The sequence below is a fragment of the Bos mutus genome, chromosome 11 (genome assembly GCF_027580195.1).
Source record: "Bos mutus isolate GX-2022 chromosome 11, NWIPB_WYAK_1.1, whole genome shotgun sequence".
NCBI classification, from domain to species: Eukaryota; Metazoa; Chordata; class Mammalia; order Artiodactyla; family Bovidae; genus Bos; species Bos mutus.
Window position 1 is genome coordinate 53,908,291 of NC_091627.1, and position 72,089 is coordinate 53,980,379.

Sequence of the window (72,089 nt, forward strand, 5' to 3'; positions counted from 1 at the left end):
GGTCTTTTCCAATGAGTCAACTCTTCGCGTGAGGTAGCCAAAGTATTGGAGTTTCATCCTCAGCATCAATCCATCCAATGAACACCCAGGACTGATTTCCTTTAGGTTGGACTGCTTGGATCTCCTTGCAGTCCAAGGGACTCTCTAGAGTCTTCTCCAACACCACAGTTCAAAAGCATCAATTCTTCGGCACTCAACTTTCTTCACAGTCCAACTCTCACATCCATACATGACCACTGGAAAAACCATATCCTTGACTAGACAGACCTTTGTTGGCAAAGTAATGTCTCTGCTTTTGAATATGCTATCTAGGTTGGTCATAACTTTCCTTCCAAGGAGTAAGCATCTTTTAATTTTATGGCTGAAATCACCATCTGCAGTCATTTTGGAGCCCCCAAAAATAGTGTGACACAGTCTCCACTGTTTTCTCATCTATTACCCATGAAGTGATGGAGAGTATTATATAACAACAACAACAAAAAAAATGGATGTTCTTTATGAGAATCATTCTATCTATTCTAACATGTTCATCATTTACAATATATTTTATGAATCATTTTCTCTCCATTCCATTGTCATCAGTCAAGAGAAACCCATATTTCATGAACTCTTTCTTTGTCACTGTAATATAGGTTTCCTGCTTTTTCCAGAAACTTCCTTTATTGCTTCCCCTCTTATTTAAATATCTGTCAAAAGAAATAAAATTAAGTGCAAACCAAGATCTTTTACTGTCTTGTTTACTTTATATTTCCAAATTTTTATCTGTTTACCCTCAACATGAACCCTCAATTCTGCCCTGTTTACTGTTTTACAAGAATACTTTGTTCTTTCTTGCATGAGGGAGGCATTATTCCTGTATTTATTAAAATTCACCATGGTTTCTTCCTAGAACACGTTAGTTGCTTCCTAACTTGTCTATACTATGACATCTAAAGTGACCAGCATAATTTGATTTAAAAGTAAATACAATCAAGACATTTTCATGTTCATTATTCTTTTATGGTTTCTTGTCATACCATGGCTACTCATTCCAGTATTCTTGCCTGGAGAATTTCATGGACAGAGGAGCCTGGAGAGCTATAGCTCATTTTCACTGTCATATCTAAAAGAAAAATTTAATTTTTTTTTTTTACCTTGAGCCAAGATGCCTTCCTTGGAGGATGTTCTGAATTTTTTCTTCAGAGTTTCTCCTATTATATCTTAAGATCATTTCACAGAAGTGCCACTGGTTCTTTTATATTTCCTCATTTCACAGAAGTGCCACTGGTTCTTTTATATTTCCTGAAATGAAGTAAGATTGCCATCTCAGGAACATTGATGCTACTGTTCATCTGGTTGGGAGGTATTCTCTTAGAACATGCATTTTATGACCTGCCTCCTCATTTTCCATTGGCTCCTCAGAAGTCGACTCCTTAAAGAACCCTTTCTTTGAAACCCTTCTGCAATATTTTTTATCATTTCTATATTTTCCCCAAAAAAGCTTTGATATTTTTCTATCATTTTACCTGGCATATTTTTCTTGATAGTTTTTTTTCCTTACCATATTAACTAATATAATATTTTCTGTCTAACTTGACAAATGGTGCTCATGTTAAAGTTCTGTGAGTACAGGATTTTGTCTGTCTGATTTCTTCTTATATGCAAAATAAATTAATGAATGCATTTTGAATAAAATAAGCTCAGGCTTTATACATACCTAAATTACAATAATTTATTATGCTTTTATCAAGTTGTGCATGCAAGGTTTCATGCATGAAATCTTCCATATCTAATTTATATATACATATGTTCTTGCCTGGAGAATCCCAGGGACGGGGGACCCTGGTGGGCTGCCGTCTGTGGGGTTGCACAGAGTTAGATAAGACTGAAGCTACTTACCAGCATATATATATTAAACTTACTCTTTTATCTGCAACAATAATTATGATAATTATAATTTACTGAAGATAGATTTAATTGCATCTTTTTCCCCTTATCAGTCTCCCCACAAAGTCCCATGTTTCCAGATTTTCCCTTAACATTTATACCATAAACTCCATGCAGTTATATATGTATTATCTCTTCTGTCTCCATTTCTCACATTTGACAACTTCTGGGACTGAGCCCTTTGCAGTTTATAATTCATGCCAGACAAACGATCTAGATCCTTAATCTTTTCAACTAATATTTCATTCTTGATGTAATTGATGATCTAGTCTTTCCTGAGAACCAGGCAACTCTGTGGCTCTCTCAAGGGGTATCTGTTTGATTCCATAGTCTTTGTACCACTTGTTCTGTACTGCTTTTCTCCCACTATGCCAACTGTGTTGAATATTTTGATAGCAAGCTATATCATTAAATATACCTCATTATTATAATCTTTTATCAACTCACTGTTTACTGGTCTTAATTTTTCAACTATTTAAGTTATACTTCACTATCATGTTTTCCAAGACTATTTTATTCTAAACTTTAAGTGACTTGAGTGTGTATATATATATATATATATATATATATATATATAACATTATCAACAAACTGGTCTCCTCCTTGAAATTAACTTCTCATATTAATCTCCATTAACCTTAGACACAGTTTCCCATGGCCATCACCTAGACATAGTCCTTCACAGCTCAGTTCAGTCACTCAGTCATGTCCAACTCTTTGTGACCCCATGGATTTTAGCACACGAGGCTTCCCTATCCATCACCAATTCTAGTAACTGCAATTTCCCAATAATCTAAATTTCACGTATTGCCTCATCTATGTTTGCACCTAATTCCTAGATTGAAATGTTAAATAACATAATTATTGTCTCCTCGCAGATTTTATGTGTCAAGAGTCTGGTCGTGGCTAAGCTGGGCCCTCTGCACAGCTGCATTCATGAAGTGAGCCAAGGATGGTCTCTTTTCTCTGGGCTGAACTGGGGATAGTTTGTGTCAAAGCACAGTTAGGTATTTGGCAAGGTTTATTTTTTGTGACTATAGGACTTATGGATGGTCAGGCAAAAGCAGCAGGCAGAGCAATTCTAGAAAGATTCTAATATAAAGATGTCAAGGAAGTAACATTCATTACTTTTGCCACATACTGTAAGTTTGAAGTGATTCATAGATATAGCCCATAAGGGATTACAAAGAGGCATAAACAACAGGGTGTAGGTATCATTAGGATCTCCTCAAAGTCTGTCTTCTAAATCAATTAACACTTCCATCACAAATGCCATTCTCTGCTTCTCTTTACAGAAAAACTAAACTTCAAAGTTTTCTGGGCTTACTGCCTTGAATTTTCCTTTGTCAATTTCTTTGTATGTATTCAATTCATTGTTTCCCTTACCCTTCTTCTCAAACTGCCTTAGTCTAGGTCACCAGTCATCTATATATGATGAAATCCCATGGTCAATGTTAAATTTCCATCTTTATTGACTTTAAACTACCGTAGTCACCTAATAACTTCTGTCTCCTTTCAGTTCAGCTTAGTTCAGTTCAGTCGCTCAGTCATGTGCAACTTTTTGTGACTCCAAGGACTGCAGGAGACCAGGCCTCCCTGTCCATCACCAACTCCAGGAGTTTACTCAAACTCAGGTTCATTGAGTCGGTGATGCCATCCAAGCATTTGATCCTCTGTCATCCCCTTGTCCATCCACCTTCAATCTTTCAAAGCATCAGGGTCTTTTCAAATGTGTCAGTTCTTCGAATCGGGTGGCCAAAGTATTGGAGTTTCAGCTTCATTATCAGTCATTCCAATGAATATTCAGGACTACTTTCCTTTAGGATGAACTTGTTGGATGCCCTTGCAATCCAAGGGACTCTCAAGAGTGTTCAACACCACAGTTTGAAAGCATCAATTCTTTGGCGCTCAGCTTTCCTTACAGTACAACATTCACATTCATACATGACTACAAGAAAAACCGTAGCCTTGACCAGATGGACATTTGTTTAGTTTCATGGCTGCAGTCAACATCTGCAGTGATTTTGGAGTCCTCAAAATTAAATTCTGCCACTATTTCCACTATTTCCCCGTCTATTTCCCATGAAGTGATGGGACCAGATGCCATGTTCTTAGTTTTCTGAATGTTGAGCTTTAAGCCTTTTCCACTCTCCTCTTTCACTTTCATCAAGAGGCTCTTTAGATCTTCTTCACTTTCTGCCACAAGGGTGGTGTCATCTGCATATCTGAGGTTATTGACATTTCTCCCAGCAATCTTGATTCCATTTTGTGCTTCATCTAGCCCAGCGTTTCTCATGATGTACTCTGTATATAAGTTAAATAAGCAGGGTGACAATATACAGCCTAGACGTACTCCTTTTCCTATTTGGAACCAGTCTGTTGTTCCATGTCCAGTTCTAACTGTTGCTTCCTGACCTGCATACAGATTTCTCAAGAGGCAGGTCAGGTGGTCTGGTATTCCCATCTCTTTCAGAATTTTCCACTGTTTATTGTGATCCACACAGTCAAAGGCTTTGGCATGGTCAATAAAGCAGAAATAGATGTTTGTTTGTTTGTTTGTTTTCTGGAACTCTCTTGTTTTTTTTGATGATCCAACAGATGTTGGCAACTTGATCTCTGGTTCCTCTGCCTTTTCTAAAACCAGCTTGAACATCTGGAAGTTCATGGTTCATGTATTGTTGAAGCCTGGCTTGGAGAATTTTGAGCATTACTTTACTAGTGTGTGAAATGAGTGCAATTGTGCAGTAGTCTGAGCATTCTTTGGCATTGCCTTTCTTTGGGATTGGAATGAAAACTGACCTTTTCCAGTCCTGTGGCCACTGCTGAGTTTCCAAATTTGCTGGCATATTGAGTGCAGCACTTTCACAGCATAATCTTTTAGGATTTGAAATAGCTCAACTGGAATTCCATCACCTCCACTAGCTCTGTTCATAGTGATGCTTCCTAAGGCCCACTTGACTTCACATTCCAGGATATCTGGCTGTAGGTGAGTGATCACACCATCATGATTATGGGTTGTGAAGATCTTTTTTATATAGTTCTGTGCATTCTTGCCACCTCTTCTTAATATCTCTGTCTCCTTTAAAAGCTATTTTTATATGATTTCTCGAACATAGCATTCTCTGATTTTCCTATTTCTTCAGAGTCCTTTCTCCTGTTTATATTTCTGATTACGTTTCTTATCCCTAAAAATATTTTCCTTGAAACACTCCATTTCTTATTCTTTAAAACTCTCTTTATTTGTGTATTTATTTTTATTTTATCCACTACCTAGATGATCTCTTAAATTCTCATAGCTTTGAATGTCATCGTTGAATCAATGTTCCCAAAATTTATGTATTTCTTCTGCAGTCCCCTTTTGAACTTATTTTTTTTTATTATACTTCATTCTCTATAATAGTTGCATACTGATATTTAATAGGCATATGCCTTAAACTGAAATTTATCTCAATTTTTGACAACACCAACCCTCCAGCTGATTAAGCCAACATATGTGTCGCCACTCTCACCCTCTTTCTTTGCTTATTTATTGTTTGCTTTCTTCCCTTTCTGTTTCCCTCGCTCTTTTTCTCTTCTTCACTTCGTTCTCTCTTATACCCCAGTAATAAATTCGTCACCTCCTTGGAACAGTTTTCAAAATATTTCTGGAATGTGAGCATTTCTGATTCTGTTTTCAGCTACCATTCTGGTTCATGACACTTACACATTTCTTCTGGATTATTGAAACAACCAGCCATTGTTCTTCTTTCTTCTCCCTTTACATTATTTTCTCCCTTTACAACAACCCCCAATTTCAGGGTTAACTTTTAATATAACAAATAAGTCTATTTATTTAGTTTTTAAATAAATAATTGTTAGAGAAGTTTTTAGCTTTCAACAAATGTAGATCAGAGGGAAAACTGAAATCAGGAAAGGGTACATCAACATTTATATTACCTATCAGCATTGGTAGAGTCAGCTGATACTTTTGTTTGTGTTAAAAAAAAAAAAAAAAAAACTCCTTTTACATGATTTCCAGTGGAAGAAAGAATAGACATAAATACAAGAAGAATGTAAACCAAAATTACACTAGCTAATTTTTAATGTGCCTTGAAGCTTGAAAGGATTTGATTGTATTTAACTTTATATGCCACTAATAAAATATACAACTCTTATCTAAATGTAAATACGACAGACTTGGAACTTAGTACCTTCCAGCTATTATGTTTTGCCTCTTATTCTTTGTCAATATACTATAATTTGATATTTGGATCTTTGATATACTAGATAAATGACTCTAGAAAATACTTTTAACCAAAAATGAAGTAGGCTGCTTAGAAAAAAAAAATTCAACAGAATACTATGAATCCAAATATAAATTGTACATTTATATAATAATGAATAAATGTTAAATTTATTATAAATCTATAAATCTTTATAAAGATTTTGTATTTGAAAGCACCCCCAAAAAAAAATCCTATCAATTTTGTCATAAGTTACAATTCCATCATGTATTTCACTTCTTTGAGTCCTAAATCTCCTAAAAGTTGCAAGCAAGTATGCTAATTTTTACTTTGAGATTTGAGCATTTGATCAAAAAGTCTTCAGCCATACTCTTATTTCCCTTCAAGGAAAAGTCTTTCTTTTTTTTAAATACATTTTTAAAATAAATTGCTTGGGCATTTTAGAGACTTTTTAAAAACTCTTTTGGAAAGTATTTTGATAGATTATATTTCAGAGTAGTTTTAGGCAAAGTTGAGTGTAAGACAGAGAGGTTTCACATTTATCTCCTGACCCTACCATGAATAGCCTCCCATTAACAACAGCTCCTCCCACACACACACAAAGTGGCAGAACTGATGAACTTTAATTGAAATGTCATAAACTTCTGAATTGTATTGTTCACATTGGTTTCACTCTTGCTGTCATAAAGATTGCTTTTTAAAAAATACTTATTTTTTCCTATTAATACAAGCTATAGAGTATATGCCAATGAATTATCATATCAAGGAAAATTATGAAGAGATAAATCAAGTTTGTTTTATATTCAGTATTTATCTGTGCCATGATTTTAAGAACAGAAAGCATTACTTTCCATAATAATTCACTTCTTTTAGCCTACACACAATTTACTCCTCATAGGAAGAAACCTTATTGAAAATAACCACAGACCTATAAAAATGCTCAGATCTTATTCGAATTCCCACTATAGCTTCTTTAGAATTTTTTGGTTAAAAAGTCCACACTGGCAAATCGTTTAAAAATGTAAACACACTTGATGTAATCAATCTATGCACGGCAGTCATCACTGAAGGATTAACAAGTTAGTACTCTTTTTCCTGCTTTATTTAAACTTTATTCCAAGTGAATAATGCAAAAAAGAAAGCATAAATTTAAAAAGATACTAGCAGAAGTTTCTACATAGCAATGATCACCTTAGTAATTTTTCTTAATAATATAGTCCATTAAAGTTGAAGTAACATTTTTGGCATCTCATTTACTCTCACAAAAACCCAATAAATTGAGCATAAATAATTATTATTCAGTTCAGTTCAGTCACTCAATTGTGTCTGATTCTTTGCGACCCCATGGACTGTATCAAATCAGGCTTTTCTGTCTATCACCAGAGCTTGCTCAAACCCATGCCTATCCAGTCGTTGATGCCATCCAACCATCATGTTCTCTGTTGTCTCTTTCTCCTTTTGCCTTCAATCTTTCCCAGCATCAGGGTCTTTTCCAAAGAGTCAGTTCTTTGCATCAGGTGGCCTAAGTATTGAAACTGCAACTTCATCATCAGCTCTGCCAAGGAATACTCAGGGCTGATTGCCTTTCGGATTGACTAATTTGATCTCCTTGCAGTCCAAGACTCTCAAGAGTCTTCTCCAGCCCCACAGTTCATCAATTCTTCAGCACTCAGCTTTCTTTATGGTCTGACACTCACAACTATGCATCACTACTGGAAAAACCATAGCTTTGATTAGATAGACATTTGTTGGTAAATTAATGCCTCTGCTTTTTAATATGCTGTCTAGGTTTGTCATATTTTTTCTTCCAAGGAGCAAGCAACTTTTAATTTCATGGCTTCAGTCACCATCTGCAGTGATTTTGGAGCCCAAGAAAATAAACTCTGTCACTGTTCCATTGTTTCCCCAGCTAATTGCCATGAAGAGATGGGACCAGATGCCGTGATCTTAGTTTTGTGAATGTTGAATTTTAAGCCAGCTTTTTCATTCTCCTCTTTCACTTTTATCAAAAGGCTCTTTGATTCCTCTTCACTTTCTACCATAAGGGTTGTATCATCTGTATATCTATGATTATTGATATTTCTCATGGCAATCTTGATTCCAGCTTGTGCTTCATCTAGCCTGGCATTTCACATTATATACTCTAAATATAAGTTAAATGATCAGGGTGGAAGTATACAAGCTTGACATATATGCCTTTCCCAATTTGCTTCCAGTCCATTGTTCTATGTCTGGTTCTAAGTGTTGCTTCTTGACCTGCATACAGGTTTCTCAGGAGGCAGGTAGGGTAGTCTGGTATTCCCATCTTTTTAAGAATTTTTCAGTTTGTTGTGATCCATACAGTCGAAAATTTTAGTGTAGTCAATGAAGTAGAAGCAGATGTGCTTCTGGAATTTTCTTGATTTTACGATGTTCCAATGGATATTGGGAATTTAATCTCTGGTTCCTCTGCCTTTTCTAAATCCAGCTTGAACAGCTCTCAATTCACACATTGTTGAAACCTTGCTTGGAGAATTTTGAGCATTAGATTACTAGCATGTGAGATGAGTGAAATTGTGCAGTAGTTTGAACATAATTGCTAAATTTATTTAATTCTAGAGTGGAAACAGTAATCCAGTGGGAATAAGAGATATATCTAGTGACTAACACCTAATAATATCAATAACCTCAGATATGCAGATGACACCACCCTTATGGCAGAAAGTCAAGAACTAAAGAGCCTCTTGATGAAAATGAAAGAGGAGAGTGAAAGAGTTGGCTTAAAGCTCAACTTTCAGAAAACTAAGATCATAGCATCTGGTCCCATCACTTGGCAAATAGATGGGGAAACAGTGGAAACAGTGGCTGACTTTATTTTTGGGGGCTCAAAAATCACTGCAGGTGGTGATTGCATCCATGAAATTAAAAGACACTTACTCCTTGGAAAGAAAGTTATGACCAACCTAGACAGCATATTAGAAAGCAGAGACACTACTTTGCCAACAAAGGTCTGTCTAGTCAAGGCTATGATTTTTCCAGTGGTCATGTATGGATGTGAGAGTTGGACTGTGAAGAAAACTGAGCACAAAATAATTGATGCTTTTTAATTGTGGTGTTAGAGAAGTCTCTTGAGAGTCCCTTGGACTGCAAGGAGATCCAACCAGTCCATCCTAAAGGAGATCAGTCCTGGGTGTTCATCGGAAGGACTGATGTTGAAGCTGAAACTCCAATACTTTGGCCATCTGATGCAAAGAGCTGACTCATTTGAAAAGACCCTGATGCTGGGAAAGATTGAGGGCAGGAGGAGAATGGGATGACAGAGCATGACATGGTTGGATGGCATCACTGACTCAATATACATGGGTTTGGCTAGACTCTAGGAGTTGGTGATGGACAGGGAGGCCTGGCATGCTGCGATTCATGGGGTTGCAAAGAGTCAGACACGACTGAGTGACTGAACTGAACTGAACTGAACTGGACACCTAGTAAATGGTATGTTATTGTTGCTGTTTAATCCCTAGCTTACGTCCGACTCTTTTTGTTACTCCATGGACTGAAATCCATCAGTCTCCTCTCTTCATGGGATTTCCCAGGCAAGAATACTGGAGTCGCTTGCTATTTACTTCTCCAGGCGAGTTTCTTGACCCAGGTAAACACTCCATGTCTCCTGCTTTGGCAGGAAAATTCTTTACCACTGAGCCACCTGGGAAGCCCAGTAAATTATATTACCAGAACTAAACTCTAGGTTCACTAATATCATGAATTTCTAGGTTGGGGTTAAGAGAGACCTGTCTCAAAAAGTGGGTACCTTTATTAGTTAATATGAGCAAACCGACAACAAAAGCAAAAGGAAGACATGATGTATAGTAGATTAATGATTGTGGTCACAAAGCTGCCAGTATTGGAGTCTAGTGAAACTGTTTGCATAGTGAAGAAAGAGGTGGCAAGAGACAGAACTGAGCAAAACAAGTGTTGGACAGATCCCTATTAACTTGACTAACCAGCTTGGATATTTTTACTTTTTAAGACAATAGGAGGAGAAGGCAATGGCACCCCACTCCAGAACTCTTGCCTGGAGAATCCCATGGATGGAGGAGCCTGGAAGGCTGCAGTCCATGGGGTCGCGAAGAGTCAGACACGACTGAGTGACTTCAATTTCACTTTCACTTTCATGCATTGGAGAAGGAAATGGCAACTCACTCCAGTGTTCTTGCCTGGAGAATCCCAGGGACGGGGGAGCCTGGTGGGCTGCCGTTTATGAGGTTGCACAGAGTCAGACACAACTGAAGTGACTTAGCAGCAAGACAATAGGAATACATGGAATAAGTTTCCTGGCCTCACTCTTTCCCAGCATCAGGATTTTTTCTAATGAGTCAGCTATTCAAATCAGGTGGCCAAAGTATTGGCTCTTCACCTACAGCATCATTCCTTCCAATGAATATTCAGAGTTGATTTCCTTTAGGATTGACTGGCTTGATGTCCTTGCAGTCCAAGGGACTCTCAAGAATCTTCTCCAGCACCACAATTCAAAAGTATCAATTCTCCAGTGTTCAGCCTTCCTTATGGTCCAATTCTCACATCTGTACATGACTATTGGAAAAAAAACACAGCTTGATTGTGCGGACCTTTCAGCAAAGTCATGTCTCTGCTGTTTAATATGCTGTCTAGGTTTCTCATAGCTTTTGTATTTTCATACAAATTGTAAAATTATTTGTTCTAGCTCTGTGAAAAATACGGTTGGTAGTTTGATAGGGATTGCATTGAATCTATAGATCACTTTGGGTAGTATACTCATTTTCACTATATTGATTCTTCTGATCCATGAACACGGTATATTTCTCCATCTATTAGTGTCTCATAGCTTTTATTTCAAGGAGCAGGCATCTTTTAATTTCATGGCTGCAGTCACAGTCCGCAATGATTTTGGAGTTCAAGAAAATAAAATCTGCAATGGTTTTCACTTTTTCCCAATCTGTTTGCTGTGAAATGATGGTATTGGAAGCCATGATTACCATTTTTTGAATATTGAGTTTTAAGCCAGCTTTTTCACTCTCCTCTTTTACCCTGATCAAGAAGCTCTTTAGTTCCTCTTCGTTTTGTGCCATTAAATTGGCGTCAACTGCATGATAGTTCTCCTGGCAATCTTGATTCTAGTGTGTGATACATCCACCCTGGCATGTTGCATGATGTTATCTGCATATAAGTTATATAAGCAGCCTTGACGTACTTCCTTTCCAATTTTGAACACTTAGACTTACTGAAAAAATTAAAGAAAGAAAGAAAAAAAAAAAAAAAGCTTCACTTGGTGCGCAGGTAAAATAAAACCATACATGATGGTGGGGTTTTTTTCTGCCTGGCAACCAGTATTGCTTATCTTACAGAAATATCTAAAGAGAAAGGATATTTGATGGCATACGCCTTTCTGCTGAGCACAGTGGTATTCCCTCTGTGTAGGTATCCCATCCACAGATAGTTCTTTATTATCACTCAACCTCTTGATTTATCTATTAAAGATATCCCCTGTGTCTACCATAAACATCACATTCTCTCTCATATATGGGAAGTATTTCACTGATGACAAGACAGTGTTCCCATATACCATCTCACTTAATCCTCACTGTACAATTAGTATTATAATTATTGTTATACAAAGGGAGTCACTTAAATTGAGTAACTTTCTTGGCTTTGCAAGCCTGAAAATACAGAAACCAGGATTGAAACACAAGACTTAAGGAATTTATCTCATAAATGTTCTGGATTTTGAAACTAACTCCATTCTAAATTATGATATAAGATAATTTTATAATATTGCCTTTACTCACCTGTTTATATTCATGGCCTGGGAGAAAGGCTGAACATCAGAAATTAGGGTTTCTATGTAACTTCTTCATAAAATTAATATTGTAGTTTCTTTAAAAAAAACTTCTCAATAACTTTTAAAAATAATTTACAATTCAAAAGCACGATCTCCATTGAAGTTCACAGTACAAATCCCTGGTAAAAAGAGAAAAAGTTATTTAATGAAACAAAAAAGACAAGATGATTAGTCATCTAGGATGTGAGTGCATATTTTCTGTACACAAAGTAAATGTCTAGCTGATCAAGATATTTCTAAAGGAGCCTGCACGTATTATCTAGATATATTTATAGATGTCTTCAGATGGCACCAAAAAAATGTATCATATAATGAACCTGCAACCAAGAGTAAATAAGCACAGGGAATAAAACAAGAAGGACTGGTTTTTAAAATGGCTTTGAGTGTTGGCTCTGTTGTTGATAGTCTGTGCAAAAAACTTGAGGTATATTCAATTAATTGAGACTAATTAAATACTAAATCTTCTGTTAACAAAAAAAAGTGTCACAAAAGTTCATTAAGATCATTTGTGGGCTAGAATAAATAGTGTGAGGTTAATGAGTTAAAACAAGCAAACAAACAAAAAAAAAGCCTGGAGGTATAACGAACAATTATTAATTATAGATGAGGATGAATTTGTTCACTGTGAAGAACAATGTGTTTAAATGGTCACGGAAATTAGAGGTGGCACAGTCTGGTTTGCTAACAGTAAACCCTCCTGTGGAAGGAGCTACTAGCTTCGCTAAGCTTTACTCTTTATTCTGTTGGAGTTTTCTTGTCTAAAAGCAAAGCAAAGTTTACAAAGTCTCAAAATAAATTGTTTTTGACAATTGGATAGCAGATTTTCTGAATTGCTCCTATATATCATGCCGTGTCAAATAGAAATTATTTTTTATCTGCTATGTGGGAAGTTTACACATTTTTTTTTTTTTTTTTTGTCAATCCCTTCTTATCCTCTCTATTCTTCTTTCAGCTTTCTCTTGTGTATCCATGCTTATGAAATAGAATGAGGAAAAATGTCCCCTCCCCAATAAAAAGGCAGGAAGGTGTCAGGGAAACCAGTAACCAACTTGGGGCAATTTGTGAAGACTGAGGGTATGGCAATTTGTGAAGACTGTGGAGAGCAATAACACACTATGAATAAAAATATGTTCATTTTGGGAAAAAATAAACCACTTGAGTCTCAATACCTATTCCATGAATCCAGAATTTAAAAGTCTATTTTCTTTAAAATGTTTGAAAAGTAAATGGCATATGTAAAATTCAGTTTATCTTTTCTTGATACTCTCATTTTTCAGAACTCATGGTGTTATTCACTGCTTATTCTAGAATAGTTAGCTAAGATTTATATAGAGGTAAAATAGAATATCTCATAAAAGATTTTAGTGCAATTATGTTATGTGAGTTCCATTAAGTTAGTAAATTGTTATGTCCCCCAAAAGGGCTTTGATATAAATAGAATGTGTCTCTGAAACCAAAAGTAGGAGAAAAAAAATCACAAAAGTCTTGGCCCTTTTTCCAACTTACAGTCAAGTTTTCATGAGGGAGTAGAAAAGTTGTTTTAAGATTTTAAATAAATGATTATTTGAATTTTAGAATCATAAATAAGAGCTATTATATGAAAAACTTTAACCTTATCAAAGAAACCTGAAAAAAAGATCCCAATCTGAAAATGCTCCATATGCATACATCATAGCAACTCACTCATAATTACTGATAGTGTGGTAAATTTCTTTGGGGAAAAAAATAAACAGGCTAAGCTTTCATATACTGGAACTTCCAAAATAGGTAAATGTGAATTTCTTGATGTTTCTAATATTACAAAGAATTGCTTCTGATGAAATTACTGAAAATTACTCTCGTTAAATAATCATCTCTATGGCTTCACAAACCGGCGCCCTAAGCGCGGTGGTGGCTGCGATCGGCCCACTAAGTGTGGCGGAGAGGAGCTACCCCACGTCCGAGGTCAGGGGCAGAAGCCGGGAGGACCCCATGCCCGAAGGGCTGCGGCCAAGAGGACTTAACCCACGTCCGAGGTCAGGAGCAGCAGCTGAGAATGCCAGGCTGCAACAGCGCAGGAACTGCCAAGAAGAACTACCCAAGTCCCAGGTCAGGGGTGGCGGCCAGGAGGAACTACCCCACACCCCCACGCCTGAGGCCAGGGGTGGTGGCAGGGAGGATCAACCCCACGTCTAAGGAGCAGTGGCTGCCCGGGCACAGGAGGGCCTAGAGGAGCTATTCAACATTGAAAGTCAGGAAGGGCAGCCATGCGGAGATACCCCTCGTCCAAGAAAAGGAGCATCGGCTGCACTTTGCTGGAGCAGCCGTAAAGAGACACCCCACGTCCAAGGTAAGAGAAACCGAAGTAATGGTAGGTGTTGCAAGAGGGAATCAGAGGGCAGACACACTGAAACAATACTCACAGAAAACTAGGCAATCTAATCACACTAGGACCACAGCCTTGTCTAACTCAGTGAAACTAAGCCATTCCCGTGGGGCAACCCAAGACGGGCGGGTCATGGTGGAGAGTTCTGACAGAATGTGGTCAACTAGAGAAGGGAATGGCAAACCACTTCAGTATTCCTGCCTTGAGAACCCCATGAACAGTATTAAAAGGCAAAATGATAGGATACTGAAAGAGAAACTCCCAGGTCAATAGGTGCCCAGAATGCTACTGGAGATCAGTGGAGAAATAACTCCAGAAAGAATGAAGGGATGGAGCCAAAGCAAAAAGAATACCCAGCTGTGGATGTGACTGGTGATAGAAGCAAGGTCCGATGCTGTAAAGAGCAATATTGCTAGGAACCTGGAATGTAAGGTCCATGAATCAAGGCAAATTGGAAGAGGTCAAACAAGAGATGGCAAGAGTGAATGTTGACATTCTAGGAATCAGCAAACTAAAATGGACTGGAATGGGTGAATTTAACTTAGATAACCATTATATCTACTACTGCGGGCAGGAATCCCTCAGAAGAAGTGGAGTAGCCATCATGGTAAACAAAAGAGTCTGAAATGCAGTATTTGGATGCAATCTCAAAAACGACAGAATGATCTCTGTTCGTTTCCAAGGCAAACCATTAAATATCACAGTAATCCAAGTCTATGCCCCAACCAGTAACACTGAAGAAGCTGAAGTTGAACGGTTCTATGAAGACCTACAAGACCTTTTAGAACTAACACCCAAAAAAGATGTCCTTTTCATTCTAGGGGACTGGAATGCAAAAGTAGGAAGTCAAGAAACACCTGGAGTAACAGGCAAATTTGGCCTTGGGCTACAGAATGAAGCAGGGCAAAGACTAATAGAGTTTTGCCAAAAAATGCACTGGTCATAACAAACACCCTCTTCCAACAACACAAGAGAAGACTCTACACATGGACATCACCAGATGGCCAACACCAAAATCAGATTGATTATATTCTTTGCAGCCAAAGACGGAGAAGCTCTATACAGTCAGCAAAAACAAGACCAGGAGCTGACTGTGGCTCAGACCATGAACTCCTTATTGCAAAATTCAGACTTAAATTGAAGAAAGTAAGGAAAATCACTAGACCACTCAGATACGACTTAAATCAAATCCCTTATGATTATACAGTGGAAATGAGAAATAGATTTAAGGGCCTAGATCTGATAGATAGAGTGCCTGATGAACTATGGAATGAGATCCATGACATTGTACAGGAGACAGGAATCAAGATCATTCCCATGGAAAAGAAATGCAAAAAAGCAAAATGGCTGTCTGGGGAGGCCTTACAAATAGCTGTGAAAAGAAGAGAAGTGAAAAGCAAAGGAGAAAAGTTAAGATATAAGCATCTGAATGCAGAGCTCCAAAGAATAGCAAGGAGAGATAAGAAAGCCTTTCTCAGCGATCAATGCAAAAAAATAGAGAAAAACAACAGAATGGGAAAGACTAGAGATGTCTTCAAGAAAATTAGAGATACCAAGGGAACATTTCATGCAAAGATGGGCTCGATAAAGGACAGAAATGGTAGGGACCTAACAGAAGGAGAAGATATTAAGACAGGGTGGCAAGAAAACACAGAAGAACTGTACAAAACAGAGCTTCATGACCCAGATAATCACGAAGTTGTGATCACTCACCTAGAGCCAGAGCTCCTGGAATATGAAGTCAAGTGGGCCTTAGAAAGCATCACTACGAACAAAGCTAGTGGAGGTGATGGAATTCCAGTTGAGCTATTTCAAATCCTGAAAGATGATGCTGTGAAAGTGTTGCACTCAATATGCCAGCAAATTTGGAAAACTCACAGGACTGGAAAAGGTCAGTTTTCATTCCAATCCCAAAGAAAAGCAATGCCAAAGAATGCTCAAACTACCGCACAATTGCACTCATCTCACATGCTAGTAAAGTAATGCTCAAAATTCTCCAAGCCAGGCTTCAGCAATATGTGAACCGTGAACTTCCAGATGTTCAAGCTGGTTTTAGAAAAGGCAGAGGAGCCAGAGATCAACTTGCCAACCTCTGCTGGATCATCAGAAAAACAAGATAGTTCCAGAAAATCATCGATTTCTGCTTTATTGACCATGCCAAAGCCTTTGACTGTAGATCACAATAAACTGTGGGAAATCCTGAAAGAGATGGGAATACCAGACCACCTGACCTGCCTCTTGAGAAATCTGTATGCAGGTCAGGAAGCAACAGTTAGAACTGGCACGGAACAACAGACTGGTTCCAAATAGTAAAAGGAGTACGTCAAGGCTGTATGTTGTCACCTTGCTTATTTAACTTATATGCAGAGTACATCATGAGAAACGCTGGGCTGGAAGAAGCACAAGCTGGAATCAAGATTGCCTGGAGAAATATCAATAACCTCAGATATGCAGATGACACCACCCTTATGGCAGAAAGTGAAGAGGAACTCAAAAGCCTCTTGATGAAAGTGAAAGAGGAGAGTGAAAAGGTTGGCTTAAAACTCAACATTCAGAAAACTAAGATCATGGCTTCTGGTCCCATCACTTCATGGGAAATAGATGGGGAAACAGTGGAAAAAGTGTCAGACTTTATATTTTTGGGCTCCAAAGTCACTGCAGATGGTGACTTCAGCCATGAAATTAAAAGACGCTTACTCCTTGGAAGGAAAGTTATGACCAACCTAGATAGCATATTGAAAAGCAGAGACATTACTTTGCCAACAAAGGTCCGTCTAGTCAAGGCTATGGTTTTTCCAGTGGTCATGTATGAATGTCAGAGTTAGACTGTGAAGAAAGCTGAGTGCCAAAGAATTGATGCTTTTGAACTGTGGTGTTGGAGAAGACTCTTGCGAGTCCCTTGGACTGCAAGGAGATCCAACCAGTCCATTCTAAAGGAGATTAGTGCTAGGTGTTCTTTGGAAGGACTGATGCTAAAGCTGAAACTCCAGTACTTTGGCCACCTCATGCGAAGAGTTGACTCATTGGAAAAGACTCTGATGTTGGGAGGGATTGGGGGCAGGAGGAGAAGGGGACAACACAGGATGAGATGGCTGGGTGGCGTCACTTACTCGATGGACATGATTTTGAGTGAACTCCAGGAATTGGTGATGGACAAGGAGGCCTGGTGTGCTGCGATTCGTGGGGTTGCAAAGAGTCGGACATGACTGAGGGACTGAACTGAACTGAATTGAACTGATGCTTTATATATTTTCATTTTGGAAGCACATTATAAGGTGCAGGGAAGAAGTTCTTATTATGATGAAGGCAGGAGGTTTAAAGGGCAATATCCACACTCTTAAAAAGTTTCAATCCTGTGCTTGTGTCACTTATGTTAGCAGCATGTTTTCCAAGTATCATAGAGCCAAGACCTAAATCATGGGTCAGTGTCCCATTGGTTACTAACTGATATTATTTTTAATCTAAAATTGAAAAATTAAAGAAAAGCAATTGCTCATGTTATATAACAGGCTAAATAACTGCTTAAGTCCTTCATATACTTACCATTTAAAATCTATGCAACAAGAAAATCAGGTAGGCATATCTATGACCCCTGCTTATAGAGAAACTTACTGGGATTTCTAAAGGTTTATTTTGGCACAAGTCAGAAAAAAAGTTCATGAGTGGACAGGTAATTGAGTGTTATTTGTAAGACCCCAGAGTTATGCTGCTAACAGCTATGAATTCTATGGTCTCTTACCGGTTTGATTCAGACTGTTAGAACTAATCTCATTTTAGGTGATCATTTTAAAATATATTTAATCTATATCCCTTCCTTGCATTTTTGAGTCTGTTCACAACTTTTGCCAACTTTGCATAATCAGAAAAATTAATATTTTAAAATTTGCATTTCATCTATGTTATTCCTCCACAGACATCATTTTTTAATCAGTCATGCTTCTCCTTTTCCAAAATCTGTATGCATATTTCAAGTATATTTCATATAACTATGTTGTGTATGCAAATAGATATTTTAAGCTTCATAGAATACAGAATTTTAAGATGCAGTTATAATAATATAATCATATCTTTGTTATATTATTTAGGATTGAGTGTATTGCTACATTTTAAAATTATTTTTCTTATTTTATTTGTAGAGATAATATTTCCATTAATAAAGTTGGCAAATATTTGTTTACTTATTATGCTATAATAGTTTTTGATCTATAGGTTGGGTATATATATTTAAATGGTACACAGTTCTTAAGAGCAGAGAAAAACAGAGACTTAAAATTATGCAAAATAATTAGTTTTAAAATGTCTCAGTTATGTCTAAATGCATGATATCACTTTTATCAGAGAAATTAGATTTTTATGCAGTTCATGCCATTTGTATTAGACAGAAATCCTTTGTTATTTGACCAATTTTCACCTTTAACTTAGCTGCCTTACACAAATTCACTTTTCTTTCAATATTTTGTCTTCTATCATATTAAACTATGTTTTATTTGTCTAAGATCTATATGCTTGTTGAGGGAAACAGAATATTGTCTATTTCTGGCCCTTTTATGTTTGCTTACTGATAAGCTTTTGATTATGTTGTCAAGTTGACCTGTTTTCATCTTTATTCTTGAACATGTTTTTTTTTTTTTTTAAGTCCTAATTTATTTTATTGATAGTTTTTTGATAGTTATGTTTTATTGGGTGGGAATTTTGGGGACTTCAAGCCCAAGGCACAGGGTCTCCAGTTACCCTGAGAAAATTGCACTGAAGAAGTGAGGAAAGGAGCCAGATTATATAGAAGTTTTTTCCCTAAGGGCACTGAGGAAGGAGAATAATACCTGCCACTTGGCAGCCATCAGACTGCTGCCACTCCCTGTTTATTTTTAGTTCAGTCATTTGATGAGAATTTCCTTACTATCTAGTATTGTCAAAACATTCTGCTATACATTCTAAGTAATATACAAGTAAATATGATATTCTTTATTCAAAGAGACAGTATGAGGTGTATAAAAATGTGAGGTTTCTGTTTTAATTTTAGCTCTAATTTCCTGATTTACAAATTGGAGATAATACTTACTGTTAGGAAGAGCAAATGAGTAAATACAAACATTTAATTAAATCAGTGCCTTCTACATTATGAATTGCAAAATATGTTTCAGTTCAGTTCAGTCGCTCAGTTGTGTTTAGATACCAAAACCCAAGATGGGCGGGTCATGGTGGAGAGATTTGACAGAATGTGGTCCACTGGAGAAGGGAATGGCAAACCACTTCAGTATTCTTGCCTTGAGAACCCCATGAACAGTATGAAAAGGCCTGCGATTCATGGGGTTACAAAGAGTCGGACATGACTGAGCTACTGATCTGATCTGATCTGATCTGATTCATCAATAGTTAGAGTCTATAGGGAGAGTAGTTAGTTAGTGTTAGTTACTAGCTCAGTCTTTGCGACTCCATGGATAATAGCCTGTCAGGCTCCTCTGTCCATGGAGTTTTCCAGGCAAGAATAATGGAGTAGGTAATCTTTCCCTTCTCCAGGTGATCTTCCTGACCCAGGGATCAAATCCAGACTCCTGCATTGCAGCCACTTCTTTACCCTCTGAGCCACCTGGGAAGCTTATAGTGAGGTATAGAACTATAATATTTCACTGAAAATTTGGAGGATGATGGAGTTGTTTGCAATTGAGTGATTAAGGGAAGACTGTCAAGAAAATGACATTTTTCTGATCTTTGAAAACTGATTATGACAAATCAGTTCATTTCTTGTATTCATAAAAGTACTAAGAGCTTTGTTTTACCTCCTCATTCATAAAAGGATTAATAGCTTTGACTTACCTCCTCATTTTTACTGGTGATTTATTTATGATAATGTGCACAAATGAACTTCGTAAGTGATAAACTCTTAAGTAAATTGAGGGATTCTACTAAATGGTATTAAATTCTGATTCTACTCTTATTCTAGGAAATCCACTTTAATTCTGCTCTTCCAAACCAAGGGTGAGCATTTCTATCTCCATAATGTTTAATTATTTAAATGTGGGTATAAATAGGCTAGAGTATTATGTGAGTTGCAGTTCTTATCTTATTGTTGCTGCTGCTGCTGCTGTTGCTGCTGCTAAGTCGCTTCAGTCATGTCCGACTCTGTGTGACCCGATAAACGGCAGCCCACCGGGCTCCCCCATCCCTGGGATTCTCCAGGCAAGAGTACTGGACTGGGTTGCCATTGCCTTCTCTGCTTATCTTCTTGAACCGACATTAAATATTTTCAGGAATAAAAACTGTCACTATTGGTGGTACAATTCTTTTGTCCTAGAAGCTCTTCCTCTCTCCTGTGCTTTGGTATAGATTATCTTTCATTAAAAAAAAATGAGACAAATCATTCATTTACAAGTTATCTTATCCCGAGGCCCTGTTTTTGAGGAAATAAACACATACATACAGTTTCAGAAAAACCATTGCTTCCTGTGAGAGAACCCAATTTGACTTAGTCCAGACCACTTGAGCACTTGAGAGAATTCTTCATAAGTAAACCATGGCTTGTCTGAGATATGCCTGGTTGATTATCATAGAAATTTCTGTGTATTTCTAGCTGAATTCTAAATGGACATTCTGCACAAGTCTTAACAAGAAAGATTGAGAAAGCAAAGCTAACCTAATAATTTAACTTTTCTTGTTCTTCTAAGATCCCCTTTACTTTTCTTCCTTTATACACCCTAACATACTGACTACAAACATCTTAATGCAGGGATGAAAGAAAAAATTTTCTAGCAAGAATGATAGCTTTGGTATGCTAGTGCAACCTTCACATTTAATTCAATTGAGAAAGCCCTTTCTCAATTTAGTTTCATTTCTTATAAATAAGTAACACCTTGGCCATTAGCTAAAGAATTTGGGGTTTAATAGACATAAGGTCAACAGAGGCAAAAACCTGGCAAAATACAATCAGGAATATATAATAATCTCACGCATCTTACACTTGAACAGTAGAACATGTGAAAAATATCTTTGTTTAATAGGTAAGGAAATATGGGATGAGATGTTTGGGTTGGGAAAATTTGTACTTTCCTCAGTTCTGTCTCATCACAACAAAAATTTGAAGCAATGGACGGACCAGTGTTACAGCCCTTGGATGGACCAGTGTTACAGCCGCATGTTACAGTTCAGTTTTATTTAGAAAGTAGAGGAAAATACATCCTCGAGGCATGCGGGTGGGCCAACCCAAAAGACCCGAAGAGAAGCCCCCAGCCCAATTTTGGGCCCACTTTTTATATGTTTTTTTTCTCCTCTCCCTGCTGCTGCTGCTGCTGCTGAGTTGCTTCAGTCGTGTCCTACTCTGTGCAACCCCATAGATGGCAGCCCACCAGACTCCCTGTCCCTGGAATTCTCCAGGCAAGAACACTGGAGGTTCACTGAACCCACTCCAGTGGGTTGCCATTTCCTGCTGCTGAGTGAGTTGCTTCAGTCGTGTCCGACTCTGTGCGACCCCATAGACGGCAGCCCACCAGACTGCCTGTCCCTGGGTTGCCATTTCCTTCTCCAATGCATGAGAGTGAAAAGTGAAAGTGAAGTCCTTCAGTCGTGTCTGACTCCTAGCGACCCCATGGACTGCAGCCTACCAGGCTTCTCTGTCCATTGGATTTTCCAGGCAAGAGTGCTGGAGTGGGGTGCCATTGCCTTCTCCGTCCTCTCCCTGGGCCTGTCCTATATAGATTGGGCTACCCAGGAGTGCTGTTTGTCTTACCTGAGGTCCTCACCCTGATCCTCTCATCTTCCTTTGTTCCATTTTTGTGGGCTTTTCCCTTCTTTGTCTTTAGTCACCACCTTTCTGGACTCCTTTTTCCTATTCTAACTACCAAACAGTTTGATGGGGTCGCCAATTCTATGGACATAAGTTTGAGCAAGCTCTGGGAGATGGTGAAGGACAGGGAATATTGACATGCTGGAGTCCATGGGGTAACAAAGAGTTGGACAGGACTGAGTGACTGAACAACAACAACAAAGGAAATATGGTTGTCTGGAGGAATAATATGGAAGTCACCTGATAAAAACCCCTAGATGTTAAACAGTGATTCCTCAGTAACCTTCAAGCACAACATGAAAGTCCTCATGTTACTACAACTGCTTTGCAATATTTTATTAAACAAATTCATATATATATATATATATACATACATATTTATATATTTGGTTATTATTATTTGTTGCTGTTTAGTTGCTAAGTCCTGTCCGATTCTTTGTGACTTCATGAACTACAGGCTGCCAGGCTCCTCTGTCCTCCACTATCTCCCAGAGCTTGCCCAAATTCATGTCCATTGAGTTGGTGATACTGTCTATCCAGCTTATCCTCTGCTGCTCCCTTCTCTTGCCTTTAATCTTTCCCAGCATCGGGGTCTTTTCCAATGTGTAGACTCTTTGCATCACATGGCCAAAGTATTGGAGCTTCAACTTCAGCAATTGCCCTCCCAATGAATATTCAGGATTGGTTTCCTTTGTGATTTACTGGTTTGATCTCCTTGCAGTCCAAGGGACTCTCAAGTCTTCCCCAGCACCACAGTTTGAAAGATTACAATGTACCTGGAAATATGAAAATGTTGAAGACATAATAGGGAATACCAGTAACTGAACCATAATAATACAAACAACAAAATAATATGTCCACAGAATAAGTGACTTAGGCTGCCAGAGGGTACTGTAAGGTAAGTATTTTGAACTTTATTTTACATTTGAGAATTTAATTGCTGATAACTGGACCCATAATCTGGGTCTTTTGATAGACTAAGATTTTCTTTTTATGAATTTCTCAAATACTAATACTGTTTTCCATAGAATTGTTTTTTTCTCACTAGAGTGGATGATATTTCAAGAAATTATGGAGCATTCACACTTCTGGTTATTTTATCTCTAAACTTTAAGTTTTTAGTTTTAGAAGTCACTTAATAAACATTGAGTGGCATGCATCATTATGCAAAAGATTTCTAAGTCCCTCTCGATTCTTTCACTTTCCTTAGGTAGAATCTTTTATTGAGGCTGTTCTGTACTTATGCTTTACATAACATTAAGCCAAAGAACTTGGTGTCTTGATCATGAAAGGCCATAGACAGATTGCAAGCCTTTTCTGAAAGGGATGAAAATAAATGTATTTTCATTCATTTGTGCTGCCTGCTGTGGACAAGAACATCCTGCAGATAAAAGAATCAATATTTTTGAGCTGCAGACTTAGCCTCAAATGTAAAAGCATTACTGGAGTGCAATGTTTTAAAGCAAAAAGAAAAAGGAAGGAAAAATAAGCTTTTATAAAACTTCAGCATAATTCTTTTTCTTTTCTAAGAATATTTTTTTCACTTTGTGTTAACAGAGTTACTGGAAATGGACAAGATTGTAACTAGAATATTAGGAGAATAAGATTAATGTGAAAAATGCAACAGAAATAAAATAGAATGCAGTATATAATTGCCAAGACATGAATGATTACTTTTACACCAAAAAAAAGAAAAGAAAAATCCTTTTGAGATTAGCATTTCCAAAGGGACTGAATCTTTAAAAGGATTTAAGTTTCCAACTCACAAGTGGATTAAACCATGGTAAGGAAAAAAAAAAAAAGGCCAAATATCTTGCCTGCCTGTGAAATGTGTTTTACAAGATATTCCCTGGATGAGTATAATAAAGAACATAAGATGTTCACAATGACTTTAGAAAAATATAACTTTAAAATTTCGATGTTACTTGTCAAATTCACCATCCTCCCTTTCTCCCTCTTTTTTTCTCTTGCTCCTCCTACCCCTTTTCTCTTTTTCTCTCTCTCTTTCACATACTGTATATCTATCTATCTATCTATATATAAATATTTTCAAACATTAAGATAGTAATATTAACATATTAAAAATTCTAATTCAAAGTATTCAGTATATGTTCTATGGTTGGTTTTACCCACCACTCTACACTTTGATAATGCTTATTTATTCTCCTGTGAGTTTTAGCTTACTTCTGATTACTAGATTGTTTCTAATACATAATATTGTATTGAATAATAGTATAATACAATATAATGTGTATCCTGGAACTCAGAATAGGGAGAGAATTTTGTTAAATAACTTACTCTCACTGAGCTACACGTCATGAAAAATATGTAAACTGTAAAGATTTTCAGCAACTTAAGTGATATGAATGATGAGATTCAGGGAGGTGCAGATGCTACTAGCTTGATTAAGGCATCAGAGAGGCCTCCAAATGATATGGATCCTTGGTGAGGAGCTCAGAGGCAGTAAAGAACCTGCCCGCAATATGGAAGACCTAGGTTCAATCCCTGGACAGCGAAGATCCCCTGGAGAAGGGAATAGAAACCCAGTTCAGTATTCTTACTTGAAGAATTCCATGGACAGAGGAGCCTGGCAGACTACAGCTCATGGGGTCACAAAGAGCCAGACAGGACTGAACAACTAACACTTTCACATTTTTTTTTCCTGGTGAGTAGCTAAGTCTTTGTTTTGCACATGCATTGGGATGATAGACAAATAATCTAATCAATCTTCTCCGGTACCCCACCAGCAACTGTGCTCCTAAGGCCTTTTAGCTTGCAGTTAATATGCTTTCTTAATTAATATTTATTTCTCTCAATAGGTTGTATGGCTCCCTTCTTTGTGTAAAGAGGTGGGAAGAGAACACTCTGCTCATGGATCTATTAGCTCTTATCATGATCAATATTCTATTTCATTTCCTTAGCTCAGTTGGTAAAGAATCTGCCTGCAATGCAGGAGAGCCCAGTTCAATTCTTGGGTTGGGAAGATGCCCTGGAGAAAGGAAAGGCTATCTATTCCAGTATTCTGGCATAGAGAATTCCAAGGGCTGAGAGAAGTCCATGGGGTTGCAAAGAGTCTGACACAACTGAGTGACTTTAAAAAAAAAAAAAACTGTTTGCTTTAGGTTTAATTTTGAAGTGTTCTAGTGACATCCAAGAATCTAGTGAACTTACAACAAAATCATGACATCTTAAATAAACTGATTAAAATAAACTGATCTTTGTGAATGTATATCAAAAGCCTAGCCAACATTGAAAGCTGAAGCTGGTTATGTTTCCTACAATGATGATCCTGCAGAGTTGTGATGTTTTTAACTGTTCAATCATTTCTACACATCTCATGTTGCTTAATCCTCAAAATAACATTGCTAAGAAAATAGCTTTTATCTGTATTTTATAGAACCAGAAAATATGTATTTGACAAGCAAAATCATCAGCATCCTCATATTGCTAGTTGTTACACAGTGGGAACTGGAGAGAAGGAGGCCTGATCAATACTGGCAAAACCAATACAATATTGTAAAACAATTAACCTCCAATTAAAATAAATAAAGTTATATTTCAAGAAAAAAACATATACAGTGAATAATCAAAAAAAAAAAAAAACAAAAAAAAAAAACACCAGCAAACAGGATATGTTCTCTGCCTGTATTTCCAACTACATCTTCTACTGTTCTCACCCTTGGCCATCAAGATCCAGTTGATGACAGGCACCTTGTTCTTGTCCAATTTCTTAAAAAAAATGATTCTTTTCTTTGTCTGTGATGTGTTTTCCCTAAAATATCATGATAGATTTATTCCTTTGTTTTCTTGACCAATTCTTTGTATTTTTCAGATGTCTGTGTAATTGTTAATTTTCTTGGCGATACCTTACCTTCCACTGCTCCCTAGCCCCTGGTTAAGTATTTTCTTTCAGAATGTCTATTTTATTTTAATCTTTATGAATATTTGAAAGTATTTAGCTTTTTAACATAGTTCATTTTTCAATGCTTTTTACATCCACTCTCTGTAAGCTTCTTAAATTTTAAGACACTATTTTTCTTAACATTCCATGAAAACATTGTGCAGCACAATTCTTAAGAGAGAGTAAATGCATACAATACATGAACAAATGAAGCAATAAATCTATATTTCATTTACATTCCAATATTTGTATTTTACACTATTTTATCTCATATATATGTAAAACATTGAAATATACTTCTTTTTGGTGGTGAGATACATGTTTTTCTCCTCTTTTACTCAAAGAAATGTTACTGTATATGAATGAGTTCACTTATTTCTTTAGATCTTCATTTCTTTGTTTCTAAAATTAAAGTGTTAACTTGGATTACTTTAGAAGAAAGTAATTTATTCCTCTCTTTATTTTTGCCACTGGTGTCTAGAAGATAGCTTTATCTGTAGAAAGCTCACTCCACCATGGTCATTTTTCACTGTAGACTAAAACCATGGCAGGCTGATTGAAACCAAGTCCATTTTTACTCACTAGCTAAATAAATGGGCATTGCATCAATAAAAGCTTTATGTATCTGGATACAATTCTCTTCTTTGATCTTTATGATGTCATTAAAAAAGATCAGCATATAGAGCTTCATTTTCCTTCTAGGTATTACACACAAGGAAAACAGAAAATGAATATAAATTCATAAATAGTATAATTTCAGTTAGTGAAGCAGATATTAATTGCTTGTACTGGGTACTTCATTCACAGATTTTACATCATGTCACATTCTTCAACTTGATATTTCCTATGCAAATATCAAGTATTCTTTTTAATATAAATGTATTTATTTTAATTGGAGGTTAATTACTTTACAATATTGGTTTTCAAGGATATTATATGTCTGTATACAATCAATAAATAATTTATATATTTAAATTACTTTGTTTAAATGTTTTATATAAATTATTTTATAAAATTATTTCCCCAGTGTGAAGTCTGATTTTCCCAAATCTGATATGTAACATTCATCTTGGTTTAGATGATGGATGGTGACAAAAGAATGATAGTAGTGCTAGTACTCCTCAGTAGACATAAAAAAAGAAGTCACCAAAACATTGAGAATAAAACTCAGAGAAACATTCTGCAAAATTCTCAGAATGAAAAATAGAATAGGAAGTTAAACTGAAGTGCGTTGTCATATTTAATATTTTTTCCAAGGATACATTCAGATAGCATTCTTTCTCTGTATTTCCTTCTAATAGTATAGGCACATGCTGTGGTTAAATAAGGTATATAATTAAGTAGGTGGGAAGAATAAGCAAAAACAGGAAAAATTACATTAACACAAAATACCTAATTGAATTCCTTTCAGGTCAATTCAGTTCAGTCACTCAGTCGTGTCCGACTATTTGCGACCCCATGAATCGCAGCACGACAGGCCTCCCTGTCCATCACCAACTCCCGGAGTTCACTCAGACTCACGTCCATTGAGTCAGTGATGCCATCCAGCCATCTCATCCTCTGTCGTCCCCTTCTCCTCCTGCCCTCAACCCCTCCCAGCATCAGAGTCTTTTCCAATGAGTCAACTCTTCTTCGCATGAGGTGGCCAAAGTACTGGAGTTTCAGTTTTAGCATCATTCCTTCCAAACAAATCCCAGGGATGATCTCCTTCAGAATGGACTGGTTGGATCTCCTTGCAGTCCAAGGGACTCTCAAGAGTCTTCTCCAACATGACAGTTAAAATGCATCAATTCTTCGGCACTCAGCTTTCTTCACAGTCCAACTCTCACATCCATACATGACCACTGGAAAAATCATAGCCTTGACTAGACGGACCTTTGTTGGCAAAGTAATGTCTCTGCTTTTGAATATGCTATCTAGGTTGGTCATAACTTTTCTTCCAAGGAGTAAGTATCTTTTAATTTCATGGCCAGTAGTAGTGTTAACTTATTATCATTGTGATAAAGTAAGAAAATTAGCTTCCTTATTGTCTTAGTTGATTTGGCAAGCATTTTGACAAAATATTATGAACTGGGTGGATGATAAACAGAAATTTATTTCTCACTGTTCTGAAGGCTGAGAGGTTCAAGATTATGGCACTGAGAGATTCAATATCTATTTAAGATGTGCTTCCCCTTTAAAGGCTATCTTTTCACTGTTACCTCACATGGTGAAAGACGTGATCAAGCTTTCTGTGGTGACTTTTATAATGGCGTTAATCCTAATCATGATTAGGGCTCATACTCATGACCTAATCACCTCCCAAAAGCCCATCATTTCAAAGGTTTCCCTGGTGGCTCAGATGATAAAGAATCCCTGTGCAATGCAGGAGACTTGGGTTCCATCCCTGGGTAAGGAAGATCCCCTGGAGAAGGGAATGGCTACCCATTCCAGTATTTGTACCTGGAGAATTCCATGGACAGAAGAGCTGGTGGGCTACAGTCCATGGGGTTGCAAAGAGTTGGACACAACTAAGCAACTAACACTTAAAACTTCAGAAGCATGGTGAAAAATCTATATTTTATGCAAAAAAAAAAAAAACCCTGAAATTAAAATCCAGTTTTTGAAACAAAGACATGCAATTAAAATGTGGTTAAACTGTTTACAATACAGTGATTTTTGACAAAAACCTGTTACTTTCTGTGATAGTAATAATAATGCTAAAGATGTCAGTAAAGCAACTGCACAGTAAATAATGATATAAAAGTACAAAGCATTGTAATAAAAACAATAGCATACACATTTTTAGTCATTGGTGTGTGTCAAGCACTGTGTCAAGACATTTCTACAATTTTTTTTTTTTTTTCACGAAGCTTATGAGAAACTGTTTTTATGCTAGGACTTAGAAAGCATAAGTAACTCGCTCCAGGTTACTCAAATTGTAAATTAAAGGGTTTAACTTTAAATCTAAATATCTTATTCTAAATCATAAGGTCTATGATACTCTCTCTCTAAACCAAGTTTTTCACATACAAAGTTGGAATTATAATATAAAGGATTTTTGCAATGTCAATAAGGTAAAATCCCACAGGTGTTTATAAATATTTGTTTCCTTGATATATAATAACATTATATGATGACTATTTGCTGTAAATAAATATCTGGATGTCACAAATCTAAGCCTGAACATTAAAAACTTAAAATGTCTAAAATTAGAAATATAATAAGATGAATTCCAAGTAGATCTAAACGTAAGATCAGAAACTATAAAAGTCCTAGAGGAGAACATAGGCAAAACACTCTCCGACATACATCACAGCAGGATCCTCTATGACCCACCTCCCAGAATATTGGAAATAAAAGCAAAAATAAACAAATGGGACCTAATTAAACTTAAAAGCTTCTGCACAACAAAGGAAACTATAAACAAGGTGAGAGGACAGCCTTCAGAATGGGAGAAAATAATAGCAAATGAAGCAACTGACAAACAACTAATCTCAAAAATATACAAACAACTCCTACAGCTCAACTCCAGAATAATAAATAACCCAATCAAAAAATGGGCCAAAGACCTAAATAGACATTTCTCCAAAGAAGACATACAGATAGCTAACAAACACATGAAAAGATGCTCAACATTACTCATTATCAGAGAAATGCAAATCAAAACCACTATGGGGTACCATTTCACGCCAGTCAGAATGGCTGTGATCCAAAAGTCTACAAGCAATAAATGCTGGAGAGGGTGTGGAGAAAAGGGAACCCTCTTACACTGTTGGTGGGAATGCAAACTAGTACAGCCACTATGGAGAACAGTGTGGAGATGCCTTAAAAAACTGGAAATAGAACTGCCTTATGATCCAGCAATCCAACTGCTGGGCATACACACTGAGGAAATGAGAATTGAAAGAGACACGTGTACCCCAATGTTCATTGCAGCACTGTTTATAATAGCCAGGACATGGAAGCAACCTAGATGCCCATCAGCAGATGAATGGATAAGAAAGCAGTGGTACATATACACAATGGAGTATTACTCAGCCATTAAAAAGAATACATTTGAATCAGTTCTGATGAGGTGGATGCAACTGGACCCTATTATACAGAGTGAAGTAAGCCAGAAAGAAAAACACCAATACAGTATACTAACACATATATATGGAATTTAGAAAGATGGTGTCAATAACCCGGTGTACGAGACAGCAAAAGAGACACTGATGTACAGAACAGTCTTTTGGACTCTGTGGGAGAGGGAGAGGGTGGGATGATTTGGGAGAATGGCATTGAAATATGTATAATATCATATATGAAACGAGTTGCCAGTCCAGGTTAGATGCATGATACTGGATGCTTGGGGCTGGTGCACTGGGACGACTCAGAGTGATGGTATGGGGAGGGAGGAGGGAGGAGGGTTCAGGATGGGGAACACATGTATACCTGTGGCAGATTCATTTTGATATATGGCAAAACCAATGCAATATTGTAAATTAAATTAAATAAAATTAAAAAATAAATAAAACAAATTTTAGCAAGTTATTAATAAAACTTTATATTAAAAGTAACTAGCTATAAGAGAAAAGTTATAACTTAATTTTAAATATATATATATGCTTATAAATATACATATATAGTAAATTATACAGATATAGATATTGTAAAGAAAGCTATTGTAGGAAAAGGAAATGTAAATATAAATATTATATAAAACTAATTATTTTTATACAAAACAGATTTGGAACTCTTACTTTTTAAAGCTTACACACATACACACAGCCTTGTATATTTTAAATTTTGTAAATATGGAACTTGACCTTTGCCATTGAGCTACTCTAAGGTAATTTTTCAACCATACACTTTTAGGCTTATAAAAATGTACATATTAATGGAGAATGTGTTATGTCCTATCTCTGAAAATACTGTTTCTATTTCATGAACATAGATGAATTCTATAAAACTCTAATGCTTTCATTCCATTCAAAGGCAACTCTCTCAGAAAACATGTTCTTTCTCCAGCACCAATGATTGCTATATATGCCGCTTTGATGGAAATTTTCTTTTACCTTCAAATCCATGCATAAATTCTCTTTGAAAAAAATTAGATAGATTCAACTACCTTTTGGCTCAGTAGATTGTTAAATATGTAAATAGTCTTTCAATTTCTAACTGGCATTCAGCTAAGAAACATCTTTCTTGTCCCCTGGCCAAACCAGGCATTAGCACATTATTTTCTGTTGTCATCCAAAGTCATTTTAACTGATACTAATTTTTCATTTTGGATCTCTGGCTTTATGAACAACAACTGCAAAAATATATATAGTGTTGCAAGTATATTCTTGTGTGCTTCAGACCATGCTCTCTATAGTATCTCCTCCCTCCTCCCCCAAAAAAGCTACATTTCTCCTGAGCATCTTGAATTAAAAGCATTGAGAGTCTTATAACTGCCATCCTTCTTTTTTTGGTTTCTAAGATATTTGGAAAAAATTTTTAAAAATCAGCTTAACAATTATGAAAGTTTTGTGTCCTATAAGGCAAGAAATTTAGTTTCTTTCTAAAGTTTTCCTGTCATGTATTAAGGAAAAAGGATTTACAGGACTCCACTTCATATTGCAAGTTTCTAACAGTGGATGAAAGGACAGGAAGAATGAATTCATTCAACTAGTCTAGTTCTTGAAGAGTCCTCAGAATTTTTGAGATCAAATAGTATGGCATCATTTTATACTTACAACACTAAAGCATATAGAAACTCATTTGCAACAAGTAAATAATTTCTGTTCAAAAACACATTCCCATATATCTACCTGGTAATTATGTGGAACTGATTTAACTATTTGAAACATCATTGACTTATTTACCACTTTGCCATATGAGAAACCATATTTAGAGAGTTTATTGTTATACACAGCAATATGAATTGGATAGATAGGTAGAAAAATAGATAGATGATAGATCTATAATTGGTATACTGTAGAGAGATCTTAATCAAATTATTAGTTCATATGAGATTTTTACCTTCATCCTGTAAATGTGTAGTGCCGTTGTGGCACATGTAGCAAGATCTGAATGGAAATACAAGGGCAGAATACAGTGAGCTCTGGAGGAATCCATAGTAATGAAATGAATCTTTTCACACTTTCACCTGCCTCTTGACTCAGTCACCTGCTTTACAGTGTAAGTATAATTATGAAGATCTCCACATTGCATTTTTTAAAATAGTCCAAATATTTATTAATTAGGAGGCACAACCCTTACAGCTCATTCTCTTGTTTTTAAAGGAATGCACATACCTGTATTCAGTGTAGCATTTATTTATTAGAAATACCATTTTGTAACTATGCCATCCTTTATGTTTTATTGTAGATATTATTGTGTTGGTTAGCACCTCAGTTATAAAGTTTCTTATGTTTTGATTATCATGATTCTACCCTTACTTTTTCTCATAAGTTCTGATAATTTTAGTGTGAAACTTTGCAAAACAATTGATTTTTCAGAAACACACTTATAGTATTTTAATAGAAACACCTATACCTTTGTTATGTTCTTATTGGCAACCTACTCACAATTTAAAATTGCTCTTTCATATGATAAAATGAGTAAAGTTTTGAATGAAATTCAAAATGTAAATCTGGAAAACCTCTAAATACATGCTTGGAATATTAATACAAATCAGTATTACACCATATTGCTGATTTAAAAAGTTGTTTACATTTGAAAACTGACATTAAAATGCGCTATTGGAAATTTCATTTTTCTATATTAGAATGAAGAAATATCAGGGATATAAAAACCAATTTGTGAGAATCCTTAACTAAAATTATTATTGGTTGCTCATTTATCCCTTGCTGCACAAACACACATTTGTTTCAATATAATTTCTGAGGCAGGATAACTATAATATCAGCTCAGAGGTAAATCTTATTTACCCATAGGTACCACACTCATGGGTGTGTGATGAAATTCTCTTCAATGATATGAGAAGAAAACTATGGCAGCAATTTTGGGAAATCACCTTTATTGTAAAAGACAGATGAACAGCACTTTTTAACATCTTCTTTCACTGACAACTGAAGTATGTATATGTGATACTGGTCTAGGATCTCAAGAACATGAGGAGAACTAAACTGAGGACAATACAAAAATAGTGTGAAAAAAATGACAAAATCCTGATTCTTCCATAAAGACTCAACTACCAACCCTGCAGTCACCTATATTAAGCAATTTGTTCCTTAGCTTAACACACTTTCTTATTTTAAGCCATTAAATTTTTTATGCTATACATAATCAATGTTAGCTTAATTCTCACACTTACTTCCCCACCTCCCAAAACACACAAACATAAGCACACACGGACTTTCATGAAAATTTTATTCCCAAAATTTCTTAGTCATTCTTATCATTTTCGTATATCTGTTTTACTTTCCCCCTACTTTATTATTATTATTTTTTAGTGTATGTAATGCTTTATGGAACTATTTGTAGCATTCATATATTCAATGTAACAGTTAGATATTCTTATTTTTTAATATAAATTTATTTATTTTAATTGGAGGCTAATTACTTTACAATATTGTATGATAAAGACATAATACAGTTCCCTAGTGGCTCAGAAGACAAAACATCTGCCTGTAATACAGGATCCCTGGGTCAGCAAGATCTCCTGGAGAAGGCAATGGTTACCCACTCCAGTATTCTTGCTGGGAAAATTCCATGAATAGAAGCACTTGGAGGGCTATAGTCCATGGGGTCACAAAGAATTTGACATGACTGAGTGACTAACATGACACTAAAGACATAATAGTAAACTTCTTTCTATTATTCCTGGTCTTTCCTATCAATAATTGAGTTACTCAGTTTCAGCCATCTTCTTTAAGAAAAATAAATGAACATCACTAGATATAATTCCATCTCCACTATCTTCATATCCTAGAGTAGGGTTTTCAATATCATTGCCCATTACTCTACTTACCTATCAACCTCTGAGCATAAGCTGGTTTTGTCCCATAGGATTCCAAAACTAACATCACTATACTTCAATACAAATAACCTCTCAGCAGAACCTTATCATGAAAAATTGAAAATTGTCCTTCAGAGGGATACTCTTGCTACCATTTTAAATCTTTAACATGCTCAACAAGATGGATTTGCCTTTATCAGCTGAGACTTTCCAAATAGCAATGATAGCTATGTATTGCTTCTATAAACATTATTAAGCATCTACTATGTGTCAGGCATTCTTCAAAGTGCTGGTCATAATTCAGTGAGTAAAACATCTCTACCCTCATGGAACTTACATTTATTAAAATATTATTTCTTAATTTATCTTATTTAAACAAATTTTAAAAAATCATTTGTTTCTTCCACTCTTCATCCCTCTGCCTCTGGCAATAAGCAGTCTGTTCTTTGCATCTATGTGTTTGGTTCTATTTTTATTTTGTATTTTTTAGATTACACTAATAATACAGATCATAGGATTTTTGTTTTTATCTGTCGTACTTACTTCACTTAGCAATACGCCTGAAGATCCATTCATGAAGATCCATTCATATATATATATATATATATATATCATCATTTACACTTTTTCTTTTTTTTTAATTTCACTAATGATGTTGCTCTGCATCAGTAATTATTAGAGAAACGAAAATCAAAATTACAATGATGTATCATGTAACGCCAGTTATACTGGTCATCATCAAAAAATCTGTAAATAAAGGTAGGGACAGGGGCTACCCTCCTACATTGTTCATAGGAATGTAAATTGGTATGGTCATTATAGAGAAGAGTATGGATGTTCCTTAAAAAGCAAAAAATCTGAGCACATTGATTTCTAGTAAGTAATTTGATCACTAGTAAGTAATTCTATCTACTAGTAAATACATAGAATCAATAATCAAAAACATCCCAACAACAACAAAATCCAGGATCAGATAGAGGACTACATTCATGAATTTTACCTTCTACCAAACATTCAAAGATGAATTAATACCAATCTTTCTCATCCTTTTAAAGTATTTTTATGAGATACACAATATTTTTAAGTTATGTTTCTGTTTATCCTGAACATACACACACACACGCACATAGGCATGGTTCATGATTGATTCATGTCTTAAATTTCTAAAAGGTCAATATAACTTAGAACGTATCAAGTATTGGGTATATGCTATAAGAGAAGCAAAAGCTTACTATCTTCCTAGATTTTAAAATACAGAGATGAGGGAGAGATATAGAAGTCATTTGTAGTTTACTGAAAAAAAAAAAAAAAATAAGAACACTAGAAACAGACTGGAGAAAGATACTCTATTAGCTCACATAAAGTGGTTTTCAGTCATTGAGAAAGTAAAGGGAGATGTTGTTTAATTTGTGCATAATTGTGGATAGGAATTCTTTATACTAGAGGTACAGAATGAGCAAAGAAGCATGCACTCTATGACAGTAAAATGCAGTTTCAAACTGGAAATAATCTAGGACATCAAAAGATCTTCACTACGCATCTATGTATGGACTATTTTTGAGGTGATAGAAGTCACTAGAGTAAAGAAAGAGTGGTATGATCAGATATCTATTAAAGAGTTAGCTCTGGTTGCCACATGAAAACTAGTTTTTAGTGGGGTACGAGTAAAGACAGAATCATTGGTAAGTTTTTGTAATGCGGGGACAGAGAATGATTAAGGCCTAAAATAAAATAGTAGCAGCAGGTACTGCTGCTGCTGCTAAGTCGCTTCAGTCGTGTCCGACTATGTGTGACCCCATAGAGGGCAGCCCACCAGGCTCCCCCGTCCCTGGGATTCTCCAGGCAAGAACACTGGAGTGGGTTGCCATTCCTTCTCCAATGCATGAAAGTGAAAAGTGAAAGTGAAGTCACTCAGTCGTGTCCAACCCTCAGCGACCCCATGGACTGCAGCCTTCTAGGCTCCTCCATCCATGGGATTTTCCAGGCAAGAGTATTGGAGTGGGGTGCCATTGCCTTCTCCAGCAGCAGGTACAGATAGCAGATAAATATGAGACATATTGATCCATGAATTTTTTAGACAAAAAGCTTTTAGACACTAGCCTGTGACTGAATTAGATGAGCTTCCTTTAAGAATCTAATGGTTCCTTTATTCTCCTTGCTCTAAGCACAAATCAGAGTTTTGTATGTAAACCTGTGCATGTGTGTATGTTTGTGTATTACTGGTGAAGTTTTAAAGTACATTATATTAATTTTTTTTTTTTTTTGAGATTTCAAATACATTTTAGAGAGGGCATAATTGTTTGTGTAGCATTTGGTGATTATATTCAAAGGAGGCAGATAACAAATATGTGGTGAGTGTTAAGTCACTTCAGTTGTGTCTGACTCTTTGTGACCCCGTGAACTGTAGTCCATCAGGCTCCTCAGTCTATGGGATTCTCCAGGAAAGAATACTGGGGTGAGTTGCCATGACCTCCTTCAGGCGATCTTTCCGACCCAGGGATCAAAACCACATCTCTTACATCTTCTGCATTGGCAGGTGGGTTCTTTACCACTTGTGCTACCTATGAAGCCCCAAATAAGTTGCTATTACTATTAAAATTGAAAACCATATACAAAGAACCATTCTAATAAATGAAACTGAAGGTTGGAGAATATTACATGGGTGCTTTGGTACTTCTGTAATGAAACTATGAAGAAAATGAAAACGACCATAAATAACACATACAGTAAGTATCCTGTCTTCAGACCTGTCTAGCAGATCACTTAAAACATGGAAGGCAAAGAAAACTCACTTTCAATTTGATTTTCTACTCACTTTTCAGCAAGGCCTAAGTTGCTCTGTTTGTATAGTTATTTATTTATTTCAATTACAAATTACACAAAAGATTTTCCTGTAGCAATCAGAAAGTACAAGGACTTTCTTTACTGCCTGTGACCAGTCATGTGCACCATTTTATAGCTGAATACTACTGTAGGATATTAAGTTGTCACCCAAACAAGAGAACAAACAACAATAAAAATTACTACATGATTTACAGCTTGGTCTTGTGTTAAGGGCAGAATCTGTGGTCTGTGCTGGGTGATTTCAGTTCTGAGGACTCTAATCCAATTCCAAAGAGTGTACAAAAGGACTGCAATTTTCCTTTTTCATTCTGGGATATGCATTACATGATTCTTTGGGCATTTTGGTATTATTTACTCTCTCAAAGATCTTGGGGAAAAAAGAAATAGCATTTACTGAGCCCCAGAGAACCACCAAATTTTTATTATGTTACATTCATGCATTTGAGCAAATATTAAGCCACAAAATATTAGCATTTATACTGATTTCACAGGGCTTACTGGGGAGGGCTGTTGATCAAAGGACACATATTATATAGATTATCTTTGAGGGAGAAAACATAAAAAAGGCCCATATAATAAGCTTAGTGTACTTTTAACTTCTTATTTGATCTATATTTCTATTATATTGTGACTAGACCAAAAATGCTTTGTACTCAGTAAAAGATTTAACAAAAGCAAATTGGCATACAGAAATGAGTCAGTTCAGTTCAGTCACTCAGTCGTATCTGACTTTTTGTGACTTCAGGGACTGCAGCATGCCAGGCCTCCCTGTCCATCACCAACTCCTAGATTTTACTAAAACTCAAATGTTTATATTAAACATTATAAAGATAATCTCTTTTTAAAATGAAATTAGATAAGCATTTATGTTAATTGCATGCTTCATACTACACTGAATAACTTTTTTTAAAATATTTACTCAGATAACTTGCTGTACATATAATGAAATGAGCAGACAGTGTTATTGGGAGAAAGTCAAGGGGCTTGAAGAAATCTGTCATTACCTGGGCCTAAGAAGGTTGATTCATAATATCCACAGGACTCAGTTTCCCTTAGTTTTGGTATTTCATCCATATATGTACATATTATGTATATATAAATAGTTATATATATGTATATTTATAAAAACTATTTAAGCAATGCCTAACATAATGCCACATTGATTTCTTAAGTCAAAATCAAATTTATGCAGATTAGGTATATTTTTGTAAAAGCAATAAATCTTTTAAATCACTGTAGTAAGAAAAACAATGCCTCCCCAACCACTCATAGGCATCCATGTCTTAATTCTCAAAATATTTTTATGTGTTCTCTATACATGGCAAAAATAATTAAGATTAAAGAATGATAAAAGGATGTTAATAATTGACCTTTTAATAAGAAATTTGTTTTGGAATATCTGAGTGGGCCAAGTTCAATCCCATATCCTCAGTTGATGGCCAGCAAAGAGATGGGAACTTCAGTCCTATAACTACAAGGAACTGAGTTCTAACAACAACCTGAATGAGGAAAGAAACAGGTCCTCTCTTAGATCCTCTAGATAGGAATGCAGACCTGAAAACATCTTACTTTAGCCTGGTGACACTCATGTCAGATTCCTTAATTTGTCTTCAAGGAGCTTGCAATGAAAAGGGAAGTGATAATTTGTCCAAGGGGTCCTGGTGCACTATTTAAGATCTGTCTGGATCTGACCACTGCTATTTCTCCATGTATATATACTAAGTACCTTCAGTCATGTCTGACTCTTTGTGACCTCATGGACTGTAGCCTGCCAGGCTTCTCTCCATGGGATTCTCCAGGCAAGAATACTGCAGTGGGTGGCATGTCCTTCTCACTATCATTCCATGCTCCATTAAATGTAGAGAATAAATTTAAGATACATTCCATTTAGATGATTACTTATATTCTATACAAAAATGCCACAATCCACTAATTTAAACTAGAGTATTAGGGAATTCTCTCTCTTATTCCTAAGAACTGGGGAAGGTTGACCCTAGAAAAGATTGTACCAGGCTATATTTCACTGCTCTATGAACATATAGAGTAGATGGTTTTACAACATCAAGTTCTAGTCAAGATACACATAACTTGCTAGCAAATACTCATTCATTAATTCAACAAAATATCTCTTTGTATCTTCTTTTAAGGACATCCCTGGTGGCTCAGACAGTAAAAGCATCTGCCTACAATGTGGGAGATCAGGGTGTGATCCCTGTGTCAGGAAGATCCCCTGGAGAAGGAAATGGCAAACCACTCCAGTACTCTTGCCTGGAAAATCCCATGGACAGAAGAGCCAGTACTGCTGTTCACTTATGTTCATTGATTCCCTGAGGAAACCTATATATTCTTCCTCAATGGAACACAAGAATGGTCATGTGATTGATTGGAGGGAAACATAGATTATGTGATGCTTTGATATATCATACACTGCTATATGTCATCTAATCATCATCATCATCCATCAACAGAAGTAGAGTGTGTTAGCAAAACTGGCAAGTCTTAAAGAACCAGTATAACACATTGCTTTACAAGCTCTCCTTTTACTTTACAAGGACAGCCAACAATGTTACAGACAGATTCTACTTTATGGCCTGAGTTCCAGCATGACACCGACATGAAAAATTAAATGTGAACAGAGATATAGATATTTGTTGCTATAGACTTGTGGAATTTTTAAAATATCATTAATATTATTTAGCATTACCTAGGCTATCATGACTGATACAGCCAGCTAATTGAAAATTTCCAAACTGTTGCTCTTCTTGGTTAGGCAAAATTGTGCCTTCTAAAATGATGGCCACTAGCAACTAGAATATTTAAATTTAAATCAATTCAAACTACATAAAATGTGAAACTTATTTCCTCAGTTACCACTAACTACATTTCACATATTAATGTTTAATACACATATATGTGGCTAGTGGGGGCTTCCCAGGTGGCGCTAGTAGAAAAGAATCTGCCTGCCAGAGCAGGAGATGCCAGTTCGATCCCTGGGTTGGGGAAGAAACCCTGGAGTAGGAAAGTGCACCCCACTTCAGTATTCTTGCCTGAAAAATACCATGGGCAGAGTAACCTGGGGGGCTATTGCCCATGGGGCCACAAAAAGCCAGACATGACTAACATCCACACGTGTCTAATGGATACTACATAGAACAGCACATATATAGATTATCATCATATCAGAAAGTTCTATTGAGAAGCACTGGCTCAGAGTATGAAAGATTTGGGCCTATTCTAGTTTCATTTCCAATAAATCTTTCTCTAGAGGTAATTAAACCTAATTAAGGGAAGTGCTTCAGTAGTTTTCTCAGGCATCTTAAATATCATTGGCTTCCTGTGACTTTTTATTTTTATCTAAAACCAATTGAAGCTGTTGCTGGATTATTTTATACTTTACTAAGGCCAGACCCTCTGGAATTCATGAATGCTGTTACCCAGCAATCAATAACAATTAACTGCTATCACTTCAACTTGGTATGTGCATAGTTCTAGAATTAACAGAATCACATCCTTGGTTTAATTGAGAAAATGAATGATTTCTGAAGCTTCTCTCATCAAATTGATGTTGACTTTTAAAAATGAAATCCAGACACACATCCATGGATTCTAGCCAACATGAAGCCAGCTTGCATTAAATGGACTGACAGAATCAGTCAGCTGGTTGGCACCAATGTTTAATCTGTTCATCCCAAAGTTTTCAGATGCTTCTGATGACCTGAGATTGAAGAATATATTCTTCACTAAAGGATCTTTTTGTTCTATCTCAACTTCTGTTTAAAACTCAATATTCTCCTTACTCTTAAAAATACCTCACTTCATAAGTATGATTTAACCACTATTCACCAAATTTTCTATACACTCACTTCAGCCATTGACTCTGAATCTCTTTCTCCCCATTTATCTATCTTGTAAGTTCATACCTCATTTTTCCATGGTTCTTTTTCAGATTTCTTCTGCCCATTTTGATTAGTTACCTCAGGAATGTTATGGGAGTTCCACAAACCAAATTGTATCTTCCTGTATATTTTATTCATTTTTTAAAAATTTTATTGAGGACCTGCTGAGTAGAAGGCACTGATCTAGGTACACAAAACATCAATCAACAAATTGGCTATAAATCACTTTATGAGTTTTTGTGGAATGCGCATTTCAGTGGGAATTGATATGTTTAAGCAAATTCTGTAAAAGGTGCATAAATGCAAGTGCTATACTTTGCAACTTTTTAAATCCCAACCCCCCAACTTCTGGTTCCTCAGGACATTATTTTGGGCCTAGTAAGGTACTAGTTAAGTAAAAACAACAACAAAAATATTTATATGTAGCATACCTCAATACATATGGTAATCTGCATTTTCAAACAATCAATTATGCTGTGCTTTAATTAAGCACAAAATATATTCAATTCAAACTATTGAAGCATAGTTATTTATTTGTTTTTGGCCATACTGGGTCTGTGTTGCTGCACTTGGGCTTTTTCTACTTGCAGTGAGAGGGGGCTACTCTTCCTCACGGTGAGAGGGCTTTTCACTCTGTTGACTTCTCTTGTTGCAGAGCACAGGCTCTAAGTGTTCAGCCTTCAATAGTTGTGGCTCATGGGCTCTAGGGCTCTGGATCAGTAGTTGTAGCACACTGGCTTAGATGCCTGCTCTATATGGAATCTTTCAGGGACAAGGACTAAACCCATGTCCCCTGCATTTGCAGATGGGTTCCTATTCACTGTACCAACAGGGAAGTCCACAAAATGTATACTAGATGCTTGGGCCCATACAAGTTTGTAGTGAGTGATTTGAGGTTCTAAACTGCTCTCTGTCTAACCTCCCTGTCAGTCATCTTTTATGTCTCAGAAAAAATAATAAAAAGCCATCAATCAAGGGCAGGTGCTCACCTGTGTGGCTTACTTTCTGGCTATTGAATTTCAAATTATCCCATGTTAAAATCTATAACTCTCCCAGGAAAATCAGTAGGACCATTTTTATTTTTTTAATAGGGAAAAAAACAACAGGCTTCCCTGGGAAATCTCATGGACAGAGGGCCCTGGCAGGCTACAGTCCGTAGGGTTGCAACTAGTCAGACACAACTGAGCGACTTAACTTTCCAACTAACTGGCTAATATTTTACTTGAATGAAGATATGCTGCCATTTTAAAGAAAGCATTTACTTGTGGTGTTTGTCTTACTACATGTGACTGATGGGGAAACACATCCTCCTGGGTCGCTAAAATGTAATTCAGATTCATATTCTGTTTAAATACTACTTGCAGGTAAATCCACAATCTACAATATATGAAAAAGCCTTCTTTAAATCACAGATTTAAAAAAAAATCTATGTAGAGTACAAAAGAAGTTATAAAATATTTGTTTTTATGTGTTCCACCACCAAAAGGATTTATAGGTTATATAACACACAGATTTCCAAATAATTTTAAACTTTATAACCTCCCATTGACTAACCAGGGCTTCCCTGGTGGCTCAGAGGGTAAAGCATCTACCTGCAATGAAGGAGACCCTGCAGATCCTGCAGAGTCAGGAAGATTCCCTGGAGAAAGAAGTGGCAACCCACTCCAGTATTCTTGCCTGGAGAATCCCATGGGCAGAGGAACCTGGCAGGCTATAGCTCATGGGGTCACAAAGAGTTGGACATGACTGAAATTTTCACTTTCACATAATTTGCATGAAGTATATTTATCTAAGGAGTTTACTTATATCAACTGTCACCCTTTGGGATACACACTTGCTTATTTTTTCCTTTTACTCATAAATAAGTTTGAGTATTTTTAAAGTTCTCAGTATATAGAATTTTCAACTAATCCTAGACTAAAGCATTGTAGTTGCTTTCTTCCATCAGGGCACCTTCTGTTCTTGGGTTATTGGCAGACATAGAGAATGTCTTCAGGAATTTTGTAGTCATTGACATGCTTGGATTGCAACAGTGCTCCCCTTTGAAAAGCTGCAACAGCATGAAGGCAAATAACTGGCTTAAATATGAAAACTTCAGTCTGAAAATACTATGCTAAATGAAATGCAATGATTATTCTGCAGAGAAGGCTGGTGGATTCTCAAAGCTTTATTATTAGAGAGTACAGATGTGGTCAACTCTTGGTTAATTTATACTTTCAAAGAAGTGATTACACAATAAAGAGGTTTGTGAGAAGTCCAAGATGCACAGTGATCCTTAATCTCATGCCTGGAATTATCCTCAGCAGATATTTTCTTCTATAGAATATTGAATTCCCCGATAATCCTCTTATTTGCAAGTTATAGGTCTCCTTCAGAAAGTGAATAGAAGACCTACAGACATCTTGGACTGCAGAAGTCAGAAAGCAGTCCTTTAAAGTACATTTTACAGTTGATTTTGAAGAAAAACATGGTATCAAAAATGTGTTGGACAAAACAGCATATCATCCATCTCCAGAGAGATTTTTTACCTCGTTTCAGCTTTCCAGAAATCGTGCCAGAAGATAAATAAGAGCTATGGAAGGAAGCTAGAAACCTGCTGAGATTACCCAGAAATCCAGTTGGCAGGCAGGCAGGGGATGTTTATATTGTTAACTCGATAATTTAGTTCTCTTTTGTAGAAAGATCATCACTGAATTCTAACATACATTGGAAAGTAAATCACATAGCTCTGCATTTTCATTTTATGTAATTTATCTCATTTCATTATCCCACCCTAGGAGACAGTCAATACTACTATCACAATGTTGTGAATGAGAACCCTGAAAAGTTGAAAATGGGAGGATAACACTTGAGTTAAGATTATCATCCTTACTTTCTGATTTTAGAGCCTAAACGTGATGTGTGTGTGTGTGTGTGTGTGTGTGTGCGCTCAGTCGCTCAGTCATCTCCAACTCTTTGTGACCCTATGGAATGTAGCCCGCCAGGTTCCCTTGTCCATGAGATTCTCCAAGCAAGAATACCAGAGAGCGTTGCCTTTTCCTCCTCCAGGGGATCTTTCCAGCTCAGGAAATGAAACCATGTCTCTTGTGTCTCCTGCATTAGCGGGCATATTATTTACCACTAGTGCCACCTTTGTTAGCTCCAAAACATGCCCTATCATCTCTCAAAACACACAGCATTATTTTTAGCTGAAAACCAAGTTAAATGCAAATTATCAGTTTATCCTTTGGGACTTTTTCTTTTCTCTTCCAAACAGTTTTTCACACTTAGTTTAGTTGCCATAATCTTTTACATGAAGACTTGGAAAGGATGAGCAAAACTGAGGTCTAATGGACAAGTCCCTGTCTACAGAGTTCATTCTGTTAACTGTAGGGAATAAGGGGAAAATTCTCTAGTGGACCACTACCATCTCTAAGCATTTTGCAAGATGGATAAAGATATCAATGGGAATTTTTGTTGTTAGGTAATGCCTGATACTACAGAAAGAACTGTAAATCTATAAAATATAACCCAGCCATAGCATTATAAATAAGTATATGGATCCTATTTTTATCAGAAATACACTTCAAAGATGGATAGAGCATCATTTTAACATTGTATAAGTCATGTACAGTAGATACTTTGTTTTGATACATATTTTATATAGTTATATTCATATACATAACATTTCATAACTATTTCTAAAAGACTTTTGTAAATGCTGATAGTATTTTTACATTAATAATACTCCATTTAAGACACCAGAGGCAAGAGGCTGTGAAAATAATTAGGCCTGACATGATACATTTCTCAAGAATTCAGAGCTTTTTCTTCTTCAGTTGTCATTACAAAGCCCAAACAGATTTAACCACTTGAGAACTGTGTCACATTATATCACTTTCTTAATTTTGAAAACTATAATTTATAGGTCAATGTCATTTAGATAATTTATTAACTATTGTTTGCAAATATATTTTGTAGCAACTAATTTTAAGTCTTCCTAATTTAAGCAAAATAATTTTTTAAAGTACCTCCCTTTTCAGTATATGCTCTTACATCCAACATTTTTTTCTAACATTTATTACACAACATGTAAACTTCATATATTTTATCATTCACCAGTTATTACATTTTGTCAAATCTTTATCTCTGTCTCTTCAGATACACACACACACACACACACACACACACAAGACATTTTGACCATTTGAAAGAAAGTAGAATTTGTGATGTTTTATGCCTATAAAAAATGACAGTCTCCTATAAAACCAAAAACCCCAAAAGTATCACACATAATAAAGGCTACATTGAAGCAATATTATCTAGTGTTGAGCTCAAATAAAATTGCCCAGAAGTATAAGTAATTTCCTTTAGAGCTGTTTGTGTTCAATTAAGGATTTGGTCAAAGGATGTGTATGGCACTTAGTTTTCATACTTTTGGTCTCATTTAATCTACAACAACCATTTCACTTTTATTTTGCTTATTTTATGGCACTGATATTTTACATGGTTCATTTTACTTGTCTGATAAAATATCCCACTTTCTGCATTTATCTGGTGGCTTCTTCTTGTACAGATTTAGATTAGATGTTGGTGTCAATAGCACTTCAGATATGATGCTGTGTGTGCCCCATTTTATCACATCAAAAATCCTTTAACTTCCATCAGTCCTTATTGACAATGCTGAGCTGGAGCACTTGGTTGGTGGTGTCCTCCAGATCTCTCCATTTGAAAGGTAATTGTGTAAAGATAATTAATAAGCGATTGGGAACGTGATGTTTCAGATGATGTCTATCCTCCTTTCCAACAATAGTCTATAAATGCTTTCTGCATCCACTAATATTCTTTGCCTGAATAAAGTATTGCATCAGTGAGTGAAGTTTCTCAGTCATGTCTGACTCTTTGCGACCCCATGGACTGTAGCCTACCAGGCTTTCTGTCCATGGAATTTTCCAGGCAAGAACACTGGAGTGGGTTGCCATTTCCTTCTCCAGGGGATCTTCCCAACTCAGGAATCGAACCCAGGTCTCCTGCATTGTAGGCAGACGCTTCTACCATCTGAGCCCCCAGGGAAGTCTATTGCATCAGTAGTTGAATTTTATCTAATTTTTTCATTCCTTTCAGGAAGATTAACTGGCATTCATCACTAATTAAGTGCCCATCTTTTATTAACATATTGCTATGGATCAATGGATTTATTCTGATTAAATATATTAAAATCTATTACTATAGCTATTCTTTTTTAATGTTCAAGTTCTTCAAAATTTTGTGAGTGAAAGCCCTTTTGAGCTGGTTGCTGTGTTCTTTTAGCATGTCAGCTACAGTCTTTGGGCCCATTCTCACTTTCTGACACAACAAACTATACTAGGATCCCACCATGATTTCTCTGACCCATAAAGTTGTTACTCTGGCTCTCTTTTTAAATGAATTTTTACTGGAGTATAGATGCTTTACAATGTTGTGTTAGCTTCTCTTGTACAGCAAAGTGAATAAGCTATACATATACACATAACCCTTCTTTTTTGAATTTCCTTCCTATTTAAGTCACCACAGAGAACTGAGTAGGTTTCCCTGAGCTATACAGTAGGTTCTCATTAGTTATCTATTTTATAGATAGTAGCTATCTATTTTATACATAGTATCAATTGTGTATATATGTCAATCCTAATCTCCCAATTCATTTCACCCCCACTTACCCTGGCTCTTTTTACTGGGCAATAGTGTTTATTATTATTATTATTTATTTTTGGCAATAGTGTTTAGAAATGAAGATATGAGAACTAAACACATTAATCATGAAGGTGGGGGACACCATTGTTTCTAAAATGAGCTGGTGAAGGCAGTTGTGAAATAACTTTGTAAATATATCACCAACTATGGCTGATACTTCTAATTCAAATCTAACAAAATTCTCAACTGCTTTTATTCCAAATCTATATTTCATTTTCCCAGAGAGAAATCTAGAAACGTTTGTGTGTTTACATATTTTCTATCTTTAATAACACATATTGTTATAGTATTACTACATATAAACATCACTGTTAAAAGCAAGTCAATTAAAACAAGTTCAGCTTTCTTTGTATTGCTATTTGCCCTTAGATATATCTCATTAATGATTTCAAATTAAATGTCATGCATGAAAATTTTTCTGGATTAATTATGCTTTTCTATTTGGTTATTTTAAGTTAATTTTAATTTCAGTGTTTTATTATCCTTATATGTTTAATTTTTTGGAAAATGTATAAAATTTACAAGGTTCTAAAATCAAGGTTATGTAAGAAAACTATACTTAAAAAAAGTATAATTCTCTCACATCCATCTCTTCTACCATTTTGTAACCCATCCATAAATGTAGCTCTAGATGTATCTTCTAGATACATCTAGAAGTTTTATCACCTCTATGTTTCTCTTTCAGGAAAGGTTATACACACACACACACACACACACACTCTTATTTACACAGAAGATAACACACTATTTCAACTATCTTTCTACTTAAGTCTATTTTATTTTGCACCTCAATTTATTATTTACTTTAAAATATTTCCCTGGTGGCTCAGATGGTAAAGAATCTGCCTGCAGTGCAGGAAATCTGGGTTTGATTCTTGGATTGGGAAGATCCCTGGAGAAGGGAATGTCAATCCACTCCAGTATTCTTGCATGGGAAACCTCATTGACAGTGGAGTCTGGTTCCTGGCACCTCTGCCCAGGATTTTTCAGGCAAGAATACTGGGACTGTTGCCATTTCCTCCTCTAGAGGAAGTTCCCGACCCAGGGATCGAAACCTCAGCACCTGAGTTTCTTGCATTGGTAGGCAGATTCTTCACCAAGGAAATGGCAACCCACTCCAGTATTCTTGTCTGGAAAACCCCATGGACAGAGAAGCCTGGTAGGCTACAGTCCATGGGGTCATAAAGAGTTGGACACGAGTGAGTGACTTCACTTTCACTTTCACTTTTCACCTGGGAAGACATACATACTTATTTCTTGTAGTTCAGTTGCTCAGTCAAGTCCGAATCTTTGGGCCCCATGGACTTCAGCATGTCAGGCTTCCCTGTCCACTATCTCCTGCAGTTTGCTCAAATACATGTCCAGTAAGTCAGTGACACTATCTAACCATCCCACCCTCTGTGGCACACTTCTCTTTTTGCCTTCAATCTTTCCCAGCATCAGGATCCTTTCCAATGAGTCAGATTTTCTCATCAGGTGGCCAAATTATTAGATTTGATATTTATCATATATATAAATATATATATATATTTTTATATAATAACATAATTATAACATTTATAAACATAATATAACATAATTATGATATATAATTAACAGCAATTGTTAAAAACCCAAATACGTTCTTTGTACTATCATGTCTGCTTTTAACAGGACCCATATTATCTCCTTTATGATGCTTATATTTAATCATTATATTTTAGCTCCTTAACATTAAATGCTCCACTTTAGATAGAGCTGCTTAATTCTCACATTCTCTCCACAGTGGGATTATAGGGTTTTCTTCATTTAAATATGAAACACTGTGTCTTAGAAGTGTTCATTAACTTAACCAAGGTAACCCAGTTAATAATTGGTGAACCTATGATTTACATTTGTATCTGTTTGACTTAAAATATCACTTTATTAACCACTGGGACTGGAATGCAAAAGTAGGAAGTCAAGAAACACCTGGAGTAACAGGCAAATTTGGCCTTGGGCTACAGAATGAAGCAGGGCAAAGACTAATAGAGTTTTGCCAAAAAATGCACTGGTCATAACAAACACCCTCTTCCAACAACACAAGAGAAGACTCTATATATGGACATCACCAAATGGTCAACACCAAAATCAGATTGATTATATTCTTTGCAGCCAAAGACGGAGAAGCTCTATACAGTCACTAAAAACAAGACCAGGAGCTGACTGTGGCTCAGACCATGAACTCCTTATTGCAAAATTCAGACTTAAATTGAAGAAAGTAGGGAAAATCACTAGACCACTCAGATACGACTTAAATCAAATCCCTTATGATTATACAGTGGAAGTGAGAAATAGATTTAAGGGCCTAGATCTGATAGATAGAGTGCCTGATGAACTATGGAATGAGATCCATGACATTGTACAGGAGACAGGAATCAAGATCATTCCCATGGAAAAGAAATGCAAAAAAGCAAAATGGCTGTCTGGGGAGGCCTTACAAATAGCTGTGAAAAGAAGAGAAGTGAAAAGCAAAGGAAAAAGGTAAGATATAAAACATCTGAATGCAGAGCTCCAAAGAATAGCAAGGAGAGATAAGAAAGCCTTTCTCAGCGATCAATGCAAAAAAAATAGAGAAAAACAACAGAATGGGAAAGACTAGAGATGTCTTCAAGAAAATTAGAGATACCAAGGAACATTTCATGCAAAGATGGGCTCGATAAAGGACAAAAATGGTAGGGACCTAACAGAAGGAGAAGATATTAAGACAGGGATGGCAAGAAAACACAGAAGAACTGTACAAAAAGAGCTTCATGAACCAGATAATCACGATGGTGTGATCACTGACCTAGAGCCAGACATCCTGGAATGTGAAGTCAAGTGGGCCTTAGAAAGCATCACTGAAAACAAAGCTAGTGGAGGTGATGGAATTCCAGTTGAGCTATTCCAAATCCTGAAACATGATGCTGTGAAAGTGCTACACTCAATATGCCAGCAAATTTGGAAAACTCAGCAGTGGCCACAGGAACGGAAGAGGTCAGTTTTCATTCCAATCCCAAAGAAAGGCAATGCCAAGAATGCTCAAACTACCGCACAATTGCACTCATCTCCCACGCTAATAAAATAATGCTCAAAATTCTCCAAGCCAGGCTTCAGCAATATGTGAACCGTGAACTTTCTGACGTTCAAACTGGTTTTAGAAAAGGCAGAGGAACCAGAGATCAAATTGCCAACATCCACTGGATCATTGAAAAAGCAAGAGAGTTCCAGAAAAACATCTATTTCTGCTTTATTGACTATGCCAAAGCCTTTGACTGTGTGGATCACAATAAACTGTGGAAAATTCTGAAAGAGATGGGAATACCAGACCACCTGATCTGCCTCTTGAGAAATTTGTATGCAGGTCAGGAAGCAACAGTTAGAACTGGATATGGAACAACAGCCTGGTTCCAAATAGGAAAAGGAGTATGTCAAGGCTGTATATTGTCACCCTGTTTATTTAACTTATATGCAGAGTACGTCATGAGAAACTCTGGACTGGAAGAAACACAAGCTGGAATCCAGATTGCCAGGAGAAATATCAATAACCTCAGATATGTGAATGACACCACCCTTATGGCAGAAAGTGAAGAGGAACTAAAAAGACTCTTGATGAAAGTGAAAGTGGAGAGTGAAAAAGTTGGCTTAAAGCTCAACATTCATAAAATGAAGATCATGGCATCTGGTCCCATCACTTCATGGGAAATAGATGGGGAAACAGTGGAAACAGTGTCAAACTTTATTTTTCTGGGCTCAAAAATCACTACAGATGGTGACTGCAGCCATGAAATTAAAAGACGCTTACTCCTTGGAAGTAAAGTTATGACCAACCTAGATAGCATATTCAAAAGCAGAGACATTACTTTGCCAACAAAAGTTCATCTAGTCAAGGCTATGGTTTTTCCTGTGGTCATGTATGGATGTGAGAGTTGGACTGTGAAGAAGGCTGAGCACCGAAGAACTGATGCTTTTGAACTGTGGTGTTGGAGAAGACTCTTGAGAGTCCCTTGGACTGCAAGGAGATCCAACCAGTCCATTCTGAAGGAGATCATCCCTGGGATTTCTTTGGAAGGAATGATGCTAAAGCTGAGACTCCGGTACTTTGGCCACCTCATGCGAAGAGTTGACTCATTGGAAAAGACTCTGATGCTGGGAGGGTTGGGGGCAGGAGGAGAAGGGGACGACAGAGAATGAGATGGCTGGATGGCATCACTGACTCGATGGACGTGAGTCTGAGTGAACTCCGGGAGTTGGTGATGGACAGGGAGGCCTTTCGTGCTGCGATTCATGGGGTCGCAAAGAGTTGGACATGACTGAGTGACTGATCTGATCTGATCTGATGCTAGGCTGACAAGAATACATTCTTTCTTAAGGAGTCTTGGATTCTAAATATATGAATATGTCAGCGTAAGTAAGCCATCATTTTCTGTTCAATTCCAAAAGAAAAAAGTATCAAAATGATAGATTATATTATAGAAAATAATAAAAGATAGGGGGAAAGGAGTGTTATCCCTTAATTTCAGAAATAACCTCACATAGGAATTAATGTTTTTTCCCCTAATTCTTCTTAGCCTTCTGTCTCTCTTGAACGAATATTTGAATTATATTTAATCCTATACCTAAAACGTAGCAGAAGACGTCAAAAGGGCATCTGGAGAAGACCTGGCCTGCAGCAACAACATCCTAATTCACTTGCTTTCACACTTGATTACACCATCCTATCAGTCACACATCCTACCACACAACAGTCAGGGATGTCTTTTAAAACACATAAGATATAAAAACATCAAGCTGGAAACTTTCTGTCATTATACTTAGAATAAGTGCTGGACACCTGCCCATTAGGATCTTCATAATGAAGTCTATATCCTCCTTGAAATTTTCCAAACCTGTATCTTTTAAATGCCCTTCAATCCTGCTCCATACTCATGGTTTGTTTCCCAAACACACCAAGATCATTCTTGTCTCCCTATATCTATCTCTGCTAATCCCTCTGTTTGGAATAATTCTGTTCCAAATTTTAAAGCAAATCTCATCTTTCATAATTGTTTATGCTATATTGTCATCTCTACCAAAAGAAACACTATGCTTACCATCTCTAAATTGACTCTTTTTATACTCCTCCTTCTTCAGAATATTCTGTCACCTACTTTGCCTTACTTTTCTCTGTAGCGTTTCTTAGTCTCTGAAATTAAATAATTTGTTCTTATTATTGTATTTATTTATTACTTATCCTTTCTATTAATACATCTCTAAAAAAGGCAGGGGCTTCTTTTTGTTGTCACTTATTATTATTTTATCACTTCAAAGATTCAAGATGGCTGAATAAAAGGATGTATACTCATCTTTTCCTGCAAGAACACCAAAATCTCAAATAGTTGCTGAACAATGGTTGACAGGAGAATGTTGGATCCCACCAAAAAAAGATACCCCACATACAAGGGTAAAGGAAAAGCCAAAACAAGATGATAGGAGGGCCACAGTCACATTTAAAGACAAATCTCAGACCAGCCAGAGATGCTCAGAGGGCACAAAAAAAACCTTGTGCACACCAGGACCCAGAGAATGAGTCAGTGATTTCCACAACAGACTGAACCAGATCTGGCTTTGAGTGTTTGAGTGTCTCCTGCAGAGGCACAGTTCAGCAGTAACCTGCCATGGAGATAGGGTTTCTGGCTGCAACAGACCTGAAAGATATGGTCTGTGGCATACGTTCATTTGTAGGGTGTGTCCATTAGATCCAGTATAGAGCTGCTGAGCAGACCACCCATAAACTGGAGGTCAATTATACCAAAGAAGTTCTCACAGTATTGCAAAAGTTCTAGGACCCACAATAGATTTCTTAACCTGAAGATCTGGCAAAACGACTGAGAACCCCCAGGGAAATAAACTCTTAGAGGGTACAAGAAAAACCTTGTGTGCAACACGACTTAGGAGAAAGGAGCATGCATGGTCAACAATGGCCTGCCACAGGGTTGAGGCAGTGACTACAACAGTTCTGGAAGACCTGGCATGCTGGCATAAGTCCTTATGAAGGAGGTCACCATTACCTCCATTACTCCTACCATAGTTTGGCCTCAGACCGAACTACAGCCCCACTCATTAGCAGAAAATTGGATTAAAGATTTACTGAGCATGACCTTGCCCAACAGAGCAAGACTCAGTTTTACCCATAGCCAGTCACTCCCACCAGGATGCTTCCACAAGCCTCTTATCCTCAACAATCAGAGGAAAGAAAGAATGAAAGCCACAATCAAAGAAAACTAAACAAATTGATCACATGGATCAAAACCTTGTCTAACTCAATGAAACAATGAGCCATGACATGTAGGGCTACCCCAGATGCACAGGTCATGGTGGAGGGTTCTAACTAATTGTGGTCCACTGGATAAAGGAATGGCAAATGACTTCAGTAGTCTTGCCTTGAAAGCCCCATGAAAAGACAAAAAGATATGACACTGAAAGATGAACTCCCCAGGTCAGTAGGTGCCCAATATGCTACTAGAGAAGAGCAGAGAAATAACTCCAGATGGAATGAAGAGGATGAGCCAAAGCTAAAACAACACCCAGTTGTGGATGTGTCTGGTGGTGAAAGTAAAGTGTGATGCTATAAAAAGCAATACTGCATAAGAACCTGGAATGTTAGGTCTGTGAATCAAGGTAAATTGGAAGTGATCAAACAGGAGATGACAAGAGTGAACATCATCATTTTAGAAATCAGTGAACTTAAATGTACTGGAATGGGCAAATTTAATTCAGATGACCATTATATCTACTACTGTGAGCAAAAATCCTTAGAAGAAATGGAGTAGCCCTCATAGTCAACAAGAGAGTCTGGAATGCAGTGTGTGGTTGTTAAGTTGTGTCCGACTATTTGCTACCCAAAGGACTGTAGCCCGCCAGGTTCCTCTGTCATGGGGATTCTCCAGGCAAGAATACAGGAGTTGCCATTTCCATGCAGTACTTGAGTGCAGTCTCAAAAATGACAGAATGATCTCTGCTCACTTCCAAGGCAAGCCATTCAATATTATAGTAAATAACATCTATTATGCCCTATCCACTAATGCCAAAGCAGCTGAAGTTGAACGGTTCTATGAAGACCTTCTAGAACTAACACCAAAAAAAAAAAAAAAAAAATTGTCTTTTTCATCATAGGGGACTGGAGTACAAAAGAAGGAAGTCAAGAGATACCGGGAGTAACAGGCAAGTTTGGCCTTGGAGTACAATATGTAGCACGGCAAACACTAACAGAGTTTTGCCAAGGGAATGCACTGGTCATAGCAAACACCTTTCACCAACACAAGAGATGGCTGTATACATGGACATCACCAGATGGTCAATATAAAAATCAGATTGATTATAATTCTTGCAGCTGAAGATGGAGAAGCTCTGTACAGTCAGGAAAAAAAAAAAAAAAAAGACTGGAAACTGACTGTGGCACAGATCATGAACTCATTATTGCATTCAGACTTAAATTGAAGAAAGTAAGGAAAACCACTAGGCCATTCAGATATTACCTAAATCAAATCCCTTATCATTAGACAGTAAAAGTGACAAAGTGATTCAAGGGATTAGATCTGAAGAACTACGTCCTTGTCCCTGAAGAACTATGGATGGAGATTCATGACATTGTACAGGAGGCAGTAATCAAAACCATCCCCAAGAAAAATAAATGCAAAAAGTAAAAATGGTTATTTGAGGAGGCCTTACAAATATCTAAGAAGAGGAGGAAAAGGCAAGGGTGAAAAGAAAAGCTATACCCATCTGAATGCAGAGTTCCAAAGAACAGCAACGAAAGATAAGAAACAATTTATAAGTGAAAAATGCAAAGAAACAGAAGGAAACAATAGAATAGGCAAGGCTAAATATTTCTTCAATAAAATTAGAGGTACTAGAAGAATATTTGGCCTAAGTACAGAATGAAGCAGGGCAAAGCCTAACAGAGTTTTTCCAAGAGAACACACTGGTCATAGCAAACACCCTCTTCAAACAACACAAGAGAAGACTCTACACATGGACATCACCAGATGGCCAACACCAATATCAGATTGATTCTATTCTTTGCAGCCAAAGATGTAGAAGCTCTATACAGTCAGCAAAAACAAGACCAGGAGCTGACTGTGGCTCAGATCATGAACTCCTTATTGCCAAATACAGACTGAAATTGAAGAAAGTGGGGAAAACCACTGGACCATTCAGGTATGACCTAAATAAAATCCCTTATAACTATACAGTGGATGTGAGAAACAGATGTAAGGGACTAGAACTGATAAACAGAGTGCCTGATGAACTATGAATGGAGGTTCGTGACATTGTACAGGGATCAAGACCATCCCCAAGAAAAAGAAATTCAAAATAGCAAAATTTCTGTCTAAGGAGGTCTTACAAATAGCTGTGAAAAGAAGGGAAGCCAAAATCAAAGGAGAAAAGGAAAGATATAAACATCTGACTGCAGAGTTCCAAAGAATAGCAAGGAGAGATAAGAAAGCCTTCCTCAGCGATCAGTGCAAAGAAATAGAGGGAAACAATAGAATGGGAAAGACTAGAGATTTCTTCAAGAAAACTAGAGATACCAATGGAACATTTCATGCAAAGATGGGCTCAATAAAGGACAGAAACATTATGGACCTAACAGAAGCAGAAGATATTAAGAAGAGGTGGCAAGAATACACAGAACTGTACAAAACAGATCTTCACAACCTAGATAATCATAATGGTGTGGTCACTCACGTAGAGCAAGACATCCTGGAATGTGAAGTCAATTGGGCCTTAGGAAGCATGATTATGAACAAAGCTAGTGGAGGTGATGGAATTCCAGTTGAGCTATTTCAAATCCTAAAAAATGATGCTATGAAAGTGCTGTACTCAATATGACAGCAAATTTGGAAAACTCAGCAGTGGCCACAGGACTGGAAAAGGTCAGTTTTCATTCCAATCCCAAAGAAAGGCAATGCCAAAGAGTGTTCAAACTACCTGGCAATTGCACGCATCTCACTCACTAGAAATGTAAGAACACACAGAACTATACTAAAAATAATTTAATGACCCAGAAAACAATGATGGTGTAATCACTCACCTAGGGTCAAACATCTTGGAATGCAAAGTCAACTGGGTTTGAGGAAGCATTATTATGAACAAAACTAGTGGAGGTGATGAAATTCAAGCTGAGCTATTTCAAATCCTAAAAGATGATGTGAAATTGTTCCACTCATGCCAGCAAATTTGGAAACTTCACCAGTAGCCACAGGACTGGAAATGCTCAGTTTTCATTCCAGACCCATAAAAGGCAATGCCATAGAATGTTCAAACTACCACATGTTTGCACTCATCTTACACCTTTGCAAAGAAATGCTCAAAATATCCATGCTAGATTTCAACGTTATATGAACTGAGAACTTCCAGATGTACAAACCAGATTTAGAAATGGTGGAGAAACCAGAGATCAAATTCCCAACATCCAATGGATCATAAGAAAAGCAAGAGAATCCTCCCCCCAAAAAAAAAAATCTACTTCTGCTTCATCGACTACTATAAAGCCTTTGACTGTGTGGATCACAAAAAACAGTGGAAAATTCTTCAAGAGATAGAAATTGTAGACCACCTTACCTGCCTCCTGAGAAACCTGTATGCAGGCTAAGAAGCAATTGTTAGAGCTGGACATGGGACAAAGGACTGGTCAAAATTTGGAAAAGAGTACATCACCTGTATATTGTCACTCTGCTTACTTAACTTATAGGCAGAGTACATCATGAGAAATACCAGGCGTATGAAGCACAAAGTGGGAATCAAGATTGCCAGGAGAAATATCAATAATCTCAGGTATGCAGATGACACCACCCTTATGACAGAAATTGAAGAGAAACTAAAGAGCCTCTTGATGAAGGTGAAAGGAGAGAGTGAAAAATTGGCTTAAAACTCATTCAAAAATCAGAAATCATGGCATCCGTTCCCATCTCTTCATGGCAAATAGATGAGGAAACAATGGAAACAGTGAAGGACTTTATTTTCTTGGGCTCCAAAATCACTGCAGCTAGTGACTGCAGATATGAAATTATAAGGTGCTTGCTCCTTGGAAGAAAAGCTATTACAAACTGAAGAGCATATTAAAAAGCAGAGACATTACTTTGCCAACAAAGATCTGTATAGTCACAGCTATGGTTTTTCCAGTAGTCATGCATGGATGTGAGAACAGAACCATGAATAAGCTGAGCACTAAAGAACTGATTTTTTTTTTGCATTATGGTGTTGGAGAAGACTCTTGAGAGTCCCTTAGACTACAAGGAGATCAAACCAGTCAATCCTAAAGGCAATCAGTCCTGAATATTCATTGGAAGAACTGATGCTGAAGCTTCAGCTCCTATACTTTGGCCACGTGATGTGATGAGCAGACTTATTAGAAAAGACCCTGATTCTGGGAAAGATTGAGGGCAGGAGGAGAAGGGGACAACAGAGGATGAGATGGTTGGATGGCATCACTGACTCAATGGCCATGGATTTGAGCAAGCTCCAGGAGGTGGTAAAGGACAGGGAAGCCTGGTGTGCTGCAGTCCAGTGGGTTGCAAAGAACTGGACATGATTGAATGACTAAACAGCAATAACTTTATCTGCATCCACAGTGGTAACTGCAAAAGGTTAATTAATACTTATTGAATTTTTAAAAAATTGACAAATTCCCATGTTTGTAGATAAAGATATATTTAGACTCTTGCTTGCTTTTAATCCTGAATGAAAGATTTACATTTTGAGGCTTTTTATTTAGTATACTCTGATGATTATAAGGAGTACATTTAGTTGATTTTCTGATATTTTATTAGTCCCATTGTCTTGAATTTCATAAATTAGTTTCTGGATAGACAGGATTTCAATTGCTTTCACAAAGTAATTTGGGAAAAGTAAAGTAAAATGAACACCTTTCTCTCTAGCCCTAAAACTTTCACAGCTGTGCAGTAGCTTGTAGGAAAGAATTCATACTCTGATAACACATAAAATTATTCTGTTTAATGAACTTCTTTCAAAACTTCCCAAACTAACAAGATATGCCCAAATTGAGGACAGGAATTAAGAAACTAAGTATTCTTCTCCTTTAAAATCCTTTTTCATCTCATCACACTCACTCGAAACTGTGAAAATTGCTTAGTCAAATTTCAGTGTTGAAGAAATGAACAAAATAATGAATTAGTGAATGATGAATAAAGGGAGAGCCACATGGAGAAAGAAATCCTGTTTATTTTGTAAAACTGACAGCACCAAAAACCATTGATTGTATAAAAGTACTATTAAAATAGACATCTGTTACATTTTTACATCTTAAAACTTCTGCCAGAATAAATCTTACCTTCAAGTCTTAACAGATGCTTGTGTTTCATTTGAAATTTTTGATCCACCACATATCTCTATGCTTTATAAGTGAAATTTATCATTAGTAAAAGTGAATAAATGAAGAATCATAATAACTTTTTTTTCTAAATTAAGATCCCTCTTAATAAATTCTATCCACTCTTATTTTGTAACTACCTTAATAATCCAGTTCATCATTTAATACTCAATTATTTAACTGACTGTAAAGTGGTCAACTCGCTTTTGCAACTTTCTCCACTATCATTTATCCTTTACATGTGAATTATATTCTCTCCCACCCCTGATTTTGGGAAAACCAATTTTCCCCCCAAAATTGGTTGAATGATTTTTCAGAACAAAAATGCAAAATTGTGGTATTGACTTATAATTAAATGGACAGTACTCTATTAGTGAAGGTAATTGTGACTTCCGTAAGAGCCAAACCACAAGGTTTGAATAGCATAATGCAAAAAAAAAAAAAAAAATTCTTCTCATGTATCTATTCAACATGAATAATTCTTGTGGTTGCCTTTCCTCTGGGTTATAAATTAGGTATTCAAACTCTTTCCATATTGTGACTCTATCCATTTTAATCTGGAGCTCCAAGGTTTACCCTGGGAAGGCTTCTACATCATTTAGTCAGAGGGAAAATAAATGGGAAAATGCGTGGGAAGTTTAGAGCGTCTAGACCTGGAAATGGTGGCCATTATTTCATATTGTTTTAATCAGAACTTGGTTACATACCATATATAACTATCATGGAGACTTCAGATAGTAATCTAGTTCATTGGCAAAGAAGCTGGAAAAAGATATTGATCACTGTCTCATGTACATGCACTTCTACCTGTAGAGGTTCTCCAATGTGTCTTGAAAATAAACCTGCATCCTAGATGGAACTTCCCATAGTTACTGTGGTGTCCAAGTCAGATTCATAAGCTACTATTTAAATTCTGTGAACCATTCCAAATACTTTCCATTTATGCTTAGATAAGCCAAAAAATTGGCCATAATTCTAGCATTTTTATCCAAAATCTTAACTAATATACTCTTCCAGTCACATTCCTCATTTTATCCCCAATCAAAATTGGAAACAAAAACAAAAACAAAACAAAAACTAACTATTCAGTTAGTCAAGTCTTCTCTAAAATAATGTTACTTATTCTAGTCTTAAAATGTCTCCCTTTGAGGTTATTCCTGAATTCTCCTGAACCTCCAAATATGAATACCTATTAGTTTTTCCCAATATACCATGAGTGACTCACCTCCAAAAGTCCTTTTGTGAGTATGTGCTACTTCCATATTTACATTCTATTTCAGTATTTACTGAATTTCAATTAATTTCTAGTTATTGTTTTAGTGGCTATCTATTTTCCAGAGCAATTAGATGAATTTTCCCTTTGTAATTTATTTCCATTCACCTGTCAATATAATTGCCTAATCTTTTCTTCCCTTCAAAAACTTTATCAGATGAGTGATGGTGATTCTTTTCTACATCTCCTTCTCTGTACTGGGGATTGGGGCTTGAAAAGTTAAGGAGGAGAAAAAGAAGTATTAGGAGATATTGAAAAGCCAGACACAAATATTTATATTCTATATAATTTCATTTATAAGACATTTTCTAAAATATAAAACTATGGAGATAAAAAGCAGATTCGTTGTTGCTAGCTTCTAGGAATCAGGACATGAAAATAACAGAGTCACTCAGTCATATCTGACTCTTTGTGGGCTCCATGGACTGTAGCCCACCAGGCTCCTCTATCATGGAAGTTTCCCGGCAAGAGTACTGGAGTGTGTTGTCATTTCTTACTTAAGGGAATCTTCTTGTCCAAGAATTGAATCCGCATCTTATGTCTTCTGCATTGGCAGATGGGGCCTTTACCACTACTGCCTCCTGGAGAGCTTGAAACTGAGAAGAAAAGGACACAAAGGAATTTTTTAGGTTTAGGAAAATCTTCTGTATCTTGATGGATGTTACATAACTGCACATGTTTGCCATAATTCATCAAATTACCTAAATGGGGTAGATTTTCCTCTATGTAAATTATACCTAAATAAACTTGACAAAAATCCAAAATAATAATGCCCCAAATACATTGCTTCATATTGAAGTCATTTCACATGATGACTCAATTTTTTCATCTTTAGCCTGCTGTGTTCAAAAAAACCTATTGATCAACTATTATAGGCTTCATTAAGAATTCCCAAATTTATGAAGCACATTGTTTTAGTTCTCTTTGCTTGTAATAAACTTAAATATGTTTCACCTGCTGGAGAGCTACTCATCTTTGTAGAATAATCAGTTGATTATTCTAGATAATTGTAGATAATCATGATTATCACTTCCTTAAGATATCTCTATTTATATCTATCTATCTATGTATATTACTTAATATATATAGCTAACTACACATTTTAATTTCCCCACTTCAATATAATCCCATTTACCTCTGTAACTGTCATGGAATTGCTTCTCTAATCCCAGTATTTTCTGTACTTTTTGTTAATAACAACACACACATGGGTAAATGATTCGAACTGCTAGACTCAATGTTTTAGGATGTGTGTATTATGAATCCTGATACACCCACCTACTTGAAACTGAAATGCTACTTGCTCGATGTTGTCTGACACTTTAAAGCCCAATGGACTGTAGCCTCTGTTCATGGAATTCTCCAGTAGTCATTCCCTTCTATTGGGATTTCCTCAATTCAGGGATCTAATCCACATTGCAGGCAGATATTTTACCATTTGAGCTACCAGGGAAACAACACCCTTCTCCTCAGTTAAATTCAGTCGCTCAGTCGTGTCCAACTCTTTGCGACCCCATGAATTGCAGCATGCCAGGCCAGGCCTCCCTGTCCGTCACCAACTCCCGGAGTTCACCCAGACTCACGTCCACCCAGTCAGTGATGCCATCCAGCCATCTCATCCTCTGTGTCCCCTTCTCCTCCTGCCCCCAATCCCTCCCAGCATCAGAGTCTTTTCCAATGAATCAACTCTTCGCATGAGGTGGCCAAAGGACTGGAGTTTCAGCTTTAGCATCATTCCTTCCAAAGAAATCCCAGGGTTGATCTCCTTCAGAATGGACAGGTTTGATATCCTTGGAGTCCAAGGGACTCTCAAGAGTCTTCTCCAACACCACAGTTCAAAAGCATCAACTCTTGGTGCTCAGCTTTCCTTATAGCCCAACCCTCATATGCATACATGACCACTGGAAAAATCATAGCCTTGACTAGACGGACCTTTGTTGGCAAAGTAATGTCTCTAATTTTAATAGGCTATCTAGGCTGGTCATAACTTTCCTTCCCAGGAGTAAGCATCTTTTAATTTCATGGCTGCAATCACCATCTGCAGTGATTTTGGAGCCCCCAAAAATAAAATCTGACACTGTTTCCAGTTTCCCCATCTATTTCCCGGAAGTGATGGGACTAGATGCCATGATCTTACTTTTCTGAATGTTGAGCTTTAAGCCAACTTTTTCACTCTCCTCTTTCAGTTTCATCAAGAGGCTTTTTAGTTCCTCTTCACTTTCTGCCATAAGGGTGGTGTCATCTGCATATTTAAGGTTATTGATATTTCTCCCTGCAATCTTCATTCCAGCTTGTGCTTGTTCCAGCCCAGCGTTTCTCATGATGTAATCTGCATACAAGTTAAATAAGCAGGGTGACAATATACAGCCTCGAAGCACTCCTTTTCCTATTTGGAACCATGTTGGTCCATGTCCAGTTCTAACTGTTGCTTCCTGACCTGCATACAGGTTTCTCAAGAGGCAGATCAGGTGGTCTGGTAGTCCTATCTCTTTCAGGATTTCCCACAGTTTATTGTGATCCACACAGTCAAAGGCTTTAGCATAGTCAATAAAACAGAAATATATGTTTTTCTAGAACTCTCTTGCTTTTTCCATTATCCAGTGGATGTTGGCAAATTGACCTCTGGTTCCTCTGCCTTTTCTAAAACCAGTTTGAACATATGGAATTTACAGTTCATGTATTGCAGAAGCCTGGCTTGAAGAATTTTGAGCATTACTTTACTAGCATGTAAGATGAGTGCAACTGTGCGTTAGTTTGAGCATTCTTTGGCATTGCCTTTCTTTGGGATTGGAATGAAAACTGACCTTTTCCAGTCCTATGGCCACTGCTGAGTTTTCCAAATTTGCTGGCATATTGAGTGCAGCACTTTTAAAGGATCATCTTTCAGGATTTGAAATAGCTCAACTGGAATTCCATCACCTCCATTAGCTTTATTCATAGTGATGCTTTCTAAGGCCCACTTGACTTCACATTCCAGGGTGTCTGGCTCTAGGTGAGTGATCAAACCATCATGATTATCTTAGTCATGAGGATATTTTTTGTATAGTTCTTCTGTGTATTCTTGTCACCTCTTCTTAATATCTTCTGCTTCTGTTAGGCCCATACTATTTCTGTCCTTTATTGAGCCCATCTTTGCATGAAATGCTCCCTTGGTATCTCTAATTTTCATGAAGAAATCTCTAGTCTTTCCCATTCAGTTGTTTTCCTCTATTTCTTTCCATTGATTGCTGAGGACTGCTTTCTTATCTCTCCTTGCTATTCTTTGGAACTCTGCATTCAGATGCTTATATCTTTCCTTTTCTCCTTTGCTTTTGCTTCTCTTCTTTTCACAGCTCATTTGTAAGGCCTCCCCAGACAGCCATTTTGCTTTTTTGCATTTCTTTTCCATGGGGATGGTCTTGATCCATGTCTCCTGTACAATGGCACAAACCTCATTCCATAGTTCATCAGGCATCCTATCTATCAGAACTAGTCCCTTAAATCTATTTCTCACTTCCACTGTATAATCATAAGGAATTTGATTTAGGTCATACCTGAATGGTCTAATGGTTTTCTCTACTTTCTTCAATTAACTCTGAATTTGGCAATAAGGAGTTCATGATCTGAGCCACAGTCATCTCCTGGTCTTGTTTTTGCTGACTGTATAGAGCTTCTCCATCTTTGGCTGCAAAGAATATAATCAATCTGATTTCGGTGTTGACCATCTGGTGATGTCCATGTGTAGAGTCTTCTCTTGTGTTGTTGGAAGAGGATGTTTGCTATGACCAGTGAGTTTTTCTGGCAAAACTCTATTAGGCTTTGCCCTGTCTCATTCCATATTCCAAGGCCCAATTTGCCTGTTACCCCAGGTGTTTCTTGACTTCCTACTTTTGCATTATATTCCCCTATATTGAAAAGGACATCTTTTTGGGGTGTTAGTTCTAAAAGGTCTTGTAGGTCTTCATAGAACCATTCAACTTCAGCTTCTTCAGCACTACTGGTTAGGGCATAGGCTTGAATTACTGTGGTATTGTATGGTTTGCCTTAGAAACGAACAGAGATCATTCTGTCTTTTTTAGGATTGCATCCAAGTACCACATTTCGGACTATTTTGTTGACCATAATGGCTACTCCATTTCTTCTAAAGGATTCCTTCCCACAGTAGTAGATATAATTGTCATCTGAGTTAAATTCACCCATTCCAGTCCATTTTAGTTCACTGATTGCTAAAATGTCAATGTTCACTCTTGCCATCTCCTGTTTGAGCACTTCCAATTTGCCTTGATTCATGGACCTAACATTCCAGGTGCCTATGCAATATTGTTCTTTACAGCATCGGACCTTGCTTTTATCACCAGTCACATCTGGAAATACTATTGCTCTTATCAGTTGATTCCCCTAAGGATAAGATTTTCCTTCTTTAAAAAATTAATTTAATTTATTTTACTAATATTTCTACAGATTTTTGTCTCCTCCTTTGGATCAATTATGTCCATAGACTCATAATGTAAGCAGCTTCCTAGAACTGACACAGTTAAAGTCTAATTAGCAGACATTCATTATCAGCCTGTCTCAAAGGAACTGTGAGTCTGAATGGTGATATTAACAAAATATGCCTATGTCTGGGACTTAATCCTTAAATGTTCATAGAAACTTGGGAAATCAAGCTGTATCCTACTCATACTGCTTCTCTAACCCAGGAGTCCATGATAGCCAACTCAGCTTTTATTCAGAATTTTGTAATAGAAATAATATCCCAAGTTCAAGCAAAGAAAATCATTCTTCTAATGAAGAGTTGCTTGGTTTTATTTTAGCTCACTGTTGGAAAACTTTTCCTTGAGCCAAAATATCTTATATAATATATTTGTTAAATGAATAATGAAATGCATGAAAAATATGATAATGTTGGAAATGTGTAACTGGAAGGGTTCATCTTCCTTGTGATATTTTTCCTTTTTAACTTTTCAATTTCTTCCAATAAGGACATATATGCTCTAGAAATATTGACTAAAATAAATTGAATAAAAATACAAAGATCACAAATTTTTAAACTTACTTTCCTTCTCAGCCACACCATTGGAATTTGATAGGCATTTCAGATATTTGAAGTCATGGAGTGTTTCAAATCATCATACAGAGTTTGGTTGTGTGTATGTGTTCATGCATATGCATCATTTACTTTAAGTCGCTCAGTCGTGTCTCTTTGCGACCCCGTCAGCTGTAGCCTACCAGGCTCCTCTGTCCATGGGATTTTCCAAGCAATAGTACTGGAGTGGATTGCCATTTCCTTCTCCAGGGGATCTTCCCAAACCAGGGATTGAACCTGGGTCTCCCACATTGTAGACAGACGCTTTACTGTCTGAGCCACCAGGGAAGTCAGATTAACTTCAACTATTGCATATTTGCCCTACCTTTGAGTTTAGAAAATCCACAAAAATTAGATACAGTGTCTAATTTCCAGGTTGTTAATATCACAGAATTTTCAGGACATTTATATACTGGTCTGAAAACATGTGATTTATAATTCTTAGTGTATGGATTGATAAAATGACACCTGGTTTTCAAACATGTGTATTTTCCATTTTTACAAAAAATTTTTAAGGAGATGAGATGATATTCTCATATTTATTTGCTTTTGTTTGCATAATAAACTAGTTGCAAATAAGCATATGCAATTTGACAAATTGATGATATGACCTAACTGTTTATTTATTCAATTATATAGCTTACATATTAAATGTGTATATTAAGTGTGTATATCACTGTAATTAGAGCTCTGTGGTACCAAAGAAATGTAATGTTAATTGCAAACAATACTGGTTAACAGTGTAAGGTGATAGAAAATATTTTAGATGTAGAATCTAAACTCTATTATATCAGTCACAAAACTATACATAGATGTGTGTGTAAATACAACATATTTTCACTTAAGAAAAAACCAAAATTTATTTTCCCTGTATGTGACTGTGTGTAGTTTTCTCTTAAAAAATAATAGTAATAGGAAACAATTATATTCACTTAATTGGAATAACTAAAATATTTCAACTAAACAACTGTAATGTGAAAAAGAAACAAAGAAAAATGATTTTCATTATGCAACCCATTATATCAAGAAGTTATTATTTATTGCTATGCTTTTTTTTCAAACAAACAGAAATAAGTTGTATAAGAGAAATCTCCATACAGACTAAAATATGTTTTGGGTTAGTAGTTAATTATGGTTTATTTGTTGTAACAAATTCTCAATGAATATGCATAATTGTGTATTTCCCATAATGGTTTAATTATATAGTCATTAGAAGAGGGAAATTACTAATGAAATCAGCTATGAAAATGGTAGATCATCTACAAAACCACTCAAATAGTATAGTACTTTAAAATTCTTTTGGCTTTGAGGATTTTAATATATATATTTTAGCTTAGCTACTATTTATATATATATATACATATAATATCTGATTGTGAAATAATTTACATATAGTTTGAAAGTGAATTTTATCTTAAATACAGGATTTAAAGTCTGAAATTGTAATATTTCAGTTGTTTTTCAGCAGTGGAATATTCTCTCATCCATATTGGGGAAAATCACTTCTTATCATCTGAATGTGTTTTCCCAGGTGGATAATTGGGCAGGGGTGTGTGTGTGCATGTGTGTGTGTGTGTGTTCAGTGCTGAATTATATTAGGAAAATGTAGTGTTTCCAGGGAAGCCAGGAAATCCAGAAAGTAAAATCAATCAATTGTATTTAATTAAGCATCACAGAGTCAGATATGACTGAAGTGACTTAGCAGCAGCAGCAAACATCTACTATGTGCCTGCCTCTATTATGCAGGACAACTTTAGGGTAAAGATGATGACACACCACTTGTCTTTAAGGAGATTATATTCTGGTAGGGAAGCATAAAACAAATATAGCAATTGTTATACCATATATCAGAATCTATCACAGAACAGTTTCATAAAATTAATTAGTCTAGGTGAGCTAAATTTCTTTCATCTGTGTCACAAAAATAGAGCTCAAATGATCTTGTTCATCTCTGAAAATAAAAACACTAGAACAGTTCTATTCTAGTTGTAGAACAGCCTGACACATAGAAGGCAATAAAAAAAAATGTTTGTTAAGGAGAAAGAAAAAAAAAATAACTAAATGAACAAAACATACATGAAAAAAAAAAAAAACTATGGGCTAATATTCAGAGTTAGTCAAATATTCATTGGAAGGACTGATGCTGAAGCTCCAATACTTTGGCCACCTTATGTGAAGAACTGACTCATTAGAAAAGACCATGATGATGGGAAAGATTGAAGGCAGTAGGAGAAGGGGATGACAGAGGATTAGATGGTTGGATGGCATCACCAACTTGATGAACATGAGTTTGAGCAAGCTCCAGGAGTTGGTGATAGACAGGGAAGCCTGACATGCTGCTGTCCATGGAGTCGCAAAGAGTCAGACACTGATAGAACTGAACTGAAGTAATGAGTGCTGTTTGAATCACTTTGTAGGGGAAAGCAGTCAGTTTAGGATGATCAGAAGAAATGTCTACTATAAAATTTTAGTTTATTTAATATGAGAGTTAATTAACCACTGTTACTTATATACAAAGTAGAAGTATGAAGGATATTAACCCAGGAAAGTACAAGTATATATTCCAAAAACTTCCATCCCTACCAGATTACTACATTGATTAATATTCAGGGGTAAAGACAGAAAAGCAGTAATGGCATTTACTATGTCTCTTGTAACCAAAAAGTAAGCTGTGGTATCCAATGACACTGGACATCAGATTATAAAGAAAAATAATCTCTGAGAGATGGGAAACAGATGAGATCAGATCTAAGGACTTATCACATTGTCTTGAGACAATTTCTAGGCTGCTGTTCAGGAAGGGTAGAGGCAGACAGAGTCCTTGTGATGAGGAAAATAAACTAATTGCCTGGTCAAATCAAGGTGACTATTGTTAACAAAAAGAACACCAGAGGAGAGAGTAGCACAGAAACAGACATCTGGAACTTTAAGGAAGATCCCATTTGATTATTCAGCTGACTATTGATAAGTGAATGCATGTATTATTAGAATCTGAGAAAGAACCACCTGAAAGTATTAGGGATGACAATTTCCAGAAATCACACAGGAGGAGGACAAGGAATAATGCCTATTTCCAATTAGAAAAAATCATGGTTCATAGGTCATTATGAAAAGTACAAGGAAATTCCTGCTTTAGTAATGGGAGATAATTGGTCCTAGACTAAACTCTGCTCTAGATCCAAACTAACAAGCAAATAAGTTTGATGATAAAATTTATTTCACATCATTTAAGTTTGTCCCAGTACAAATCTGAGGAACAATTAGAGAATTATTCTTCTAATGCATTTATAATCCAGTGAGTTAAGATTCACATTATATGACAACCAAACAAATATTCTGCCTTAGAACAAAATAGGAAAAAATATAAACCAAAACAAGAAGCAAAACCAAAACTGAAACTGAATTAGAACTAAATCAATTGCTAGAATCAACAAAGATATTAAATTTATTAAAACTATATTCCACATGTACAAATAGTTAAGTAGAGATGGTAAAGCTATATAATGCATAAATGAAATACTTCATGATGAAAACTACAGTGTGTGAGATGAAAATTACATTAATAGGCTTAATGGTATGTTAGATATTGCAGAAGAAAACATTAGTGAGAACGAAGACGTGATAATGAATCTTACCCAGATGAAAAGTACACACACAAAACTATTTTTAAAATTAAATGTGGCATCAAAAAGCTATAAAATTATATCACATATTCAAACATACACATTCCTGAAGCTGCAAAGGCAGAAAGGAATATTTGAAGACATAATACCTAATTTTCTCCAAAGTTAATAAATATTATTCTAGGGGAGACAGCAAAGCATTCTTTCTTTGCATTCTTAGGTCCTACAGCTCATATCCCGGAAATTAAAACTTAAAAAAGACAGATTAACACACACACAAAAAAAAAAGCGTTCATGATCAAGTGCAGTGTCCAGTGTCTAATCATGTAGGGGAAATAGTGATGCATAACTGAAAATTGGCAGTTAGCCCTCAAGCATATGTAGCATTTTAACAAAGAACAAAAAATTTGTAGAGAAATGACAAAATAGAAGAGTTCATATTTTTAAGGGAAGCAAACTATTGGAAGGCAGATAAATAGAGAAAACTATTATTGACTATACCAAAGCCTTTGACTGTGTGGATCACAATCAACTGTGGAAAATTCTGAAAGAAATGGGTATACCAGACCACCTGACCTGCCTCTTGAGAAACCTGTATGCAGGTCAGGAAGCAACAGTTAGAACTGGACATGGAACAACAGACTGGTTCCAAATAGGAAAAGGAGTACATCAAGGCTGTATATTGTCACCCTGTTTATTTAACTTATATGCAGAGTTCATTATGAGAAATGCTGGGCTGGAAGAAGCACAAGCTGGAAGCAAGATTGCGAGGAGAAATGCCAATAATCTCAGATATGCAGATGACACCACCCTTATGGCAGAGAGTGAAGAGGAACTAAAAGCCTCTTGATGAAAGTGAAAGAGGAGAGTGAAAAAGTTGGCTTAAAGCTCAACATTCAGAAAACGAAGATCATGGCATCTGGTCCCCTCACTTCCTGGGAAATAGATGGGGCAACAGTGGAAACAGTGTCAGACTTTATTTTTGGGCTCCAAAAATCACTGCATATGGTGATTGCAGCCAAGAAATTCAAAGACGCTTACTCCTGGGAAGGAAAGTTATGACCAACCTAGATAGCATATTCAAAAGCAGAAACATTACTCTGCCAACAAAGGTTCGTCTAGACAAGTCTATGGTTTTTCCAGTGGTCATGTATGGATGTGAGAGTTGGATTGTGAAGAAGGCTGAGCGCCGAAAAATTGATGCTTTTGAACTGTGGTGTTGGAGAAGACTCTTGAGAGTCCCTTGGACTGCAAGGAAATCCAACCAGCCATCCTAAAGGACATCAGTCCTGGGTGTTCTTTGGAAGGACTGATGTTAAAGCTGAAACTCCAATACTTTGGCCACATCATGCAAAGAGTTGACTCATTGGAAAAAACTCTGATTCTGGGAAGGATTGGTGGCAGGAGGAGAAGGGGACAACAGAGTATGAGATGGCTGGATTGCATCACCAACTCGATGGACATGGGTTTGGGTGAACTCTGGCAGTTGGTGATGGACAGGGAGGCTGGTGTGCTGCAATTCATGGGGTCGCAAGGAGTTGGACACAACTGAGCAACTGAACTGAACTGAACTGAATGGAAGGAAAACCCTTTCATTGATCACAGACTTGTTGTGGTGAAAGTGTTTTCATAACTCATGAAGCTATAAGCCAATCCATGCAAGGCCACCCAAGACAGATGTGTCATAGTGAAGAGATCTGAAAAAAAAAAAAAACAAAACATGGTCCAGCAGAGGAGGGGATGGCAAACTACTCCAGTAAGTTTGCAATGAGAACCCCATGACCCGTATGAAAATGCAAAAAGATATGACACTGGAAAATGAGATTTGAAGGTTTCCAATATGCTATTGTGGAAGAGCAGATGGTGATTACTCTTAATAATATCTCCAGAAAGAATGAAATGGCTGGGCCAAAGTGGAAATTGCACTCAGTTATGGATGTCTAGTGGTGAAAGTAAAGTCCAATGGTGTAAAGATCCATATTGTGTAGGAATCTTAAATTTTAGGTCCATGAATCACAGTGAATTGGTTGAGGACAAGCAGGAGATGTCAAGAGTGAACATCAATATTTTAGGAATCAGTGAATTAAAATGGATGAGAATGGGTAAACTTAATTCAGATGAGCATTATATCTATTACTGTGGACGAGTCACCAGTCCAGGTTCAATGCACGATGCTGGATGCTTGGGGCTGGTGCACTGGGACGACCCAGAGGGATGGTATGGGGAGGGAGGAGGGAGGGGGGTTCAGGATGGGGAACACATGTATACCTGTGGCGGATTCATTTCGATGTTTTGCAAAACCAATACAATATTGTAAAGTTTAAAAATAAAATTAAATTAAAAAAAAAAAGAAATGGAGTAGTCCGCATAGTCAACAAAACAGTCCAAAATGCAGTACTCGAGTGCAGCCTCAACAATGACAGAATAATCTAGGTTTATTTCCAAGTCAGAGCATTCAGCATCACAGTAATCCAAATCTGTGCCCCAACTATGAATGCTAAAGAAGCTGAAGTTGACCAGTTCTGTGAAGACCTACAAAACCTTCTGGAACTAATGCTGAAAAAAAAAAAAAAAAAGTTCTTTTTATCTTGCATGTGTGCTAAAGTCCCTTCAGTCTCATCTGACTCTATCCAACCCTATGGTGGACATAGGGTTGTCCACCATACTGGAGTGGCTGGCCATGCCCTCCTCCAGGGGAATCTACCTTGCCTAGCAATTGAACCCACATTTCCCAGGACTCCTACATTGACAGGCAGGTTCTTTACCACTAACACCACCTGGGACTCCCCTTTTAATCATAGAGGAATATAAACGTAGGAAATCAAGATGCATCCAGATTTTGTGAAGAGAACACACGGGTCATAGCAAACACCCATTTCCAACAACCCAAGAGATGACCTAAGGCATGGACATCACCAGATGGTCAATAATGAAATCAGACTGATTATGTTCTTTGCTGCCAAAGATAGAGAAGCTCTATACAGTAAGCAAAAACAAGATCTGGAGCTGACTGTGGCTTTGATCATGAACTCCTTAGTGTAAATTTCAGGCTTAAGTTGAAGAAAGTAGGTGACCTAAATCAAATTCTTTATAATAATTATGCAGTGGAGGCAACAAATAAATTCAAGGAATTCGATCTGGTAGACAGAGTACCTGAAGAACTATAGATAGAGATTTGCAACATTGTACAGGAGGCAGTGACAAAATCATCCCAAAGAAAAAGAAATGTAAGAAGGCAAAGTGATTGTCTGAGGAGGCTTTAAATATAGCTGAGGAAATAAAAGAACTAGGCAGGGGAGAAGGGGAAATATATACCCAACTGAATGCAGATTTCCTGAGAATAGCAAGGAGAGATTAGGTTTTCTTAAATGAACAATGTAAAGAAAGAGAAGAAAACAATATAATTGGAAAGACTAGAGATATCTTCAAGAAAATTGGAGATATCAAGAGAATATTTCATGCAAGGATGGGCACGATAAAGGACAGAGAGGGTAAGCACTTAAAAAGCACAAGTAGAAGAGATTAATAAGAAGTGGCAAGAATACACTGAAGAACTGTACAAAAATGATCTTAATGACCTGGATAACCATCATGGTGTGTTCACTCACTTTGGTGCCAGACATCATGGAGTGTGAGGTCAAGTGGGACTTAAGAAGCAATACTATGAACAAAGATAGTGGAAGTGATGGAATTCCAGTTGATCTATTTCAAATCCTAGAAGATGATGTTGTTAAAGTGTTGCATTCAATGTGTCAGCAAGTTTGGAAAACTCAACAATACTGGGATAGGTCAGTTTTCATTCCAGTCTCAAAGAAAGACAATACAAAAATGCTAAAGTATAAATGCAAGTGTTAGTCGTTCAGTTGTGCCTGACATTTTGTGACCCCATGGTCTGCCCATGGAATTCTCTAGGCAAGAATACTGGAGTGGGTTGCCATTCCCTTCTAAAGGGGATCTATGCCACCAAGGGATCAAACCTGGGTCTCCTGAATTTCAGGCAGATTCTTTACAATCTGAGCTAATTGACATAAAATTGTGCTCATTTCACATGCTAGCAAGGTTATGTTCAAAATACTTCAAGCTAAGCTTTATCAGTATGTGAACTTACAGATGTATAAGCTGAATTTTGAAGCAGCAGCAGAATTAGAGATCAATTTGCCAACATTTGTCAGATCATGGAGAAAGCAAGGGAGTTCCAGAAAGACATCTACTTCTCCTTCATTGATTACACTAAAGTATTGGACTATGTGGATCACAGAAATCTATGGATAATTCTTAAAGAGATGGGAATACCAGACCATTTTGCCTGTCTCCTGAGAAAACTGTATGCAG